The following is a 60,948-nucleotide window of genomic DNA, read 5'->3' on the forward strand; positions in this document are numbered from 1 at the left end:
AAAGTCACTGAGTTCTTCAATAAGGCCATTCTACTGCCAATGTTTGTTTACGGAGATTGCATGGCTGCTTGCTCGATTTTATACACCTGTCAGCAACAGGTGTGCCTGAAAAAGCCAAATCCACTAATTTGAAGGGGGTGTCCACATACTTTTGCATATATAGTCTATCACAGACCGTAAAACACTCATCCTCCTTTTCTCAGATAAAAACATGGACTTATCCTACAAGACTTACTCAGCAAGAGTAACTACATTTAAATTGTTTTCATTTGAAATTGTCACCAGACTTGACCACCTGGCAATTACTGGATTTTGACTGTGTGTGCATTTGGCACACTAGTTCTAAATTAAATGTTTTAATGTCACTGCCAAGTACATTTATAATACTTCTCGTTTAAAAGTTATACAAACTACAACAACATGAACCTACTTACGAGACAACATCGAAACGGCTTTTCTGGACTCGTCAAATAAGGGAGACCTACTGTAATATTCACGCACCAACCGCGACGCACACAAACGTATTGTTCAACGTTTTGGGGCACGCGTGGTTGACACAACGGAGCACCAGCATGCAAAGTGTCAAACCCCTGGTCTATATCAGACATCCCCAGAGTATTTAAAGAAGTGAGTTCAACAATGCACGCCTTCCTCAGCAGCTCTGGGCAAACTGTTCGTCACCACGTTCCTATACCGCAAAGCGTGAGTGCTTGCTCTCTGGAATGCGTTGCTAGTAAGCTTAATAGCTGTTGGACTCCAACAGTTTGGGGGTGCCTGCGCTCCACTCAATGTGGAAGAATATGCTGGGGGCTCCTGTGAACATCTAAATGACATAACCAAAACACGTTTTATTTTATAGCCGTTCTATTCTTGCCTCTACTAAATACACAACTGAATGTTGGTGGTAATCAAAGCACCTAATTGAATAGGTTAAACACAACTTAAATTCACTTATTTTTTGTCTCTTTAAAAAAAGAGCAAATATACTCAATAGACCAAGCACATAATGAAATGCAACCCTGCCTGGGCCATGTTGGTCAACTGGCTAATGCAAACCAGAATAGGCTTTACTCCTCCAAGAGCAGGAGGGATTAGTGCTCTCCAAGCTGTATCCTTAGTTGCTGTATCCTTAGTTTCTTAGTTTCGTAGTTGCTGTATCCTTCTCATCCTGCTCGGACTAGAGACTATACAGTATGCCTTATAGGTCTGTGTGCTGCCATCTTTGCGTCGTCAGTCATGTTGTCCTGTGTGGTGATACTATACTGAAGGTAACCCATTCCGATTTCTGTGTCTACAATGCATTCACATCAATGGGGAGGACTGATCTGGGGTGTATTCATTAGTCAGATTCCATTGCAAAACGTTTTGTCTGTTGCAAAACGTTCTGCAACAAAAACCCTTTACTCCAAATGAAAACAAGAGTTTGTATTGTACAAATTCACGTACAGTACCCGTCAAAAGTTTGGACACACCTACTCATTCAAGAGTTTTTCTTTATTTTTACTATGTTCTACATAGTAGAATAATAGTGAAGACATCAAAACTAGGAAATAACACATATGGAATCATGTAGTAACCAAAAAAAGTGTTAAACAAATCAAAATATATTGTATATTTTAGATTCTTCAAAGTAGCCACCTTTTGCCTTGATGACAGCTTTGCACACTCTTGGCATTCTCTCTCATTCTCTGCTTTTCCAACAGTCTTAAAGGAGTTCCCACATATGCTGAGCACTTGTTGGCTGCTTTTCCTTCACTCTGCGGTTCAACTCATCCCAAACCATCTCAATTGGGTTGAGGTCGGCTGTTTGTGGAGGCCAGCTCATCTGATGCAGCACTCCATCACTCTCCTTCTTGGTCAAATAGCCCATACACAGCCTGGAGGTGTGTTGGATCATTGTCCTGTTGAAAAACAAGTGATAGTCCCACTACACTAAGCGCAAACTAGATGGGATGGCGTATCGCTGCCGAATGCTGTGGTAGCCATGCTGGACAAGATACCTAATAAATCACAGACAACATCACCAGCAAAGCACCCCCACACCATCACACCTAAAGGAAATGGTAAACAGTTTATTTGCAAAGCATTATGCAACAGACGAAAGGTTTTGCAACGGAATGCAACTAATGAATACACACACCCTTGCCTGGGAGTAGAAATCTACTGTTTGGAGGCTCCGCTTGGTTCAACACTATCACACAAGGTCAGACTGGACTATGGCAGGCGATGGACATTGTCCCTATACTAAAGTTTAATTTACACAGTAGCAGTCACTCACCAAGTAGGAGTTTAATCAAATTAAGCCCAGGATCACATGTCCACATTAAATGTAATCGTGTAATCTTCTTTGGTGGTTAAACAGTGGAGATTCCCTGCACCAGTTAGTTAGTAAATATATACTTATGTAAATGTGTTGCATTGGCTCATTTCATTGTTACAAATCGCGTATCACTTATCTGGTGTGCACTAATGTTTATATACTGAAATCTGTGAGATGGACACTCACACTATCATTTTTAAATGGCTGTCTTGGAATAATAATCAGCATTTCCCCTACTATTACAGCCTACGCACACAGATCTAAACTTATCCATCTTTAAACAGTGGCGGACATGTTGATTAACATTTCTGAAAAACGTTGCACCCTGACCCCATAGTGAATAGTCTTACCTATAGGTGAGGAAATAGAGTCAGTAAGTATAAAGCCCCTAATTTGAACTCATTTTCCTCCTCTGTTTTCCTGCATGCCTTTTTTTTAATCTCAATGCACTATTTACTCGAGACGCTTTATTGAATAGGTCAGAGGTAACTCTGGAAGTTTTGACTCTGGCTTGTGTGTGTAGCCCCTAGACTCCTACTGGTTTCCTGTCCTGTACAATCCCCTGATCACATGTCCACCAGCAAAATGGAGGTTAGTCAGAAAACATTACCATCTGACTAAATTAACAGTTTTAAATAAATCAACATTTGACCGAAGCAAGCACAATTTAGGCAATTCATTCAGAATTTTCACTATCCAGTTCTGACATTTTTTTCAGTCTTGGAATAATCAGGAAGTGCAGTAGATTTACAGTGTATTGAGTGGCTAACTAACTCCCAACATCCCCTCCCTGAGTACTATGGCATGATATAACCCTAAATACCACAGAGCTGTAAGGGTCAAGCTGTTGCAAGGCACTCACATTCACCACTAGCCCTCTAATGAAAACGTTAGCAGAGTCACAGCCAAATGTCAAGAGGGGACAGGAGCCATGAGCTCCACCTCAGTTACATAGCGGACATTGTTTCAGGAGCACAGTGAGGTCAGTCACATGCCCTGCCAGCCTGATAAACAACTAAAGATTTTGTCACAATATGACATCCCAGACACCTTCAACTGTCTTCTTCTACTCGAGTAGAATGTAAAGTGTCTGGAATGTAACAGTGTGACAATTTTTTTAAATATTTTTTTTTTTGCATATGCCTGTGGTCACTTTGAATGGCAGGTCCAGGTTTAGATCAGTGCTTGATCAATAGTTTGATTAGATGCCTTGAGGCTTAAAAATATGGTGTTTGGGAGAAACCCGAGTTTGTTCTTCTTGGAAAGTCATGCTAAGCTGAAGTCTTGGGTGTGTCTGTCGATGGAGTGATCATTGATCGTGAGATTATGTATGTGTGTGTTCATGTGTGTGTGTGTGTGTGCGTGCTGCAAGTGTACAGTGCATTCGGAAAGTTTTCGGACCCTTTGACTTTTTCCACATTTTGTTGTGTTACAGCCTTATTCTAAAATGGAATAAATGTTTTTTTCCTCATCAAACTACACACAATACCCCGCAATACCCCATATTTTGCAAATATGTTAAACATAAAAAACGATATTATCACATTTACATAAGTAAGCACCTTTGGCAGCGATTACAGCCTCGAGACTTCTTGAGTATGACGCTACAAGCTTGGCACACCTGTATTTGGGGAGTTTCTCCCATTCTTTTCTGCAGATCCTTTCGAGCTCTGTCAGGTTAGATGGGGTGCATCGCTGCACAGCTATTTTCAGGTCTCTCCAGAGATGTTCAATCGGGTTCAAGTCCGGGCTCTGGCTGGGCCACTCAAGGACATTCAGAGACTTGTCCCGAAGCCTCTCCTGTGTTGTCTTGGCTGTGTGCTTAGGGTTGTTTTCCTGTTGGAAGGTGAATGTTTGACCCAGTCTGAGGTCCTGAGCACCCTGGAGCAGGTTTTCAGCAAGGATCTCTCTGTACTTTGCTCCGTTCATCTTTCCCTCGATCCTGACTAGTCTCCCAGTCCCTGCCGCTGAAAAACATCCCCACAGCATGATGCTGCCACCACCATGCTTCACCATAGGGATGGTGCCAGGTTTCCTCCAGACGTGACGCTTGGCATTCAGGCCAAATAGTTCAATCTTGGTTTCATCAGACCAGAGAATCTTGTTTCTCGTGGTCTGATAGTCCTTTAGGTGCCTTTTGGCAAACTCCAAGTGGGCTGTCATGTGCCTTTAACTGAGGAGTGGCTTCCGTCTGGCCACTCTACCATAAAGGCCTGATTGGTGGAGTGCTGCAGAGATGGTTGTCCTTCTGGATGGTTCTTCCATCTCCACCGAGGAACTCTGGAGCTCTGTCAGAGTGGCCATCGGGTTCTTGGTCACCCCCCTGTACAAGGCCCTTCTTCCCCAATTGCTCAGTTTGGCCAGCTCTACGTAGAGTCTTGGTGGTTCCAAATTTCTGGATGTCGATTAAGGCAGCCCTCCGCACCTCTCTGATTCAGAGGGGTTGGGTTAAATGCGGAAGACACATTTCAGTTGAATGCATTCAGTTGTACAACTGACTGATTCCCCTTATGTAAATATGGTATTTCTGTTTAAAAAAAAAAAAATGCTAACATTTCAAAAAAACTATTTTCGCTTTGTCATTATGGGGTATTGCGTGTAGATTCATGATGGAAACATTTCATTTAATCAATTTTAGAGTAATCCTTTGACATAATAAAATGTGGAAAAAGTAAAGGGGTAAAGTAAAAACAATTAGCGCTTTCCACAGGCACTTTGTGCATGTATGTGTATAGGTGTGTGTGTTTTTGTGTCTGTGTGTGTGTGTATGTGACAGAAACTCACACGTATTACTTTCATCACTGAGACGGTAATGAGAGGAGAACAGTGTAACCATGATTACAGGCAGCTTCAGGAACTTCCCTTGATGAGGAGCCAGGTGAATGTCAAATAGTCAGACACTCCACAACAGCAACACTACAGCCTTTTACTCACTATGACAGCATTGAAAAACGAAAATGTCATGTTCTGTGTTAAATGCAGGTATATTTTGGCATTAGAGGGGTTAGAGTGTATTTGATGGAGATGTGCTTTCTTGGCTTGTTGTAAAAATGCACATTCACCAGCAGAGGGCAGGGACCTGCAAGAATCACAGGGTGGCAAAATGGTATAGACATGCTATCGTGCTTTCCCTACACACACACACACACACACACACACACACACACAGCTTGCCGGTTCTCCCTGAGTGCCACTTCAGAAAGAACACGTCGCCCTTTAGTTCGCAGTGTAGTTCTTTAGAATGCTCAAGTATGGCTCGTGCTAAGACAGATCAGTAGCCTGTTTCACCCACGCTACACTACAGCCCATCTGACAGAGAGCCTGCGTCCCAATAGTCTACAGTGGCACCCTGACCTTGTGTCCTACCCTTCGTCTTCTGCATTGATCGAAATGAAACAGCTGGATAGGTGGAAGCAAAATCATCTAATATGATTTCTGCCATTATATTTGGTGTTTTCAGATTGGTGCAGTTGTGGAGGATCAAGATCACCAGTGTGCTGGAGTTTATTTTGCGGCCGAGGCTACGAATACAGTTTTCGCTCCCGTCCCTCCCCTTCTGGAAACTTCTTTCTCAAATCTAAGGATCCAAATCCCATACTGTGCATGTGTTATTCACACACATTCATGTTTCTCTCTTTACTCACCCTCTTCTGAAGCCTCAACCGATTAGATCGATATGATGATGTAGCCTATGTCTCTGCCTCATATTTCGGGAACAGCTGCGACTTTAACGAACGTTCCAAAAATATACAGCGAGCTCCAAAAGTATTGGGACAGTGACACCTTTTTTTTGTAGTTTTGGATTGTAAATAATACAATGAGTGCAGACTGACAGCTTTCATTTCAGGTGTACCGTTTAGAAATTACAGCACTTTTTTAACATAGTCCCACCATCCAACCAGTTTGTTGAGTCACAAGCTTGATGTAATCATTGCGTGCTAGGAATATGGGACCAAATACTACTACACTTGACTACTTTAATACACATAGAAGTGAATTTGGCCCAATACTTTTGGTCCCCTAAAATGGGGGGGACTATGTCCAAAAAGTGCTGTAATTTCAAAACGTTCACCTGATATGGATGAAAATACCCTCAAGTTAAAGCTGACAGTCTGCACGTTAACCTCACAGACATTGTATCATTTCAAATCCAAAGTGCTGGAGTACAGAGCCAAAACAACAACAAAAAAGCGTCACTGTCCCAATACTTTCGCAGCTCACTGTATATGAAGTCTACATACAACCGTCTGTCTGTTGTAACGGACATTGCCGTAGCACAAGCAAGAAGCAGTCTACACATTGCATTGGGGCAAAAACAATTACCGTTTTGTGTGGTGATGTAATTTTTGTAGTTATGCTGCCATATAGTTAGCAGTCTGCCTCCACTTTAGCCAATGTTTGCAAAGATGCAAAAAAATTGTTTGAACATTAAATTCGCTATTGACTATCTGTCTGTGACTTACTTGTATGATATGTTGTGTAGGCTACATATAGCTTGCCTAAATATCTGCATGTAACTCCCCTCCTTAAAAAAAATACGAAATTGCTAGACAACCTGTTTGTGTCGTGCGTATTTTTGCAATAGCCTACTGTTACAACAGATTTCCGTTTCTTCAAAGCGTCTCGTGAACAAGCGGAAGGCGGAGTCATGGAGTGACTGAGCAGCAGCTGAGAGGTAGGCTAGTGGTCTATTTAATAGAGTCTAGCTCAGACTTACAAATATATTTTTTTATAGATTTGTTTTACTGGATTTCATAAAACATTCACACAAACAATACAAGACACTAACCAATGATAACCTGGATGGTTGATACTATGTAATGGCCAATGAGAGGCTTTGAAGCCACCGGCCACCATATTGGCACTCCCCAGAAAGAGCAGTCCTCCATAGGAATGAAAGAAATTCTACAGTATGTCAATAAAATGACAAAATTGCATGTATTTAAGTATTTCTTTTTTTGTAGTGGGCAAAGTATCATTAGCACTCTCAAATGTGTTTTTCTTCAGGAATATGTTTTATATATATGAAATAAAATCATGTTAAGTTAACTTAATATAATGTCAAAGTATGCATTAAGGTGTCTGTAGAACATACTTGTCAAAAACGAATGTAGACATTAATAAATGCATTTAAAAAAAATTACAACAGAGGGGAGTACCAAAATGGCTGTGCTGTGGCTTCAAAACAGCGCTCCCTTTAAGACATCTAGAGATATCATGGCAATAAGCCAGATCCATAATTATTGGCACCCTTGAAAAAAGATGAGCAAAAAAGACTAACACCCCTGTTTTCAATACTCTAGCACCCTCCCCTTGCCAGGATACTGACACTGAGCCTTTTTGTAAAATGTTGTATGAGATTGGAGAACACGTTGGGAGGGATCTTAGACAATTCCTCCAGACATACTCTTTCCATATACTGATATCCTTCGTCTGCTCTAATGGACTGACCTCTTCAACTTTAACCACAGGTTTTTAATGGGGTTCAAGATGTTGATTTGTCATGAACAGTGCTTGTGCCCATAGACATAGACGTGGCGCTTGCGCACAGGGGGAGCGCGGGGTGTTCCCATTGGGGGCTCGAGTGAAAAGGTTTGGGAACCCCTGACATAGACAATTAATAATGACAATCAATTATTTTTTAGGCTACCTTCCTATGCTTCTTTCTTATAATCTCCAAATAATGGCTTAACTTTTTTTATACGTGGGTGTCGCAATTAGATCATTTAATTTGTTGTAATACATATCAATGACAAGGAGCCTATTGTTTAACAGATTTGCCTTAAATTGACATATACACCTCTAGCAATGCATTTATCAAAATTGGTAGGAATGTTGTTGTCTCTAAATGTGTGTTACTCAAACACACGAACGCATAGAGCAGACGTTGAACACGATAATATTTTCCATCGATATTGTTCAAAAAGCTTGAGTCATTTGCGGTCATGTCTCGATAATGTAAAAATAGATGGCAAAACTGCTTCTTAGGCTATAACTTAGGATAGATGACTCTAGTGTCATGGCCATAAGATATGTTCATGGCTATAGATGAAACACTGCTACATAGAGAATGTAGTGGCAAAATACAAACGTTTATCCATATTTCAGCTAACAGGATCTATAGTGGATCCATTACAAGGAATAGACAACTGGTATGGGTAAGGGAACGCCCTGTTAAGAGATCCATTCACACCCATTCAGTTGGGTGGTTGACGGTGACGCGCGCTTGGGAACAGATTTTGTCACTCACGTCACTGTTTTCGGGAATTGTGGTGATTGAGAGAGATGGCCACTGTTGTTCCTTAATGTTTCTCGCTCTTTCCAACTACGATCTGAGTCCCTCGGTTTTTGGAGACTTGTGTGCGTGTCAGATGGTGGTGGCAAGGCGGAGATGTTACAAATGAGAAGCGGTAAATTCGAGGAAATACACGGATACGTCAATATGGCGACAGCTGCCGCCTCCCCTGCTCGTTTTGAATCCACGACAATTAAGGTATGGCTACTAGCCTCACCTTCTCTTTCAGATTATACCTGTAGCCTGTGTTTATTGTTGGTGATAAGGCTACATAAATGTATTTAAAAGCAAACCACTGAACTTGTCTAGACGGATGTATTAGCCATCAATCGATTCCTAACTTGTTTCACACCTTCATGTGTTTGGCTATGCGTTTCATGGTGACAAAACGGCTGTATGTTGTGGTTACCTGTGTCTCTGTTAGTAGCTTACCATTTGGTTTATGTCTGCGGTTTGGCGTATGAGCCAAAAATTGGTGTTTTCCGTGTTGTTTCACATTTCAGCACCATGGACAGCAGACGTGTTCAGAGAAAATTAGGCAACGCAGCAATACGTACTAATATGAACGGTTACTACAACTCATATGTCACATTTAATGTATTGATATAATAACTGTATGTATTGATTTAATATATGTCTTGAGTACATACGTATGTGTTGATAACAGCCTACATAAAGTCTCGAGGGATTCGTGTGTCTGTGAACAGATCTGACAAATTCCAGCTGTGATATCGATCACATGCTGAGTATGATATTCCCGAAGCTTCTTTATCCCTATCACAGACAGACATCATAATATTAAAACAACCTTTTTAAATGTAGAGGTCGACATTTGAAACATTCTTTGGATAAATGCCGTCCACCCAGGACTACCTTTTGATTTGAAATGTCTTTGGAAATGTCATGTCCATTCAAAACCCTAACGTGCCAGAAAGTATAGCTACCGATGCATCCTAGAACTGGAGATACCATTTAATTCATCGTTAGAGTATAGAAATAATCAGTGTCTGCGGTGTTGTTTGACTCCAGGCAAAACAAGCCGTCAGAGACTGGTTCAGTTGTGGGCGTGTGTACTAGCATAGGGTCTAGCAAACCTCTCATAGGGCTCTTAGATGACGTGATGTCGACTAACTCACACATCAGAGCAGTGGATCCCCAAGCTGTCATTAGAACACAAGCAGATGTGTTTATGAAGTTCCCCATGGGAAAAGCTAGCTAGGACACAGTGACACAGATATCGGCTAAAGTACAAAGAACCATAGGATATACAGTTGAAGTCAGAAGTTTACATACACTTAGGTTGTAGTCATTAAAACTCGTTTTTCAACTATTCCACAAATTTCTTGTTAACAAACTAGAGTTTTGGCAAGTCGATTAGGACATCTACTTTGTGCATGACACAAGTCATTTTTCCAACAATTGTTTACAGACAGATTATTTCACTTATAATTCACTGTATCACAATTCCAGTGGGTCAGAAGTTTACATACACTAAGTTGACTGTGCCTTTAAACAGCTTGAAAAATTCCAGAAAATTATGTCATGGCTTTAGAAGCTTCTGAAAGGCTAATTGACGTCATTTGAGTCAATTGGAGGTGCACCTGTGGATGTATTTCAAGGCCTACCTTAAAACTCAGTGCCTCTTTGCTTGACATCATGGGGAAATCAAAAGACATCAGCCAAGACCTCAGAAAAATAATTGTAGTCCTCCACAAGTCTGGTTCATCCTTGGGAGCAATTTCCAAATGCCTGAAGGTACCACGTTCATCTGTACAAACAATAGTACGCAAGTATAAACACCATGGGACCACGCAGTCGTCATACCGCTCAGGAAGGAGACGCGTTCTGTCTCCTAGAGATGAACGTACTTTGGTGCGAAAAGTGCAAATCAATCCCAGAACAACAGCAAACGACCTTGTGAAGATGCTGGAGGAAACGGGCAAAAAAGTATCTATAACCACAGTAAAACGAGTCCTATATCGACATAACCTGAAAAGCCACTCAACAAGGAAGAAGCTACTGCTCCAAAACCGCCATAAAAAAGCCAGACTACGTTTTGCAACTGCACATGGGGACAAAGATCGTACTTTTTTGGAGAAATGTCCTCTGGTCTGATGAAACAAAAATAGAACTGTTTGGCTATAATGACCATCGTTATGTTTGGAGGAAAAAGGGGGAGGCTTGCAAGCCGAAGAACACCATCCCAACGGTGAAGCACGGGGTGGCCCCATCATGTTGTGGGGGTGCTTTGCTGCAGGAGGGACTGGTGCACTTCACAAAATAGATGGCATCATGAGGATGAAAAATTATGTGGATATATTGAAGCAACATCTCAAGACATCAGTCAGGAAGTTAAAGCTTGGTCGCAAATGGGTCTTCCAAATGGACAATGACCCCAAGCATACTTCCAAAGTTGTGGCAAAATGGCTTAAGGACAACAAAGTCAAGGTATTGGAGTGGCCATCACAAAACCCTGACCTCAATCCTATAGAAAATGTGTGGGCAGAACTGAAAAAGTGTTTGTTCCGAGCAAGGAGGCCTACAAACCTGACTCAGTTACACCAGCTCTGTCAGGAGGAATGGGCCAAAATTCACCCAAATTATTGTGGGAAGCTTGTGGAAGGCTACCCGAAACATTTGACTGAAGTTAAGCAATTTAAAGGCAATGCTACCAAATACTAATTGAGTGTATATAAATGTCTTACCCACTGGGAATGTGATGAAAGAAATAAAAGCTGAAATAAATAATTCTTTCTACTATTATTCTGACATTTCACATTCTTAAAATAAAATAAAGTGGTGATCCTACCTGACCTAAGACAGGGAATTTTTACTAGGATTAAAGGTCAGGAATTGTGAAAAACTGAGTTTAAATGTATTTGGCTAAGGTGTATGTAAACTTCCGACTTCAACTGTATGAGGTCACTGTAATTCCCCATTTATACGCCTATTCCATGCCATTAATTAGAAAAAAATGTGTTTTCGGGCACACTTTATTTAGATAGTCCTGATAGTGCATCTGTAGATGCTCAAACGATGGTCATACTATCAACAAACTATCTGTTGATAAGCAACTGGTTGCTAAGGTCACGGTTAGGTTTAGAATAAGGGTTATAGGGTAAGGGTTAGTGCTAGGATAAGGGTAACAGTTAAGTTTAGGGTTAGGATAAGCGTTAGGGTTAGTAGATGGTTAGTTGAATTACTACTTTGGTGTCAGTAGCTCAAACGGCAATCAGAAACAATCAGAAACCAAATGGTGCTAACCTGATGAATGCAAATGAGATCCCTCCTCGGCTGGCCTAGGAGCCCCATGGAAGTGTATACTGGGTGCTGTGTCACTGTTTTGTATGTGCCAATTGTCAGTAGTCAGACAATATAGGGTTGCCATTTCTCATAAGTCAGACAATATTAGGGTTGCTAGGTGACACAACTGCAGCTCCGTCATTGTTTCAGAAATATTACAGTAAAGACTGACAATGAAGGCTTTGTCAGTAGTGCCATTCTGTAACGAGGATCAAAGTGTGAAAGATGTGATGAGAGAGGAGCCGGTGGGGGGATCACAGTCCTATTCTCTGGCCCCTGCTCCCAGACAGGGAGGCCCCACTGCCCTCACTGGCCTCTGAATATGTGTTGTCTTCAAGGTACATGCTTTGTTCTAATGGCCCACTTGGGTTTTAAGGGAGTGCTTGTTTGTATCTCTCCCTGGGCCTCTGGAGGAAACAGGGTAGGCCTTTGGAGAGAGGGAGAGAAAGAGAATCGGGGGAGCAGGGAGGGGGAGAGGAAGGTGTGTGTGGGCGTTGATTGATGTTGATGGAGAATCGGGCCATGGTGAGAGAGAAAATGAGTGGTTATTTCCATCACAGATGCATCCACAATGAGGGTGATCTATCCACAGCAGTTGGCTGTTTTTAAAACAGCCACAGTGGCAGTGACAACCATGGGGACATATTGAAGGTCACCTACGTAGAATTACATTTAAGAAGCTTAAAATAGTCTCTGTGGTCACCTATATCTCTGTTTTAACTTGGTGACCGCTTCCCTTCTCAGCAGAAAAAGAGTGTGTATTGTTTCATATAAACAAAAGGGCTGAAACCAGGTCTCTGTATATGATGACGTACTGGTATATCTGAACATGGTGCTACAGTACAGTAAGATACAGTAGACGTCAGGGGAAATTGAGATTATATTGCCATTCATGCTGTTTCAGTTGTGTCCTCCCAATACGTATTTGACATTCGTCTTAGGGGGAGGGGGGAGTAATTTGTCTAAACATACAGTAGAGTACTGGGTGTATCCCTGGCCACTTGTCATGCACACCATGTGCTATAGGCTGAATGTTGTAGCTGGGCCTTCCTGATCTCCCTTCCTCTATCCCCAGCCCCCTGCCCTGGCGGAGCCCCAAGCGTCCCTGTGAAGGAGCACCATGACAAGATGGCACAGCTGCTTGTACCGCCCGGACCTGATAGCTTCTGCCACTTCTGTCCCGACTCGCTTGCCGCCATCGAAAGGCGCGTTGCCGAGGAGGAGACCCGGAGACCCCGCGTTGACCGCTGTAGCGACAGTGATGACAACGGACCCAAGCCCAACAGTGACCTGGAGGCGGGGAAGTCCCTCCCCTTCATCTACGGTGACGTCCCCCGAGGCTTTGTCTCCACCCCTCTGGAGGACCTGGACCCCTTCTACTCCAATCAGAAGGTACTGGACACACCCACACCTAGCCTAAGTTCCAGATCTGTTTGTGCTGTCTTGCCAACTCCTATTTCATGTCATATGGTAGACAGGCTAAACCACACCCACAACCTTTAAGGTTTGGTCTATTTTTCAATCCCAAATTATGATGGTACATTCACAAGACATTGCAAAACTCATTGGCAATCACGTTATCCCCTGCTGGCCAATAATGACACATAGGAGTTCACAGAATGTTCTGAATTTTAAGCAAAGCTAGCATACCGTGCTCCAAAGCGGCAACATGGTGCCGTGTCCTCATGCTGCCTTCATGTGCCATGTTGTGTCATTTATGTATTAACTGGTGCAATCAGTGATGCATCTTCAAAGAATAACAAAAACAGACCAAATTACATTTGAAGCACTGTTTCTGAGCACTCAGTCATGTCATCACACTCTAGGGTCCTCCTCAGATGGTGCCAAGGCTAACTAGCAGCCACACTCTAGGGTCCTCCTCAGATGGTGCCAAGGCTAACTAGCAGCCACACTCTAGGGTCCTCCTCAGATGGTGCCAAGGGTAACTAGCAGCCAACACACAGGTGACAGGAACTGAGCTGAACTGTGGCCTCAGCTGAGTCTTTGATGTAGTCATCCAGACACAGTGTACTGTAGAAGTCCCTTCTGTAGGATGGTTGTTTACAGGGCCTACCTAACACTTTCACACTGCCGTGATCAGACACACACACACCCACATAGACGGAAACACACAAACACACTTAGATAGAAACACACATACAGACATACATGCACACAGAGTTACACTTGCATGGGTAAACACACACACCCCTCACACCCTGCACACGTGTGTACACATACAAACCCATAGAAAGTCACACTTGCACGGATACACACACACACACACGCATCATGAGTCCATCTGAGAGAGAGAGAGGGACTGCCTGGCTGCTCTCCTGTCCTCTGGGGTTTGAGCGTGCCAGACAGAAGGAACAACACCAATAGTAACAGGACCACAGCCTCAGCACACCATCAACAGTGGAGGACAATGTCTTGGCCTTGCCTTGGTGCTGTGGTGGTGTGCACAGCTGGGATGGGTGTGTTTCACAGCCACAGTCACTTGTTGTAGTCTTAGTTCCATAGTCAGTCGAAGATGTTCTACTTATTACCTCATGTCAGTTGGACAACTCAACTCTTCTTCACTCTCTCTCTCTCTCTCTCTCTCTCTCTCTCTCTCTCTCTCTCTCTCTCTCTCTCTCTCTCTCTCTCTCTCTCTCTCTCTCTGTCTCTCTCTCTCTCTCTCTCTCTCTCTCTCTCTGTCTCTCTCTGTCTCTCTCTTTCACTCTCTCTCTCTCTGACTCTCTCTCTGTCTCGCGCTCTGTCTCTCTCTGTCTCTCTCTCTCTTTCTCTCTTTGTCTCTCTCTGTCTCTCTTTCTCTTTCTCTCTCTCTTTCTCTCTTCCTCTTTCAGACATTTATAGTATTGAATCGCGGCAAGGCAATATTCCGTTTCAACGCCACTCCTGCCTGTTACATCCTAAGCCCCTTCAATCCTCTACGGAGAATAGCAATTGCAGTTTTAGTCCACTCATATCCTTTCACATCTATATCAAGGTTTGATATAATTATGGCCTAGTTTGGTGTCATATGGAGCATGTATGTGAGAGAAATGTGACTAAATTGTATGTTGACTTTGAAAATATGTTATGGTAGAGGGTTCCTTGAGTGGTTCGTGACCATGTGACCTGACCAAGAAAAAACTCTGGGTCGATATTTCTAGGCTGTATAGGGCATGGAATTTTTCCTGGTAAAGGCCTATGTTCACGGAACACTCGGGGCCTAGGCCTCGTTATTAGTTAGCCTTGATGTCACATTGCTTTACATGTGTCTCTGAACATGTTGGGTTCTTTCCTTGACTTGTGTCTCTGTACGTTGTTCAGCATGTTAATCATGTTCACCATTTTGACCAACTGTGCTTTTATGACTCTGAGCAACCCCCCGGACTGGGCCAAGAATGTTGAGTAAGTAACTTATAGTCTTGACTTAATTCCTGTAGGTTACTTATTATTGGCTGTTACCCTATTCAATTGACACCCGTTTTTATAGCTTCCTTGGTAAGACAAAGATACAATTCTGTTTCCAGTGTGAGAATGCGTGTTTGCGTTTGGGCTCAAGTAATCTCAGGAATTTTTACTGAGAGAAACCAAAAGAAACGAATTAGCATGACAATTCAAACATTGGCTATGCTCCAGTATCCACCACAGGAGGTTGGCGGCACCTTAATTGGGGAGGACGGGCTGGTGGTAATGACTGGAGGAATTGGTGGAATGGTATCAAATACATCAAACACATGGTTTTGTGCCATTCCATCCGCTCCGTTCCAGACATTATTATAAGCCGTTCTCCCCTCAGCAGCCTCCACTGATATCCACACTAGCATAACACTTACACTTGTTATCTTGGTATCAAAATTGGAACAGAGCCTACACTGGCACAGGACAAATAGTGTTGTTTTGGTCTAGCCCCGGAAAACAGGCATAAGGTTTTGATTGAATAGGGCTGTTGTTGTTGACTTCCATAGCAACCATCATAATGCCTTTCTGTCTTGGTTTGATCAGGTACACATTCACAGGGATTTACACATTCGAGTCTCTCATTAAAATCTTGGCGAGGGGGTTCTGTGTGGGGAAGTTCACCTTCCTCAGGGATCCATGGAACTGGTTGGACTTCATGGTAATCTCCATGGCGTAAGTATTACCACGGATGTATGTATGACTTATATTTCCAGCTTTGATCAATAGAATAGGATATTATGAGGCATTGATGCATTATTATCTAGGACTGATGTATGTATTCCTCCTAACCAGTGTAGATAAAAAAAAAAAGTATAATTCATATAACACTTCACTACAAAACTGCTGCTCATGTCACTAATCCAAATATCAATATACACTGACTATACCAAACATTAGGAACACCTTCAGTTGCTCCCGTCCACCCTCACCCCCGCTCAAAATGCTGGCCCATGTTGAGCGTGGAAAACCCAGCAGCATTGCAGTTCTTGACACAAACCGGTGTGCCTGGCACCTACTACCACACCCCGTTCAAAGGCACTTAAATCTTTTGTCTCGCCCATTCACCCCCTGAATGGCACACATACACAATCCATGTCTCAATTGTCTCAAGGCTTAAACATCCTTCTTTAACCTGTCTCCTCCCCTTCATCTACACTGACTGAAGTGGATTTAACAAGTGACTTCAATAAGAGATCATAGCTTTTCACCTGGAATCACCTGTTCAGTCTATGTCATGGAGAGAGCAGGTGTCCTTAATGTTTGTACAGTCAGTGTATATTCTGATTCTGCCATGTAACTGGAAGGACTGGTTTGAAAAGTGTGGACACAGAGGTCTGTCAGGTCTGTCAGGACACAGAGATTAGAGCAGTGTCACCACACTCATCCCTCTAGACTGGGGGCATTCAAACTTTTTCAGCGAGGACCCCATTTCTTTTGCCAGAATTTCTGGGGACCCCGTTTATTTTGTTCTCGCAACCCCACCCCTAATCTAATGGCGCAGTCTTAGTTTGTTACGTCTCTATTTTTACATTAACAAAGGGCCATCAATTCATGACATTTTAATCTCTCTTTAAAATGAAAAGAATCCATTAATTACATTTACTCAATAAAATTGTATTTTTCAAATGATCTTTCTCGAAAACGTATATACTGTATATATGATATAATGTATCTCCTATGTTTATGGTGTAGTGCATTTGATCGAATTAATTCTACTGTGAAAGTGTGTACTTGATGTGTATTCATATGCGCATATGTGTGTACCTGCGTCTGTACGTGTGTGTGTGTGTGTGTGTGTGTGCATTTGCAAGTATGTCAGGGTACAATGCAGATTTTTAACTGTGCATTTAATCCTGCAGGTATGTAACAGAGTTTGTAAACCTAGGCAATGTTTCAGCTCTGCGCACTTTCAGAGTATTGCGAGCTTTGAAAACTATCTCGGTAATCCCAGGTAAGAACCTGTGTCTGCTCTCTCACCCGTCAGCCAAGATGTCTTTTGTTTGTGACGTGTGTCGACCCCCCCCCCCCCCCAACCCCCTTGTGTTGTCATGGTGTCTGTCCTGTCCGTTTGTGTGACTTCCCCCTTCCTTCCCTCGCTCCTCCTCCCTCCCCCAAACCTCCCCCTGCTGCCTTCCCTTACAGATATGTGACAGAGTTTGTGGACCTGGGTAATGTCTCGGCCCTCAGAACCTTCAGGGTTCTCCGAGCCCTCAAAACTATATCAGTCATCCCAGGTGAGAGAGCCCAGGTCAGAGGTTAAAGGTTAAATGCTTAAATGCTAGCAACAAGGCTATAAGCTAACGGCTAATGGCTAATTCGCTCCATCTGAGATGCAGTAACTGCTCATCTCACATTAGCTTAGCCTAGCGTTGTTGCCTCTGTCACGCTGCCTTTCCACAGGCCAGTAAAAGCAGGAATCCGGGCCCACTCCATCGAGATGGAAACGATTCCACGCTTTTAGACACATTACGTTACTTTCACTTTCTTCCTGTAATTCTCTTTCTTTGTTATCTTGCCCTTTGGGGAAATTAGGTAGAATATTTATTATTTGTTAGCTTTTTTATGCATGAGACATTGCAAAAGCCAATTTGTGTGGTGAGCATTTGTGTCTAGGGTTCCCCCTCTGTCCTTGTTCTAGGTTGCATGTATGTCTTGTTCACTGTGTATGGTGGTTGTTGAATAGGGCTGTACTAGAGTGATGCTAGGCAATGCCATGACACACACTCTCACAAAGTTGTCATCTCTCGGTTTCATGGACCAACCAATCATTGACCCCATGATTAATGGGGGTCTCTATCTTCAACCTACATCAGCCCTCTTTCAAATCAAATCCAATCAAATCAAATGTTATTTGTCACATGTGCCGAATACAACAGGTAGACCTTACATTGAAATGCTTACTTACAAGCCCCTAACCAACAATGCAGTTTTAAGAAAAATACCAAATAATTAAAGAGCAGCAGTAAAATAACAATAGCGAGGCTGTATACAGGGGGTACCGGTACAGAGGCAATGTACAGGGGCACCGGTGTCGAGGTAATTGAGGTAATATGTACATGTAGGCAGAGTTATTAAAGTGACTATGCATAGATAATAACAGAGAGTAGCAGCAGTGTAAAAGAGGGGGGGGCAATGCAAATATTCTGGGTAGCCATTTGATTAGATGTTCAGGAGTCTTATGGCTTGGGGGTAGAAGCTGTTTAGAAGCCTCTTGGACCTAGACTTGGCGCTCTGGTACCGCTTGCCATGCTGTAGCAGAGAGAACAGTCTATGACTAGGGTGGCTGGAGTCTTTGACAATTTTTAGAGCCTTCCTCTGACACCAACTGATATAGAGGTCCTGGATGGCAGGAAGCTTAGCCCTCTGTAGTGCCTTGCGGTCGGAGGCTGAGCAGTTGCCATACCAGGCAGTGATGCAACCCGTCAGGATGCTCTCGATGGTGCAGCTGTAGAACCTTTTGAGGATCTGAGGACCCATGCCAAATCTTTTCAGTCTATTGAGGGGGAATAAGTTTTGTCATGCCCTCTTCACAACTGTCTTGGTGTGCTTGGACCATGTTAGTTTGTTGGTGATGTGTTCCTGCTCGGTCCTCCTTTTCCTGTAGTCCACAATCATCTCCTTTGTCTTGATCATGTTGAGGGAGAGGTTGTTGTCCTGGCACCACATGGCCAGGTCTCTGACCTCTTCCCTATAGGCTGTCTCGTCATTGTCGGTAATCAGGCCTACCACTGTTGTGTCATCTGAAAACTTAATGATGGTGTTGGAGTCATGCCTGGCCATGCAGTCATGAGTGAACAGGGAGCACAGGAGGGGACTGAGCACGCACCCCTGAGGGGCCCCCATGTTGAGGATCAGCGTGGTGGATGTGTTGTTACCTACCCTTACCACCTGGGGGCGACCCGTCAGGAAGTCCAGGATCCAGTTGCAGAGGGAGGTGTTTAGTCCCAGGGTCCTTAGCTTAGTGATGAGCTTCGAGGGCACTATGGTGTTGAACGCTGAGCTGTAGTCAATGAATAGCATTCTCACATAGGTGTTCCTTTTGTCCAGGTGTGAAAGGGCAGTGAGATTGCATCATCTGTAGATTTGTTGGGGCGGTATGCAAATTGGAGTGGGTCTAGAGTTTCTGGGATAATGATGTTGATATGAGCCATGACCAGCCTTTCAAAGCACTTCATGGCTACAGACGTAAGTGCTATGGGTCGGTAGTCATTTAGGCAAGTTACCTTAGTGTTCTTGGGCACAGGGACTTTTGTGGTCTGCTTGAAACATGTTGGTATTACAGATTCAGACAGGGGAGGTTGAAAATGTCAGTGAAGACACTTGCCAGTTGGTCAGCGCATGCTCGGAGTACACGTCCTGGTAATCCGTCTGGCCCTGCGGCCTTGTGATTGTTGACCTGATTAAAGGTCTTACATCGGCTGCGGAGAGCGTGATCACAGAAAACAGTCCTGTAGCTTAGCATCTGCTTAGCATCACTAAAACCCCAACACACTTGGTCCCTATCAAACTGAATGATCGCAATTTGTCCATTACGTCATTATTACATTGCTGTACAGATCACTAAGTAATGATATGAATATGATACGATATCTGTAGTGATCTGAGTCTATTCGGAAAGAGAATTTGATTATCAGCAAACAGACTTTCTGTGTAGACAGTTTGCTAGGGGTTAATCTAAGTGTGTTATGAACTGGGTAATCTTAACACCAACAACACCATCTCTGGAGAGATCCATGAGTAAAAATTATCAGTCTATACCTCAACTGGCTCCTGTATGAATGCCATACAGAAACTTGACATATGGATCTCCTATGCTGCTTGCTAGCTATCATTGGGGGCTGAAGCATTTCTATATACCTTAGCATTTCTATACTATATTTCTGTACTGTATTATGTATCTGTTCTATTAATCAGTTGGAGCTGTTAACCAGGACTGTGCGTCGTCCCTCCCTTGCAGGACTAAAGACCATCGTGGGCGCTCTGATCCAGTCGGTCAAGAAGCTTTCCGACGTCATGATCCTCACCGTTTTCTGTCTCAGCGTCTTCGCCCTGATTGGCCTGCAGCTCTTCATGGGCAACCTGAGGCAGAAGTGTATCCGCAACCTCGTCAATGACACGATCCCCGACGACCGCCTGAACAGAACTCTGGGAACTCCAAACTTAAATGGAACCGATTTCAATGGCACTGATTTCAACGTCACTAGCTCCGTAAACTGGACTGAGTACATCAACAATGAGAGTAAGCTAAGTGCTTGTTTTGTCTGCAGGGGTACTGGGGTAATGAGTGTCAAGTTCTATACCTCAGACAGTATCTGAGTCACACCACTCAGACAGACTTCATATTCCGTGAAATAAAACCAGACAGCCCATGCCCTGCCCATTTTTCTGTGAAGCAGCGTCATAAAGAGTGACAGCGATTGGTGGGAAATTGTGGCAAATGTGGCGGATAATCGCCCACAACAACCCCCCCCCCCACCTCCCATCCCCTCCTACACCCTGTCTGTGTGTGAGAAAACAGGCACGTTATGAGAGAAAGAGAGAGAGAGGAGGCTATCACTGGCCGCTGGTTGGGCGCGGCAGGCGGGCAGGCAGGTGGGCACACAGACCAGACCAGCAACATATGACACTGACGTCATGGGGAGAGAGGGGACAAGGTGGAAACGGAGGAGGAGATAAATGAAGAAGAGAGAAAGGGTAGAGTGAAAATGGTCTAAGGATAAAGAGGAAATGGATTTACAAAGATAGAGAGAGCGAGAGCGGGAGAGAGAAGATAGAGAAAACAGGGGAAAATGACAATGGAACTGATGCAATGTCATGCAAATAAATCAATTTGAGTGAGAGATGGAAAGATGGAGAGAGTAATGGAGGATGTGAGTCACAGAGGTCTGGGAGGGAGGTGTAGCAGTTAGCTGGGTGAGAGTTCCAGTAAGCCTCTCCATCTCTCTGCAGCCAGCATTTTTTAGTAATCAAGGCCAGAAGGTCACAGGGTCAAACTCTCTTGGACATCTATCTGTCCTCTTCCCCTGAGCTGTTGGTACACTGCCAAACAGACCGTATCCGTCTCATTGACCTCCAGTCTCAGGGGATACATTGGTGTGAATAATTGATATCCTTGTATAAATTAATGTGTACTTCTTGCGTCCTTTGTTTTTGTGAATAATTTATTTATTGACAACAATCTATCATTCACCCACAGTAGTGGCTTATTGTGGTCCTCCTTGGTCCATAGTGTTCCAGTTATGGTCATGATGAGATATTATTGGAGTTATTACCTCTGCACGATATATAAATATACAGTTGAAGTCGGAAGTTTACATACACCTTAGCCAAATACATTTAAACTCAGTTCACAATTCCTGACATTTAATCCTAGTAAAAATTCCCTGTCTTAGGTCAGTTACGATCACCACTTTATTTTAAGAATGTGAAATGTCAGAATAATAGTAGAGAGAATTATTTATTTCAGCTTTCATTTCTTTCATCACATTCCCAGTGGGTAAGACATTTACATACACTCAATTAGTATTTGGTAGCATTGCCTTTAAATTGCTTAACTTTAGTCAAATGTTTCGGGTAGCCTTCCACAAGCTTCCCACAATAATTTGGGTGAATTTTGGCCCATTCCTCCTGACAGAGCTGGTGTAACTGAGTCAGGTTTGTAGGCCTCCTTGCTCGGAACAAACACTTTTTCAGTTCTGCCCACACATTTTCTATAGGATTGAGGTCAGGGCTTTGTGATGGCCACTCCAATACCTTGACTTTGTTGTCCTTAAGCCATTTTGCCACAACTATGGAAGTATGCTTGGGGTCATTGTCCATTTGGAAGACCCATTCTTCGACCAAGCTTTAACTTCCTGACTGATGTCTTGAGATGTTGCTTCAATATATCCACATAATTTTCCATCCTCATGAGGCCATCTATTTTGTGAAGTGCACCAGTCCCTCCTGCAGCAAATCACCCCCACAACATGATGGGGCCACCTCCCTTCTTCACGGTTGAGATGGTGTTCTTCGGCTTGCAAGCCTCCCCCTTGCTTGCAAGCCTCCCCCTTTTTCCTCCAAACATAATGATGGTCATTATGGCCGAACACTTCTATTTTTGTTTCATCAGACCAGAGGACATTTCTCCAAAAAGTACGATCTTTGTCCCCATGTGCAGTTGTAAACCATAGTCTGGCTTTTTTATGGCGGTTTTGGAGCAGTGGCTTCTTCCTTGCTGAGTGGCCTTTCAGGTTATGTCGATATAGGTCTCGTTTTTACTGTGGATATAGATACCGTTGTACCTGTTTCCTTCAGCATCTTCACAAGGTCCTTTGCTGTTGTTCTGAGATTGATTTGCTCTTTTCGCACCAAAGTACATTCATCTCTAGGAGACAGAACGTGTCTCCTTCCTGAGCGGTATGACAGCTGTGTGGTCCCATGGTGTTTATACTTGCGTACTATTGTTTGTACAGATGAACGTGGTGCCTTTAGGCGTTTGGAAATTTCTCCCAAGGATGATAGGCTAATGATGTCAATTAGCCTATCAGAAGCCTCTAAAGCCATGACATAATTTTCTGGAATTTTCCAAGCTGTTTAAAGGCACAGTCAACTTAGTGTATGTAAACTTCTGACCCACTGGAAGTGTGATACAGTGAATTATAAGTGAAATAATCTGTCTTTAAACAATTGTTGGAAAAAATGGTTGAAAAACAAGTTTTAATGACTCCAACCTAAGTGTATGTAAAGTTCAGAGTTCAACTGTATATACACATACACACCCTGAGAGTATAAAACATTAAGGGGACCTGCTCTTTCCATGTCATAGAGTGACCAGGTGAATCCAGGTGAAAGCTATGATCCCTTATTAATGTCACTTCAATCAGTGTAGATGAAGGGGAGGAGACAGGTTTAAGCCTTGAGACAATTGAGACATAGCTTGTGTATGTGTGCTATTCAGAAGGTTAATGGGAAAGGCAACATATGTAAGTGCCGTTGAACTTGTCGAGTCCATGCCCCGACAAATTGAGGCTGTTCTGAGGGCAAAAGGGGGTTGCAACTCAATATTAGGAAGGTGTCCTTAATGTTTCGTACAAAAATACAAAAATATAAACGCAACATGTAACAATTTCAATGATTTTACTCAATTACAGTTCATATAAGGAAATCAGTGAAATGAAATAAATTAATTAGGCCCTAATCTGTGGATTTCACATGATTGGGCAGGGGCGCAGCCATGGGAGGGCGTAGGCCCACCCACTTGGGAGCCAGGCCCAAGCAATCAGAATTAGTTTTTCCCCACAAAAGGGTTTTATTACGGACAGAAATACTCCTCAGTTTCATCAGCTGTCTGAGAGGCTGGTCTCAGACGATCCCGCAGGTGAAGAAGTTTACACGTAGTCTGCGGTTGTGAGGCCGGTTGGACGTACTGCCAAATTCTCAAAAATGACGTTGAAGGCAGCTTATGGTAGAGAAATGAACATTAAATTATCTGGCAACAGCTCTGGTAGCCATTCCTGCAGTCAGCATGCCAATTGCACACTCCCTCAAAACTTGAGACATCTGTGGCGTTGTGTGGCAAAAGTGCACATTTTAGAGTGGCCTTTTATTGTCCCCAGCACAAGGCGCACCTGTTTAATGATCATGCTGTTTAATCAGCTTCTTGATATGTCACACCTGTCAGGTGGATGGATTATCTTGGCAAAGGAGAAGTACTCACTAATAGGGATGTAATAACTTTGAGCACAAAATTTAAGAGAAATAAGCTTTTTGTGTATATGGAACATTTCTGGGATATTTTATTTCAGCTCTTGAAACATAGGACCATAGGACATGTTGCGTTTATATATTTGTTCAGTATATATTAAGGACACCTTCCTAATATTGAGTTGCACCCCCCCTTTTGCCATATATAATATTTAATGATAATAACAATTATTTTAGTAACGTGATTTTGTTTATTTCACTCAAAGCACTCAACCACTGGGCCACAGCATATTGTTTGCTTAATTCATCAATCAGAATTTTGTACAAGTTTGAAAACCCATTAAGATTATTGGCTAAATTTCAAACCTTCTAATCCAGTTTCAAACCTCCCTCCTCTCTTTCCTCCCTGCCTGCCTCCCTCCTTTCCTCCTGCGCTCCTCAACATATTGACTGATTGTTCCTCTCTCTGTTCTTCCTTCTAGGTAATTACTATTACCTCCTCAACCGCAGGGACGCCCTCCTCTGTGGGAATGGCAGTGGAGCCGGGTGAGACTTGACAACATCCTTTATTTATATAGCCAATTACATTCACCAACCCAGCCTCAACACGCATACGGAATTACTGAGCACGATTACATGCACACAATAAATATGTTTATTGTGCACTGTCAGATTAATATAATAATTTGATTAAAACCTTTACGTGCTCTGCAAGAAGAACGATTTGCCTAATAATCATGTTTAAATGGACACGTTGGAAAATCAGCAATCAAAATAAATGTTTTTACAACAGCGAACCCGTTATTTTTGCAAAGACTATTTGATTCTGAGTTTGGACATATGAAGTTTGTTTGTGAAAAATATTTGTAAGATGCATACTTTCAGTATGTATGTGCTGGTACATACAAAGATCAAATACACAGCTGGAATGCCAATTAAGCTGTTTACATGTCCTAATAATTAGAAAGACTGCTCAGAAAAGCAGGTGTTTTAATTGACTTTGACCGTACGCCGGTTAAGATCAGCAGAGTAAGGTGTTTACATGACTAATGCCATACTCGGCCTTCTGCCTTAATCAGTTTAATATCAAGTTATTAGTGTGCATGTAAGCGTACTCACTTGTTTCTTTAACACTTAGGCATTGAAGACATGCTAACTGGAATAGAGAACTTGGCGCAAATACAAGAGAGTGGAGAGGACAATACTATTTCAGCAGAATTGATTAATTTGATGCAGTCCAGTCAGTCAAATAAAAACAGGTGCTTCTTACTGTGGATAGTGTTAATGTAGTCAGGCTGATCTTAGGAAATGAAATCATATTCAGTGTAAGTGCAGTTAAGTCAATCTAATGAAAACCAATGCTGTTCAGTGGACAGCGTAAGTATCCACTGTTTTGTTCTGTACTGTACAAGTGGCTTGTGGTTGTGGTTTAGTGACCGTCACATGGTTGCTGCCCTGTGTGTTGTGTATGTGGTTCTTCACCACAGGTTGTGCCCAGAGGGATTCACGTGCATCAAGGCGGGCAGGAACCCAGACTACGACTACACAAGCTTCGACTCGTTTGGCTGGGCCTTTCTGTCCCTGTTCAGACTCATGACCCAGGACTTCTGGGAAAACCTCTACCAACAGGTGGGCCAAAGCTATTGGTTAAAAACAAAATGTCCGCTCACTGTTTGCTGATCTGATATACTTGATCCCCTTTTAGTGCTTTATCTTTGAAAATAACAGTGAAACAACTCAGGAATACTGGTAAATAAAAGAAAATGCATATAATGAAAAGAATTCTCTATCTCCCTCCCCTCCCTCTATCCTTCTCTCCCTCCCCTCCCTCTATCCTTCTCTCCCTCCCCTCCCTCTATCCCTCTCTCCCTCCCCTCTCTCTATCCTTCTCTCCCTCCCCTCCCTCTATCCTTCTCTCCCTCCCCTCCCTCTATCCTTCTCTCCCTCCCCTCCCTCTATCCTTCTCTCCCTCCCCTCCCTCTATCCTTCTCTCCCTCCCCTCCCTCTATCCCTCTCTCCCTCCCCTCCCTCTATCTTTCTCTCCCTCCCCTCCCTCTATCCCTCTCTCCCTCCCCTCCCTCTATCCTTCTCTCCCTCCCCTCCCTCTATCCTTCTCTCCCTCCCCTCCCTCTATCCTTCTCTCCCTCCCCTCCCTCTATCCTTCTCTCCCTTCCCTCCCTCTATCCTTCTCTACCTCCCCTCCCTCTATCCCTCTCTCCCTCCCCTCCCTCTATCCTTCTCTCCCTCCCCTCCCTCTATCCTTCTCTCCCTCCCCTCCCTCTATCCTTCTCTCCCTCCCCTCCCTCTATCCTTCTCTCCCTCTATCCTTCTCTCCCTTCCCTCCCTCTATCCCTCTCTCCCTCCCCTCCCTCTATCCCTCTCTCCCTCCCCTCCCTCTATCCTTCTCTCCCTCCCCTCCCTCTATCCCTCTCTCCCTCCCCTCCCTCTATGCCTCTCTCCCTCCCCTCCCTCTATCCTTCTCTCCCTCCCCTCCCTCTATCCTTCTCTCCCTCCCCTCCCTCTATCCTTCTCTCCCTCCCCTCCCTCTATCCCTCTCTCCCTCCCCTCCCTCTATCCTTCTCTCCCTCCCCTCCCTCTATCCCTCTCTCCCTCCCCTCCCTCTATCCTTCTCTCCCTCCCCTCCCTCTATCCCTCTCTCCCTCCTCTCCCTCTATCCCTCTCTCCCTCCCCTCCCTCTATCCCTCTATCTCTCCCTCCCTCTCTATATCTCTCTCTTTTCTTCTCTCTCTCCCTCCCCCTACCTCCATTCTCCCCCTCCCCCCTCTCTCTCCCTCCCCCATACCTCTCTCTCTCTCCCTCCCTCTTAGACCCTGCGAGCGGCGGGGAAGCCCTACATGATCTTCTTTGTGTTGGTGATCTTCCTGGGTTCCTTCTACCTGGTCAACCTGATCCTGGCTGTGGTGGCCATGGCCTACGATGAGCAGAACCAGGCCACCATAGAGGAGGCAGCCCAGAAGGAGGAGGAGTTCCAGGCTATGCTGGAGCAGCTCAAGAGACAGCAGGAGGAGGCATTGGTATTGGCTGATTTCTGCTTGTGCATTTGCATTGCGGAGTTTGACTTTTTTATCATTTGCATTCGAGTCATTACGCAGACCGTCTTATCCAGAGCGACGACACAGTAGTGGGTGCACACAGCCAAAGTCCTCCCTGTCTTTCTCTGTCTTTCACTACCCTGCCCTCTATTGCCCTTCCTCTCTCAAGTCCATAATCCTCTCTTACATAAGTATGTCTTGGTGCTTGCTTGGTGTCAAGCTTCTAAAGACAAGGGCGCTCCATTACTATGGAAACAAGAGGTAGATAAAGAAGGAATAATTACTCTACGCAGTGTTGGTAGTACAGTATTAGGTTCCGTGGAGGAAGGGAGGTTCCATCTGCTACACATCATTTCTTATTTACAATAACAGCTTGTCCAAGAGTCCAGCAATGCAATAATAACAAAAACATGGATATCACAAAGATTTTATATACCGAGTACAATGTTGCTTTTGAAAAATTAATGATTTTGTATCCCATGCTTTTTGTTGTTGTAAATTAATCCACAGGGATTCAGGTTATGCAGGGCTTGTTATTATTTCAAAGAGCAATTGGGTTGTTCACTTGCTTCTGGAACAGATAACCTTTTAGTCTTTGCCAGTTTCGTTAAGAAAACAGTCAGTTTGTGGGACAAAACACAGGCCTCCATTTTTAGAAGTTCTTTGAAGTTGATTTGGGTATTTGTGCTGCCTGCTGCTCTGCTCTGTGCTCTGTCCACCAAAGACGGGTGCCGGTTGCCGTGACAACTGTGCTTGTGTGTGATTGGCTGGCAGGTTGCCGCGGCAGCAGCCACAGAGAGCCACGGAGAGTACAGCGGGAGAGGGGGGCCCTCCTCAGAAGCCTCCTCAGGGACCTCCAAACTCAGCTCCAAGAGCGCCAAGGAGAGAATGAACCGTCAGAAGAAGAGAAAAGAGAGGGGCGAGCACGAGAAGTTCCACAAGTCCGAGTCAGAGGACAGTATCAAGAGGTTAAGCTTCCGGTTTTCGATAGATGCCAACCGGCTGTCCTACGAGAAGAGATGCTCCTCACCCAACCAGGCGAGTACACAGTGAGGGGAAAGGGCCATTGTCTTAGTCACCATTGTCCTCATTGCCATCATCTTCCTCATCACTGCACTGAGCAGTGTCCACTGAACCACTCCAATCATGTCGGTCTCCCTTCTTCTGTTTCATTGTCTCTATCACCTCCATCCTCCTCCTCTTTTTCAGTACTGATACCTTTCTCTCCTCTCCCCTTTCTCTCTCTCCTTCCTCTCCCCTTCCACCAGTCTCTCCTCAGTATCCGTGGCTCCCTCTTCTCCCCGAGGAGGAACAGCCGAGCTAGCCTGTTTAGCTTCCGAGGCCGCGCCCGCGATGTGGTCTCCGATAACGACTTCGCCGACGACGAGCAAAGCACGTTCGAGGACACCGACAGCCGCCGCGGCTCCCTGTTCGTGCCTTGCCGTGTCGAGCGCCGCTCCAGCACGGTCAGTCAGACTAGCCTGGCCCCTCAGCGCGTCCTGCTGCCCGCCAACGGCAAGATGCACTGCACCGTGGACTGTAACGGCGTCGTCTCGCTAGTGGGAGGGACCTCGGTGCCCACCTCGCCTGTAGGACTGCTCCTGCCTGAGGTGAGCTATAGTTTCTATCAGTCCAGGCTCCATATAGTATTACTTTTCTTTTGGTTGAGCCAGATGACACAGGTTTGCACCAATTATTCAATTGGTTCCATTGCCCATCTAAAGTATTTGACAGAAAAAAAATACTATTTGAAGTGAACCCAACATAGATGGTATAGTCATGGTTATGGTCCCTTACAGGCCACCTAGTCCATACACTGAATAACTCTTCCAGATGTTTCTTTGTCTCCAGGGGACTACCACTGACTCTGAAATAAGGCTGAAGAAGAGGAGGTCTCGCCAGGCTTCCATGGCCTACCTAGATGAGCCAGCCAGAGCCAGAGCTATGAGTGTGGCCAGTATTCTCACCAACACCATGGAGGGTTGGTGTCACACTAAGTTCTCAAATAATATGTTATTATACTAGACCGATGAACCAAACATCTTGAAGACCCATAGCCTACAACAACCATTATAATGTGTATGCCTTTGATCAAGTGTCCTCCTTAACATTATAAAAGCATGCTAGCACTTTCCTAAAAGCTAACTATATGATATTTGATACTTGTTATACATGCCTTTAACAAGTCATAATGCCTTATAGCCAAAATGGGGACATGTATACATGCCAACAGGCGGCAGGTAGCCTAGCATGCCAACAGGCGGCAGGTAGCCTAGGTAGCCTAAACCGTTGAGCCAGTAACCGCTGGTTCAAATCCCTGAGTCGACGGTGAAAAATCTGTCTTTGCCCTTGAGCAAGGCACTTAACCTTAATTGCTCCTGTAAGTCGCTCTGGAGAATAGCGTCTGCTAAATGACTAAATAGTAAAAAGAAAAAGGAGGGAAAATTACATTAGAAAGTGTCACTAAAATGTGTCTGTTTTAACCCTTTCCAGAGCTTGAAGAGTCCAGGCAGAAGTGTCCACCATGCTGGTATAAGTTTGCCAACACCTATCTGATCTGGGACTGCTGTCCTATGTGGTTGAGTTTCAAGGGGATCGTCAACACGGTGGTGATGGATCCCTTCGTGGACCTGGCCATCACCGTCTGTATCGTCCTCAACACCCTCTTCATGGCCATGGAACATTATCCCATGACCAAGGAGTTCAATCACGTCCTCTCTGTCGGGAACTTGGTAAGTGTTCAATATTATTGAGGTAAACTTGCAAGGCTTTATCGAAATATCAAGCTGTTAAAGATAGACTGTTACTGGGCTGGTTTTCTACCCTAACGGCCATTTCTAATTGTAGATTTTTTTCTTCATACAATACATCATACAGTATATATTTAGATATTTTGTACTCCCAAACCCTTTACTCAGCAATCTGATAGCATATGTAAAATGAATCGTGAAATAGGAACACAGATGAATAAATGCCTTACATAGTACATCTATTGAACAATACTTCACAATACATACATCAGAAACAGTTACAAATGATAGAGATCCATTCATGGATGTACAGGTCTGGTGGATAAGAGTTCCGAAATGTCCGCTGCTGCTTTTTTCATTTCTAATGAATTTGTAAGGAAAATCTCTTGCACCTGATATAGCTTCTCCTCAAAGTCACACGTGGCACCTTCCAAATCCCCAATCTGTTATTTTTCACAGTTTCATTGTCTAAGTCTATTTTAGAAGATTCAGCCACCAAGTTGGCCACATACTATTGAAATTGTATACAACGATGTATATCTATCCACTATCCATAGGTCCAAATAAGTATGGCTAGCCAAGCACTACCCACACAACCATTAACATTCATTCTATGGAAGTATGTCTAACCGTGCTCAAATCTAACTACTGTCTCTGGCTCTGTGTAGGTGTTCACGGGCATCTTCACGGCTGAGATGTGTTTCAAGCTAATCGCTCTGGACCCCTACTACTACTTTCAACAGGGATGGAACATATTTGACGGCATCATCGTCAGTCTGAGTCTGATGGAGCTCGGCCTGGCCAATGTAGAGGGGCTGTCTGTGCTTCGGTCTTTCCGATTGGTAAGATCCCACTTCTGACACCAGTTTCTCCCGAGTCCACCCTGTCAGAGTAGATTGTGTACATTCTAGTTGACACATTTCTACAGGAGACATAACTATACTACCATTCCTTAGCGGAATAACAGTTGTCCTTTCTTTTACGACTCCTTGATACAGTGGTAATATTCATCTTCATCCTTTGTTGATTGATGCTAGCTAGATATTAATACCGTAGTCACAAGCAGGAACAACAAAACTCCTCATGTGATTCTTCTTGTCAACAGTTGAGGGTGTTCAAGCTGGCCAAGTCTTGGCCCACCCTGAACATGCTGATCAAGATCATCGGTAACTCGGTGGGAGCGCTGGGTAATTTGACACTGGTCCTAGCCATCATCGTGTTCATCTTCGCTGTGGTGGGCATGCAGCTGTTCGGCAAGAGCTACAAGGAGTGTGTGTGTAAGATCGCAGACAACTGCCAGCTGCCACGCTGGCACATGCATGACTTCTTCCACTCGTTCCTCATCGTGTTCCGGGTGCTGTGTGGGGAGTGGATCGAGACCATGTGGGACTGCATGGAGGTGGCTGGCCAGAGCATGTGCCTCATCGTCTTCCTGATGGTCATGGTTATAGGGAACCTGGTGGTAGGTGGTTGTACTGTAGTCATTGTATATCCCAGAATCTTTTGACACTGGGACAGCAGATATGTTTTAAGCATTGCCATATTCACGTGAAATGCAATTTTCAATTTGACCTGAATCTCCAAATTAACAACTGAACCCAGATCAGAATGGACTCCAACTCTCCTCCCTCCTGGTCCTTTCCTCCCTCTGTCTCTGCAGGTCCTGAATCTGTTCCTGGCCCTGCTGCTCAGCTCCTTCAGCGCCGACAACCTGGCGGCCACGGACGACGACAGCGAGATGAACAACCTGCAGATCGCTGTGGGCCGCATCCAGAGGGGTGTGGCCTGGGTCAAGGTGACCATCCGCCAGGTCATTCAGAGCCTGTTCCTCGGGGGCAGAGCCACCAAAGGGGTCAAGGAGGGGTCATTGGAGGAGGGCAAGCCCCTGGACGAGCTCCACAGCTCCATCAACGGCAAGGGGGGCAACTGCATCTCAAATCACACGTTGGTCGAGATCAGTAAAGATCCGAGTGGGGACTATCTGAAGGAGGGGAACGTGCGGCCCGGAGGGGGTTTGGGGGTGGGGCTAGGAGACAGTACGGAGAATTACCCAAAGGAGGAGTGCAACTACATGTCGTTCATCCACAACCCCAGCCTGACGGTGAGCGTGCCCATCGCGGTGTGCGAGTCGGACTTTGAGACCGCTATCACGGAGGACTTCAGCAGCGACTCGGCCTCCGAGGAAATGTCGATGGGCAGCAAAGAGGTAAGAGAGGAGGATTGACTAGAGACCCCTGTGCTGCTCTGTTCAGTAGCAACGAGCACTGTCTAATCACATCTTTTAATCGTGGTATCTTTGAGTGGTGTCTGTGTTAGTTTTGAGTGGTGTCTGTGTTAGTTTTGAGTGGTGTCTGTGTTAGCTTTGAGTGGTGTCTGTGTGCCACATCTGGGTCAAATACACTATGTCAAATACTGATTTAGCTTGACCTTAAGCAGAGTGGGTGCTTTTGGGACTATTCCACTGGTTTACACTTTTGGTACAATTCCATTGGTTTACACTTTTGGGACAATTCCATTAGTTAACACTATTGAGACTGTTCCATTGGTTTACTAGCCTTGTGAACCATAACTAACCGTTTGTGCTCCTGTTTCGTGTCACGTGTAGTGAAACATAATGTGAGCTCGGAAGGTCAGGATGGTTGAACAAGGCATATTGGATTACACCTTTTGGACTATTCCATTGGTTTACACTTTTGGGACTGTGCCATTGGTTCCATTTTGTCAGGCAAGCTAAATACAGCGCAACTCTGTGGTATTTCAACGTTTTTGTCATATGTTTTTGACTGTGATTGACGTAGATCTGTATAAAGAATCAGTGGTGAAGTGGAAGGGAAACGCACATAATCGGCGTTCACACACCTTTTCATCTTGCCAGGCGTTTACCCGCCTAAAGTGGAAAAATGCATTGAAAATATAGGCAGCGTTACTTTGTTCATTGATTATTTTACCACTACGCATCAATGGATAGAATCTGACAACTCCAGACTTTCCAGAGGCAGTTACCAACTAGATATTTTGCTGACTCATTGAGTCATTGCATCATGTCGTTCTAGCCTAGTCCATTATCCAGGGAGTTGTAGTGTACTGTTATAAAGCCCTAGGCGTTAAAACAATGACGTAGCATAAGAGGACAGTACAGTAACTACAGATAATGAGTCAGAATGGCCTATGGCGCAAGTAGCAGGTCTTTTCTGGATGTTTTCATTACATATCTATAATGGGCTGATGTGTGTGTGTGTTGACGGAGTATACTCATGGATGTGTGTGGAGGCTAATTTCTCACACATTTAATCCCAGTCATTAGAAATCACACCAGTGAGATTTTAAAATCAACAACATCTTTATGACATTTTTAATGGACTGTAAATTAAGGCCGGAAGACAGATAAAGGAAAAAAAATATCCCACTCACTGGCCTACACACACACGCACACACACACACACGCACACACACGCACGCACGCACGCACGCACGCACGCACGCACGCACGCACGCACGCACACACACACACACACACACACACACACGACATTCTGGAACAGATGTTGTAAATAAGATGTGTGTCTGTTTCGAAGACATAATGTCACGTTAGGCTAGGAGGGTCAGGTGGCATCCTTGGCTCTGTAGCCCCGCCCCCACATTTCCAGACCAGAGCCAAGGACAGGGAGTGGAGCTGAGCCGACCTACGGTAGTGTCGCCAACCTGCCCCCAGCCAACTCCTTCAGTTATTAGAGAAAGCTAGCCAGGTCTGTTTCTGGCCATGACTCCCCATGCTCCAAATATGCATTAGAAGCCACTGCTGATCCCCTATCCCCCTTCTCCCTTATAAATAATAGCTTCAAATTAGTCTATTTATTGGGAACGGGATCATAAACCGTGTGTGTGTGTGTGTGTGTGTGTGTGTGTGTGTGTGATTTTGTGCTACGAACAGTACAGGGTCAATTGTGGCCCTCACAAACTGTTTAATCCTACTCTATATCATGCTAGAGCCTTGTCATCGAACGTGTATCTGCATGGAAGTGTGTCTCTGTGGATAACCTGTGTCGCTATGTGTCTGGCAGCTGATGGAAACAGACATCGAGGTTGTACTGTACATTATGTGCTGGCTCATGGTTGTATCACTTTACCTTGCTTAACCCACCGTTTGTTATTGCAGCTGTGTTACAGACGCTCACAAGGTTGTCAGTGAGAGAGAGGAGACTTGTAAGACCATTTTATTCTACATAGCACTAACCATGAAGACTGCCTATGCCATTTAACAGAACCAACCAATACTTGTCTTGCATTTTTTTTCAATGGATTGTCTATTGTTTCGTTCTCTGCCTGACTAAACCCCCCCCCCCACCTGCTTTGTATTTTATGTCATTTTTTATTTCTAATTTGAGCATAAGGATTTCTTGTAGTTTTCACACCATTATGAATGAGCTACACCCACTTTTCCCATTGATAGGTCATGTGACTTGTTTTTGATTTCCTTGCTTGGTTTGTATTGATTTTGGAGGTGATTGGCATTGTACACCCCAAGATTGAAAAAAAATAACTGAGAATTGATGAAGAGAGAAAATGAGGAGAGGAAGAGACAAAGATTAAATCAATTAATTTTGCCCAAACATTTTCTCCCTGTGCAGATCTAGTGAATGTTTTGGAGTCTGAATATTAGTCTCTTTGAACCCCTGGTAGATTAGTGGTGGCATACCATCAGCCATACCATACTGATGCAGCAATTATAGCAAACAAGTGAAATCAAGACACAAATTACATATTGCCTTCCAAAGGCATGGCAGGAGGGCACCCTCAATTTATATATAGCCTTCACCCTGAACAAAGAGAGAGAGAGAGCGAGAGATGGCAGAGAGAAAGAGACTGGGAAAGAGAGAGAAGGAGAAGATGTGTGAAAGAGAGAGGGAGGGAGATGGAAAGGACGGTAGCAAGCCGGATGAGAAAATGTGAGACAGAGGGAGAGATAGAATGTGTGTGAGAGAGGTATAGAGAGGGAGAGGAAGGAAGGAATAGAGAACATGTGCGAGAGGGGGATATAATATGTGAGAGAGAGAGAAGTATAGAGAGAGAAAGAAAGAGCGAGAGAGAGCGCCACCCCTCCTTCTGGAACATTGTGTATCTCGGGGCGGAGGGGCGTGGAGCGGGCAGGGTAGCATGCTTCCGTCATTCCCACTACGTATTAGCTGGGTCCCACGGCAATCAGACCTGCTGCACTGTCTAGTACTGATGGCATGTTACTCCTCTGTCTGCCAGCCAACCAGATGCCCCAAACTCCCTAAAGATTGCAGCATGTTTGACCAATGAAAACAGGACAGGGATTTGTGCCAATTGGCTGGGCCAATTGTGCGCCGCCCTATGGGACTCCCAATCACAGCCGGGTGTGATACAGCCTGGAAATCTAACCAGGGTCTGTAGTGACGCCTCTAGCACTGAGATGCAGTGCCTTAGACCGCTGTACCACTCGGGAGCCAAATCAGCATATAGATTATATATTTATATATATATAAAATATCTCTAGTACTGTACTATGGATGACTTGCATGGATTGCAGGGCTCTAATGTCAAAGTGTGCATTACAATCCAATGCTTATCCTGCCAATAGCAAAGAATAAGGACAGTAGAACTAGTCAGCCCCAGAGATCCCTCCAACATTATTTCCTCTTGGAGGGACATTTCCTCTTAGTCTCCAGTGGATAATCACAATAGAGTACCCCATTTAGCTGTGTCTCCCCTGTATGTTTTCTGGGTAGCATGGTCACACTGCATCTAATGTTATATATAAGTATTCATTATCACATGCTGTCTTGTAAACAGTGCACAGTACTGGGTTTTGCTGGTTAGCTAGCGTGGTAATACCCATTTATTTCCTCGAAACAGAGACCGAAGCTTGTGAACATTGCTTTTTTTAAGGATGGGAAAAAAATGTGTTTTCATGTCAATGAGGAGAATGTTCAGTATTTCGGGGGAGGGAGGGAAGAGGGGGGAATTGATTCGTTATCGTCTTTTGATCGATGGGGCTATCAACCAATCAAATCCTGGGCCATTTCTCAGTGGACATGAAAATACGTCAGCCCACGTTCTCTTGCTTGTTTTCCGATTTCAGGATTGGAAATGCACTGGAATACTGCATGCCCCCTTCGACTGTCTGAGCCGATATCAAACATACCCACAGTGCATTGTAACACCAACCTCTCCCTGTAGCGTGTATTGTTGCTACCAGGTGCTGTATACTACAGTGTGATTGGATCTCCCCTGATCAAACTGATCCCAAAGCCTGTAGGTACGTTTGATCGACGCTGCATGTAATGATGATTATAATGATGAAACAGGTCCAACTCTGAGTTTATATTTAAGCCAAAGTCATGTCTCCAGTCCAGACCAAAGTATCTGGTGAGACTACTGTACTGTTACAGTCCATGACAATGGAGAATGAACCATTACAAGAATCTCAAGATCTCTAGTAGCTCAGAAGGTTGTCTCCTGTATGGAGGGAGCTGGTGAGAAGGGCTGGGGCTGTATTACTGTAGACATTGGCTGGTTAAACATGCTGGTTCTCTCACTCCCCCCCGTACAGAAGCTACCTGTAGAGCCCCAGCACCTTACCTCGTCGGAGGGCAGCTCGGTGGATATCGGGCCCCCGGGGGATGGAGTTGAGTCAGTGGAGCTGGAGGACGAGGAGTCAGAGGACCCAGACAACTGCTTCACTGATGGTGAGGGAGGGAGGGAGGGGCTGGGGGAGAGGATGAGGAAGAGTGGGGGGAAGGAGAAGGAGGGAAGGGAGAGAGGGGCTGGCGAGATGAAGGTTTGAGAGTGACTGACAGAGACAAAAGTTTTATCTTTGACATACTTTGTCCTTTCAAACATTAGAAGTAGTCTAGAGGGAATTCCGAGCTCTGATAGGGGGGAAAACTGTTTGAAAAATGGGAGGACAGTTTTGTTTCAGTCAAGGACAAGGCATTATTTTATCTCCTCTGTCTCTCTCTGTCTCTCTCTGTCTCTCTCTCTCTCTCTCTCTCTCTCTCTCTCTCTCTCTCTCTCTCTCTCTCTCTCTCTCTGTCTCTGTCTCTCTCTGTCTGTCTCTCTGTCTCTCCCAGGCTGTGTGCTCAGGTTCCAGTGTTGCCAGGTGAACGTTGAGGAGGGCAAGTGGAAGATGTGGTGGACCTTGAGGAAGACGTGTTTCATCATCGTGGAACACAACTGGTTCGAGACCTTAATCATTTTCATGATCCTGCTCAGCAGTGGCGCTCTGGTGAGTGGCTGCTGCTCACCTGGCCTGTGTAATGTTGTACCGCTCCTTTAAGAAAAGTCAAGTAAACGTGTGCTCTAGTTGTCTTTACATCACAATGTGAGTGTCAAATAATTACAGTCTGCTTACTTTGATGTAGAGTGAAGAGGAGCTTTATGGCTTCTTGTTTAGCCTGACACTTCTGCTTTGAAGTGAAAACTGAAACGTTGATTGGTCAGAGTGTACTCCTCAGTAGGGTTGAGTCTGGACAGGGAAAACTCTGACCCATATGCATAACTAGGGCCCAGAGTATTTCCTGGTCAGGTCTTGTGTTCAGAAAAAACTCAGAGCCCTACATTTGACCAAAAAAACACCAACCTACTGTATGTGACTCAAAACACTTGACAAACATGACCTTGGCCCAGACCTCAGACACTGTCAACTATCTGATGCTTAATTCCTTGTTTGTGTTTCCGTGTAGGCGTTTGAAGACATTTACATAGAGCAGCGGAAGACCATTAAGATAGTGCTGGAGTACGCAGACAGAGTCTTCACCTATATCTTCATCCTGGAGATGCTGCTGAAGTGGGTGGCCTACGGATTCAAGAAGTACTTCACCAACGCCTGGTGTTGGCTGGACTTCCTCATTGTTGATGTATGTATTTGCTGGAGTTGTATGCGAACGCTGTACACACGCGATGACCTTGAACACGCTTTGTCAGCAGATGAATTCAAAATCTAAGCTTTGGATAGCAATTGAAAGTGATTTGATTAATTTTGTAATTATTAATTTACCAATTGGAATGAATGGAAATCACATTACATTTTTTACCCATGTACCACACATACTTCTCCTTGTGCAAATGTCTCTCCTGACATTGCTTATTTCTCTCTCTCTGTCTCTCTCTGTCTCTCTCTGTCTCTCTCTGTCTCTCTCTCTCTCTCTCTCTCTCTCTCTCTCTCTCTCTCTCTCTCTCTCTCTCTCTCTCTCTCTCTCTCTCTCTCTCTCAGGTGTCTCTGGTGAGCTTGGTAGCCAATGCGTTAGGCTACTCTGAGCTGAGTGCCATCAAGTCCCTACGAACACTGCGGGCCTTAAGACCCCTGAGGGCCTTGTCACGGTTCGAGGGCATGAGGGTAAGGGTTACTGGAGAACATGTTTCGTGCTGAACTGAAATCAGAAAGAGCCTCTCAAGCAGCTTTTAGGATATTTGTTACGATAGAAAGTCCACAGCAATTGAGTCTCTTGAAAATAACTAAATGTCATAACTAAATGTAACTTATTTTAGGAGAGTAATGCCTTGTTACATTTGACATCTTGTAGCATTCTTAGCTGCAGTCCTTTTCAAATGGCTTAGGCTTCTAGAAGGAGGAAAATAGGAACCAGTGATATATTTTTAAATGGATGCATGCCTGTGTGTAGAGCTAGATTTCGAGATATGTCTCTCGTTGTGTGTATCTGCATGACTTTCTCCACACTGTGTCGATAGATGCTATATCGATGTTCTCTGACATTGCTCTGCCTCGATGTTGCTTGTGTGAGGCCTTTTGATGTGTAATTATTTTCTTTGTGTGTCTTTTCATTTACAGTAAACACTGTTGTGACTTCATCCTGACTCTTCTAAGGTTTTTTTCTGTTTTGAGTGGTTAAATGTGCTCCGTCGCCACTCCTTTGAAAGAGCGTTTCCTCCCTTTTCCTTTCCTCAAATAGTTAACTGTCAAACTCTTGTTAACCCTCTGTGGTAGTGCTAGTAACATGCTTTGTACTGAAAATAACACAGTGAAAATACTGTACACATATTCTCATGTGTTCCTTAACCTAACACAATATCTCCATATTACCAGCGCTATTAACCCTTCCTATACATATATGATTATATTATTATTACATATGTTATCATCTATGGTAACCAGGTTTCTTGGATAAGCCTAGAAATACATGTTTTCTTGAGCAACAAGAGAGTGCATTTCAGCTTCAACTTTATCTCACTCAACAACTTGGTCACATTACTTTCTAGTCCTATCCAGAGAAACCTCAGAGAACCGGTTTGATCGAGCGCTCTAACCGTGTCATCTTTGATTGACAGGTGGTGGTGAACGCCCTCCTGGGTGCCATTCCGTCCATCATGAACGTGCTGCTGGTGTGCCTCATCTTCTGGCTCATCTTCAGCATCATGGGCGTCAATCTGTTCGCAGGGAAGTACTACTACTGCGTCAACACCACCAACGACGAGACCTTTCCCATCGAGGTGGTCAACAACAAGAGCGACTGTCTGGCCCTGGCCAATGACAGCGCCCGATGGAAGAATGTCAAGATCAACTTTGATAATGTCGGGGCCGGGTACTTGGCCTTGTTGCAAGTGGTGAGTGGGACAGGCATGAGTGCAGGGTCAGTTGTCTGTTGCCGTTTTACCTTGTTCAGGAAGATTATGCTTTAAATCTGGTTTAAAAGTGTAGTTATTATGAAATGTGCATATAATTTTAATTTACATTGAGTGAACAAAACATTAGGAAAACCTACACTTTCCAACAAAGTCAAGGTATTGGAGTGGCCATCACAAAGCCCTGACCTCAATCCTATAGAACATTTGTGGGCAGAACTGAAAAAGCGTGTGCGAGCAAGGAGGCCTACAAACCTGACTCAGTTACACCAGCTTTGTCAGGAGGAATGAGCCAAAATTCACCCAACTTATTGTGGGAAGCTTGTGGAAGGCTACCCCAAACGTTTGACCCAAGTTAAACAATATAAAGGCAATGCTACCAAATACTAATTGATTGTATGTAAACTTCTGACCCACTGGGAACGTTATGAAAGAAATAAAAGCTGAAATAAATAATTCTCTCTACTATTATTCTGACATTTCACATTCTTAAAATAAAGTGGTGATCCTAACTGACTTAAGACAGGGAATTTTTATTAGGATTAAATGTCAGCAATTGTGAAAAACTGAGTTGAAATGTATTTGGCTAAGGTGTATGTTAACTTCCGACTTCAGCTGTAGCTTAGCACCTTTCACAGACTATTGAGACTGTTCATTTAATATTTTCTACCTGCTACCAAAATAGCTCTCCTTAACTCAAAGTAGTGGAGCGGAGCCTGACTGCAAGGTTGCAGCAAGGGAACAGGGAAGTCAGATGTAAGTAATCACTCGAGAGTGACCCCTCAGAGAGTAACTCATTCTGTTCTCTGTTCTCTGCTCCTAGGCAACGTTCAAAGGTTGGATGGACATCATGTACGCAGCTGTGGACTCTCGTAATGTACGTGTTTCTTTGGAGCTCTGGTCATGGAGAATGGCTGACAGTTTAAAGTCCGGTTGACTCTTGCATTTAAGGTTTTGAGTTGACATTTTTTATTGGAATGTTGGTGTTTTTTATGGCTTTCGTAAAAAAAAATGTTTTTTGACCTGTAAAGACGGGTTTGACTTGAATATGGTGGAAAATGTCCAATATTTAAACATTTTGTTGTATATCTTTCTTGTCTGTGTTTCAGGTGGAACTTCAGCCCCAATATGAACAGAACCTCTACATGTATCTGTACTTCGTCATCTTCATCATCTTTGGCTCCTTCTTCACTCTCAACCTCTTCATTGGTGTCATCATTGACAACTTCAACCAACAGAAGAAAAAGATACGTATTCAGTATCAAATCAAATCCAATCTTATTAGTCACATGCGCCGAATACCACAGGTGTAGACCTTACAGTGAAATGCTTACTTACGAGCCCCTAAACAACAAAACAGTTTTTTTAAACGAATAAGAATAAGAAATAAAAGAAACAAGTAAGTAAAGAGCAGCAGTAAAATAACAATAGCGAGACTATCTGCAGGGGGATACCAGTACAGAGTCAATGTGGAGACTATCTGCAGGGGGATACCAGTACAGAGTCAATGTGGAGACTATATACAGGGGGTACCGGTACAGAGTCAATGTGGAGACTATCTGCAGGGGGATACCAGTACAGAGTCAATGTGGAGACTATATACAGGGGGTACCGGTACAGAGTCAATGTGGAGACTATCTGCAGGGGGATACCGGTACAGAGTCAATGTGGAGACTATATACAGGGGGTACCGGTACAGAGTCAATGTGGAGACTATCTGCAGGGGGATACCAGTACAGAGTCAATGTGGAGACTATATACAGGGGGTACCGGTACAGAGTCAATGTGGAGACTATCTGCAGGGGGATACCGGTACAGAGTCAATGTGGAGACTATATACAGGGGGTACCGGTACAGAGTCAATGTGGAGACTATCTGCAGGGGGATACCAGTACAGAGTCAATGTGGAGACTATATACAGGGGGTACCGGTACAGAGTCAATGTGGAGACTATCTGCAGGGGGATACCGGTACAGAGTCAATGTGGAGACTATATACAGGGGGTACCGGTACAGAGTCAATGTGGAGACTATCTGCAGGGGGATACCAGTACAGAGTCAATGTGGAGACTATATACAGGGGGTACCGGTACAGAGTCAATGTGGAGACTATCTGCAGGGGGATACCGGTACAGAGTCAATGTGGAGACTATCTGCAGGGGGTACCGGTACAGAGTCAATGTGGAGACTATATACAGGGGGTACCGGTACAGAGTCAATGTGGAGACTATCTGCAGGGGGATACCGGTACAGAGTCAATGTGGAGACTATATACAGGGGGTACCGGTACAGAGTCAATGTGGAGACTATATACAGGGGGTACCGGTACAGAGTCAATGTGGAGACTATATACAGGGGGTACCGGTACAGAGTCAATGTGGAGACTATATACAGGGGGTACCGGTACAGAGTCAATGTGGAGACTATATACAGGGGGTACCGGTACAGAGTCAATGTGGAGACTATATACAGGGGGTACCGGTACAGAGTCAATGTGGAGACTATATACAGGGGATACCGGTACAGAGTCAATGTGGAGACTATATACAGGGGGTACCGGTACAGAGTCAATGTGGAGACTATATACAGGGGGTACCGGTACAGAGTCAATGTGGAGACTATATACAGGGGATACCGGTACAGAGTCAATGTGGAGACTATATACAGGGGATACCGGTACAGAGTCAATGTGCGGGGGCACCGGTTAGTTGAGGTAATATGTACATGAAGGTAGAGTTATTAAAGTGACTATGCATAGATGATAACAACAGAGAGTAGCAGCGGTGTAAAAGAGGGGAAGGGGGGGGTGGGAGCAATGCAAATAGTCTGGGTTGCCATTTGATTAGGTGTGCAGTAGTGACCAGGTGTTCGTATACACTGCGATATTGACAGCACAGTGTTTTTTTAAACCTGCTGCTAGCTAGTATTCGGAATACAGCAGGCATATGAGTCAAACACACACACACACACACACACACACACACACACACACACACACACACACACACACACACACACACACACACACACACACACACACACACACACACACACACACACACACACACACACACACACACACATACACATTCACCTTCCAGTTGTTAAGAGAGCTAACAATGTGAATACAGTCTCCATAATACAGAGACAGAGGAGACAAGAGAAAAAGAAAGAAAGAGAGATCAAGGAGAAAGAGGAGAGAGCGTAAAATAGCATGAGATATCGAGAGAAGAGAGGGATGAGAAAGAGAGAGAGAGAGATGTGAAAAGCGTGCCTTGCCATGAGATAACAATGACTGAAAGAAACTTGAGAGACAGACAGACAGACAGACAGACAGACAGACAGACAGACAGACAGACAGACAGACAGACAGACAGACAGACAGACAGACAGACAGACAGACAGACAGACAGACAGACAGAAAGAAAGAAAGAAAGAAAGAAAGAAAGAAAGAAAGAAAGAAAGAAAGAAAGAAAGAAAGAAAGAAAGAAAGAAAGAAAGAAAGAAAGAAAGAAAGAAAGAAAAAGAAAGAAAGAAAGACAGATGCTCTGGGTGTACATGTGTTAGATTTTTACCAGGTTTTGTATTGTTCCCTTTACTTTGGAGGTCAGGACATCTTCATGACAGAGGAACAGAAGAAATACTACAATGCCATGAAGAAGCTCGGCTCCAAGAAACCCCAGAAGCCTATTCCCAGGCCAACGGTTTGACACTGATATTGATACCTGTTGATATTACAATAACCATTCAACCAAGCAGTAGCTCAATATTTAAGACTGATTAAGAATGAATATTTAAGATTGATTTCTCAAAGCAAAATAACAAAATTTGTAAATCAATATTTATTTGAATTCTCACTGTAATGATCATTAAAAATATATATATTTATATCGCACTCTACCTCTGTTTCTCTCTCTCCCTTCATCTGTCTTTCCATTCTAGAATGCATTGCAAGGCTGTGTGTTTGACTTCGTAACGAAGCAGGCTTTTGACATTGTCATCATGATCCTCATCTGCCTCAACATGGTCACTATGATGGTGGAAGAGGATGACCAGACACCAGAGAGGGAAAATGTCCTGCACTGGATTAACTTTGTCTTTATAGTGCTCTTCACTGGGGAGTGTACGCTCAAAATGATATCCCTCCGCCATTACTACTTCACCATTGGCTGGAACGTGTTTGACTTTGTCGTTGTCATCCTTTCAATCGTAGGTAAGAGCCCCGACTCTTCATAGTCATTTGAATCTGAAGTTGTAACTGAGAAATTGTATGTTTAATTGGTGTGGTTTTTGTCTCTGTCCTTACAGGTATGTTTTTATCAGAATTGATTGAGAAGTACTTTGTTTCCCCAACGTTATTCCGAGTCATCCGACTTGCCAGAATCGGCCGCATCCTCCGTCTCATCAAGGGTGCCAAGGGCATCCGGACGCTTTTGTTCGCCTTGATGATGTCACTTCCTGCCCTGTTTAACATTGGCCTCCTGCTCTTCCTGGTCATGTTCATCTACGCCATCTTCGGCATGTCCAACTTCGCCTATGTCAAGCACGAGGCGGGAATCGACGACATGTTCAACTTCGAGACGTTTGGCAACAGCATGCTCTGCCTGTTCCAGATCACCACGTCGGCGGGCTGGGACGGCCTCCTGGCTCCCATCCTCAACAAGAAGGAGCCCGACTGTGACAGCCAGATGGAGCACCCGGGCACCTTGTACCGGGGAAACTGCGGCAACCCGCCAGTGGCCATGTTCTTCTTCGTCAGCTACATCATCATCTGTTTCCTCATCGTGGTCAACATGTACATTGCTGTCATCCTGGAGAACTTCAGCGTGGCCACCGAGGAGTCGGCCGAGCCGCTGAGCGAGGACGACTTTGAGATGTTCTACGAGGTGTGGGAGCGCTTCGACCCGGACGCCACTCAGTTCGTGGAGTACGACAAGCTGTCGGACTTTGCAGACGCGTTGGACCCGCCGCTGCGAATGGCCAAGCCCAACCACATCCAGCTGATCAAAATGGATCTGCCCATGGTCAGCGGGGAGCGCATCCACTGCCTTGACATCCTGTTTGCCTTCACCAAGCGTGTCCTGGGAGAGGGCGAAGGCTTGGACCTCCTCCGGGGCCAGATGGAGGAGCGCTTCATGGCCTCCAACCCCTCCAAAGTCTCCTACGAACCCATCACCAGTACCCTGCGGCGCAAGCAGGAAGACATGTCTGCTGTGGTGATCCAGAGGTCCTTCAGGCGCTACCTGGCCCGACTCTCCCGGAAGAAAGCAGCAGAGCTCTACAAGGAGCAGCCTAAAGGCAGCATGATGTGCGAGCTGGAGGACAAGGAGGTGTTGGTGATAGGGAAGTTTGCGGACAACTCCACCTCCACAGAGAAAATGGACATGACGTCCTCCACCGCCTCGCTGCCTTCGTACAACAGTGCCACAAAGTCGGAAAAGGACAAATATGAGAAAGAACAGAGGGAGAAATAGGACAGAGAAAAAGATCTAAGAGAGCAAAATAAATAAGTGAGCGAAAGGAGAAATTATGAGTACTAAGACGTTTGCTTTGAAGGAAAACTTGTTTACAGTTTTGGATTATCGATGTATGCTAAATGCTAATGTGTTGGTGTAGGGTGTGTGGTGGTGTTGGGTGCTAGGCCAAACTGATATGTAGCTAGCTAAGGCTGAGGCCAGAGAGCAGGTTTGGAGCCATTTAAGGGGACTGTTCCAGGGGGTTACATAGTTACAAGGCAGGGGAAGATAGCCACTTGTTATGTATCACTGCCAGGAGTAAGTGAAAGACGGCAACTCAAAAAGCCGTTGCGAAACCGCTTGTGATTTTCTGTTGAGTGTTACTACCTGACACACTTGTGTATACTGTGAAGTTTTCTGTAGCTAGTGCTGCTGCTGCCATCATACATCCAGTGTCTTGAATAACGATCGCCGTGGTACTTAAAGGTTCTTGCATTTTTGTATAATTTCATTTTTTTTAATGGTAAGGAATGTTTTATCGTGTAATTGTGAGAATGTGTCCGCTGCTTTTCACGGTTGTAAAAACACCATGTACAGCAAAACTCAGCGACTAAACAAATCCATGTTCCAATACTAACGCCACATACGTTTTGTTACTCCCAGAACTCTTTGTGCTCAGGCCGCAGTTTTCGTGTATCCCTCTGGGAATAAGCATAGATACTTTATATGTAACTAACCGGGTCTCCTGCAAACCACAAGACTGTGCTAGCCCGCTGAGGTAAGGTCTGAGACTTAGCTCGGGGAGCTAACCCAGGTCTTCAGGTCTCAGGCAAGGTTATTTATCACGTGAACGTCACCTTATGCACAAGCTTAATTCCACAACCTATCATCGGTGACACTTGGCAAAGATATATCTTGTACCTCTATATGAATTGCTGTTGTTCTCCCCACGCTGTTCTATGAACATGCCCACGGACACAGAGATCCTGAATGTATGTCAACAGATTCATTGAGAGGGATTCAATGAGATCTTCTTCATTTTTCGTAGACCTTCATTGTCACAAAGCAATGTGTCCGAAAGATGTATTTCAATCTCTCTCTCTCTCCACTCCTTGTTTCTGTCGAAACGCTCTTGTAAAGAAAGGTGACTAACAAAAATATAATAAAGGGAACTCATTGATGGTCTTTTTCAACGGTGTCTAACTCCATTATAATATGTGCATATGACACCTGGCATTGAGTTTAGCACTCGTCTGTACTGCATACTGTACTCATAGTTCATTCATTATTTTAATTCAAAGCCTGATTCTTTCAACATAGTGATTTGGTTCGATTTATAAATAGTATGGTGTACTATATGGACCCACAGTATGCATAACACTTCCATTTGATGTAAGAGCACTTTTGATCTTTCAATGGCCACCCCAATGGGTATTATGTGAGCGTGTGTGTGTGTGCAAGTGTGTGTGACTGGGGTCTACAGTTTACTTGTATTACAAGTGTTATAAATAGCGCTTCTACAGTAGCTACTGTTGCTTTTTAAAGTGAAGTTTAGGTTGCCATTTTTCTACAACTTGTTTTACATTCTGCACACACATTGACACATGAAACACGTGTATGGTCCACATTTCTGTAGATATGAACCATAAAGCAATCGGCAGCCATTTTCCCTTCGGGTAGTGTGTTAGTGAAGGGCATGCAGGTCAGGACTAGTATCAGCTCATCTGCTAACATGAATGAAAACATTCAAAAGAATAAAGAACATATTTGTTTTTACACATTTGTTACCCATCTCTTTTAAGTTATGCTCTATCAGAAAGTATGACGATTGCTGGATATTGCTGGATATTTGATTGAAGGGATCATCCATGTGGTTGAATTTCATGCTACACTGAAATGTATACATTTGCACATGTGTGACGAGTGACATTTTTGTTAGAACCAAAGATGTGACCACAAAACACAAAATCAAGATTTCTAAAATAAAACCGATTTTGGAAAGCATACTTTGTACACAGAATATTTTCAGTCAGATTAAACTGTTGCATTATGCAATCTATAGTTAGCATGTTGAATGGTCAATAGGCAGCTGGGAGACATACTGTATATGAGCTGTATACAGAGGGAGAGAGATTGAGATTACCCCCACCCTTACCGCATCAAAACACTTTGCTGAACCTGCCGCCAGATTCTCCCCTGCTGTTGCTTGGCAACCTTACATCACAGCTCCCCCGCTTTTGATTGATCAGTAGTGTTTCCCAACTGCCTACCCACAATACCTTGTTGCGAGCAGGCATACCCTTCCCAAACCCTTTTCTTCCCTCCTTCCATGCATCAGAAATAAACACCATGATCAGAAGCCATATAATACACTTATTATACTATATGCATAGTATCGATGAACTGCCTTCATATCCCTGTGCTTTAATCCATACAAGTCTTTTGTGAGCTCAGCACCTGCTACAGTGGGGGTCTGTTTGAGTAAATGTTAGTTTAATACAGACCCATAGGCAATAAGCCATGACAAGGTCCCCATACAGGAACATATTAGCCTGTGTGAGGTGGGAAGACAGGACCACCTTATACCCTAACCTGCCTGCCACCAAAGAGAGGAGTCCCTGCAAAACAAGGTCAGTGGCTCCACCTAGAGGTGGGGAGACACATGGCCAGTCTGGGTAGCACTTCTGGCTGATTTCAATGAGCTTTTCAATAAACATGTTCTATGAGTGCTTGTTGACTGGCTCAAATCACGCAGTAGGCTGAACTTATGCGCTCAATTAAGTACTCAAATTATGTCATTATAGTAGGTTATTATGTCTGTTCAACTCTTGAGAATAATTTCCATGATTACCTAGCAATAGTTGCTCAGCAACAGCACAAATGGGCAATAAACAATAACCCCCCATAGGCAAACAAAGTAAGCAAGGGAATTTTGGTTTTGTCATCAAGTTCCATTGAGTCAAACCGTACAACCTATTATAATTTATTGTACTTGTATTATGTAATTTTAAGAATATTTTAATGAATGTAATAATGATTATTTCAGTGTTGTTACTTAACTCCTCATTAATCCATAATTTAGTCATGATTAAATCTGTTGTCAACTATCCAGGTGTAGAGGTATAGCACAGGGCTGACTTCTCAAGAACACCAGAGTAGACTGACTGATCTGACAGTCAGTTTAAACCTAAGACCTTGTTCCTAATGTATTTTCGGGAATATTTCTCAATTCACTACAATCACTACTTTCGAAGGTATGAACAAGAACAGAATCGTATTAACTATAACTGACTTTATACTAAATAACAATACATACAGTGCCTTCAGAAAGTATTCAGAACCCTTGACTTTTTCCACATACAGCCTTATTCAAAAATGGATTAATAAAAAATAAATCCTCAGCAATCTACACACAATACCCCATAATGACATCACAATACCCCATAATGACATCACAATACCCCATAATGACATCACAATACCCCATAATGACAAAGCAAAAACAGACACTTTTGAAAATACATTAAACATAAACTGAAATAGCTTATTTACATAAGTATTCAGACCCTTTGCTATGAGACTCATGTTTCCATTGATCATCCTTGAGATGTTTCTACAACTTGAATGGATTCCACCTGTGGTAAATTCAATTGATTGGAAATGATTTGGGAAGGCACACACCTGTCTATATAAGGTCCCACAGTTGACAGTGCATGTCAGAGCAAAAACCAAGCCATGAGGTCGAAGGAATTGTCAGTAGAGCTCAGAGACAGGATTATGTTGAGGCACAGATCTGAGGAAGGGTACCAAACAATTTCTGCAGCATTGAAGGTCCCCAAGAACACAGTGGCCTTCATCATTCTTAAATGGAAGAAGTTTGGAACCACCAAGACTCTTTGTAGAGCTGGCCGCCCGGCCAAACTGAGCAATCGTGGAGAAGGGCCTTGGTCAGGGAGGTGACCAAGAACCCAATGGTCACTGACAGAGGTCTAGAGTTCCTCTGTGGAGATGGAAGAACCTTCCAGAAGGACAACCATCTCTGCAGCACTCCACCAATCACGCCTTTATGGTAGAGTGGCCAGACAGAAGCCACACCAAAGTAAAAGGCATATGACAGCCCACTTGGTTTGCCAAAATGCACCTAAAGACTCTCAGACCATGAGGAACAAGATTCTCTGGTCTGATGAAACCAAGATTCAACTCTTTGGCCTGAATGCCAAGCATCACGTCTGGAGAAAACCTGGCAGAATCCCTACAGTGAAGCATGGTGGTGACAGCATCATGCTGTGGGGGTGTTTTTCAGCTGCAGGGACTGGGAGACCAGTCAGGATCGAGGCAAAGATTAACAGAGGAAAGCACAGAGATCCTTGATGAAAACCTGCTCCAGAGCGTTCAGGACCTCAGACTGGGGGGCGAAGGTTCACCTTCCAACAGGACAACGACCCTAAGCACACAGCCAAGACAACGCAGGAGTGGCTTCAGGACAAACTCTCTGAATGTCCTTGAGTGGCCCAGACAGAGCCTAAAAAACGTTTTTTTCTTTGTCATTATGTGTGTGTAGATTGATTGTTGGATTGTTTTTTTAATCACTTTTAGAAAAAGGCTGTAACCTAATAAAATGTGGAAATAATCAAGGCGTCTGAATACTTTCCGAAGGCACTGTACATCTTGGAATAATCAGCTGCTGAGACAATACTGAAAGAACTCCTCAAATTCATTACATAATGTAGAGGTCTTGAGCGCAAGACAGCAGTCTTAGCTATGTGTTACCCTGGGAAACAGACACATTCCGGAGAATCCATCTCACTCTGACTCTGTGGGCGGGACAGACAACATGGCACTGGTTTTCTCTAGGGATTTCAGAGGCTACATTTGGAACTGAAAAATGGGTGTTGACACAGATAAAAAAAAAAAAAAAAAAACTATAAACTGAAACAGCCATATTTATGTTGATTTAGGATGTACATGTTGTCTTCCTTTAATAATTCCAACAATACATTACATTTCTGATATGTATGATTCATCTTGACAAAATGTCAAGGTCATAATAATCCGCAACCAAAATGATTGACAAGGGACACAATTATTCCATTGGTTATTTATTCTCAAAGTCTGATGTTTGTGGAAAAGGAACAAATGGTGGTGTAAAAAAGAAGAGACAGAGAATATCTATTTTAGGCCCCCAGTTCTAGGCAGTCTTGATAAACAAAGAGACATTCTGGAACAAAACTAAACAGAACAGGAAGGCCTTGTCCCAAATACCCTATAATCGTACTGCTTCCTTGTTCAAAAGAAGTGCACTATAAAGGGAATAAGGTGCCATTTGGGACAAGGTCAAAAACAACATGAGCTCTGTGAACTTCAAGGCCTTCATGACACAACAGACTGCTGCGAGAATAAACCACAATAAAATACCCAGTTTCACATTGGCCACAATATAGACTAGCAAATCATATCTACAGCAGAATAGCAGAGACTGGTACAGACGCAGCTTACTTCACTATAGATCACCTGAACATGAACGCTTTGGCACCCTTACGCCGCACACCACCTCATTGGCTGACGTGATGTGATGTCACAGGATGGGAGAGAGGAGAGGTCATGAGAGCAAGAGAATGTGAGAGAGCAAGAAAGACAGAGAGAGCGAGGAGAACCATAAAGGGGCTAGATGAAGAGACTGGATACATAGAGAAAAGAGAGAGGAGACAAAGAACATGCTGTGATGGAGTAGGTCCATTCCTTCCTCAATCACTCCAGTACCCCTGCACACTGTAATAACAGTACTGGCACCGTACTGATCTGTATATAAGAACGTTATATAACTCTATTCTCCTGTTTCTTTTCTTTTTTTCTTCTGTCGCATTTCACGTGTTTTATTTCTTATCTGTATTACTACTGTTATTGCGCATTTTTGGGAAAGAGCCCCCAATTAAGGTTCTCTCTGTACTGTTTTACACCTGCTGTATCCTGTGCATGTGACAATAAAACTTGATAACAAATCATAATAGCAGCACTGAAAATATAGCTTGTCTCATGAAATTGAGCACGACGTTTAAAACGATTTCAAACGACGTACATTTTCCAAGTTTCATGGTCCTTTTGAAAATGGACCTAAATGTAATGGTACGACTAGAGATGATTATACGTCTGTGACTCAAACTACAGTATATTGGAGTGTTGTCCAATCTAATGTAAAGTATAAATGTTATTTAATTTGTTTCCTTTTGACATTCTCACTGTATATAAAAAAAAACGTTCATTTTTAAACATTCCTTTTAACAAAACACATGCAAAGTATTCAACATCTATGAGACAACACAAATAAACACGAGACCGACGCTTAATAATTGTAGTACCTCAAAATCGTGTTGATTTGTCATCAATACTAACCACCGCATGCTCTCATTATCAAAACATACATAATATTACATAAACTTTGTATAGCCATAAATAAACTGCAGCTATATACATTTTCCAGTTGACTCCATATAAAAGTTCAATCTACTAAGGCTGTGACTATACCAGTATTGCAATATTTTTTCCATGGCATTTTTTTTTTTTTTACACGAAGCAGACAAAACTCTTTGGTCTTTTAAAAACCTGCTTTATGTAAATAATCTGTGCTATAGCATGGAAAATAAATACATGTGACTCTGGGTGACAACACAATGTGTATTTCCAACATTAGGGCTGTTTTTCTAAAGAAGTGAAATCCGCTTCGTGTTTTGTTTCTTTGCCACGCTACCAACAAGTATCGCGTTACTGATATCGTCCGAGCCCTAGCGTCTATCTTAGTTCGTTCATTTAACTCAAATCAGATGATCTTTTCATTTTCCCATTCGACATGGTTATACTGTTGAAATAAGGAATCATTGTTTAATTCAAACTATTTCACAGTCATTGTTCAATAGCTGTTAGACATTCAGATCCAGGACATGGAAACTGTGTGTGCAATAATGTGCAAAGATCCTTCTGAGGCAAAACCCCACAACTTGCCTTTGCAACCTAATCGTTCACTTTAAAAAGGTACATTCATCAGGAGTTTAAAACAACAAACACTGTCCTTCAGGTTCTATTCAATCAAACAGACAACCCAGTTTCTAGGATAGGTCAAAAACAGCATTATTCCTGTACAGAAAATGAATTGGTATTGACATCATGTAGTTTCACTGGTAAAGGGATACTTCAGGATTTTGGCAATGAAGCCCGTTATCTACTTCCCCAGTCTGATGAACTCATGGATACCATCTTTATGTCCCTGCATCCTTCATCCAGTACGAAGGAAGTTAGAGGTAGTTTGCAAGCCAATGCTAACTAGTGTTAGTGCAATGACTGGAAGTCTATGGTCACAGCTAGCATCTGGTACCATAGACTTCCAGTCATTGCGCTAACGCTAGTTAGCAACTTCTTTCAAACTACATGCAGAGACACAAAAATGTTCAACTGGATCTGGGGAAGTCAATAAAGGGCTTCATTGCCAACATCCTGAAGTATCCCTTTGATTAAGTTGGTCAGCACATTAATCCAAATGTGCATACTTGCTGCAAAGGAATGCTATTTTAACTTATCACACTAACAAGTTTCATTGAACTTGCCACACGTCTACCTGACACTGCTAGTGACTAGTGTTAGTCTCTAGAATTGGTGGATCCCTTTTATTCTCAGGCAAGAGAGAGGACGCCTCAGCCAGCCCGTTGAAAGACCCCTGGCTTTGCTGCTCCTCAGTCCCCACAGATACCTCAGACCGTGTGCTATTCTTCAGGGACGTGTAATATCACTACCGTTCATGTCTGTCTGAAAGGCAGATTGACAATTATTGTCATAAGTCTTGTCCTGGAGGCAGAACTGAGCGATTTCCCCTTAGATAGGCCATCTGCTGAGTCAAAATTGTCTATATTATAAAAATGAATGAAAACAAAAATGTGCTTTTGATCTTAAGGTTAGGGTTAGGCATTAGGGTTAGCAGTGTGGTTACGTTTAGGGTTAAGGTTAGGTTTAAAATCAGATTTTATGACTTTGTGGCTGTGCCAGCTAGTGACCACTCCGCAGAGCTGCCTCTAGAACAAGATTCATGATGAAAAACGCTGACCTGTGTCTGAAAGGGCTGCTCATGGTGTAGTGTACTAGTCTCCCCACTGTGGGGAGTGTTGCTCTGCTGCGGGGCTGAGGAACAGGCGTTGGCTGCTGGTGCTTTGTCAGTGTGGGGAAAATGCATATACAGTCCCTCTATCTGGCTGAGGTGGTCTGTGTGTGGCTCGGATGTGGTTTTAGGCTGCTCCTGTGACACGACCGTGGGGCCATCGGTGGCCCCCTGCCTGTTGGGGAGTGAGAGGAGTGAGGGAGCTTCACTAGGGGCTTTGGGTGTGGGGTTCAGGTTGGCTGAGTTGTCCATCTGGTAGTACCCTGATGAAGGGTTGTGGTAGTATGAGTTGGGGTTAGCGTGGTTGGTGTTGGTGTGTGTCCCATCAGTGTAACCCAACACAGAGGAGAGAGAAACCACCTCTGTGTGAGAGACTGGGGGTCCACTCACCCCCTCCTCCATAGACTCACAGTCATCTTCCTCCTCCTCCTCCTCTTCCTCCTCAGAGTCACTAGTGTGCAGGCTGTCGGTGCTGCAGTCCGAGAGGCCGCTACATAAACTACTACCATCGTCCTCATCCTCGTACTCCTCCTCATCATCTTCCTCATCTTCGTCCTCTTCTAGATGCTGCTCTGCGTCGCTGGTGCTCGGCAGGTGCATGATGGGAGCCTGCAGGACTGGGATGTTGTCAGACATCAGGGGGTACTGCAGAGCACGCTGGACAGGGACGTTGACTGGTAGTTCTCCATGGTAACCATTGCCATTGGTGACCTGCGGTTGTTGTTGCTCGTGGCTCTTTTCCAGCTCCAGCTTCATGATGGTGTGCAGGAAGTGGGTGCGAACACGGATGGGGTTGAACTCGATGCGGCCTGTGCTGTTACTGCAGCCCTCCTTGCTGCAGCCGCACGGGAATGACATGCGATCTACCTGTACAGACAGACAACCAACGCCTCAGTTAGCCTCCAATACTGGACAGTTCCCGTTTCCAATGAATAACGAACACATAGACAGATGCATAAGCATAGCAGACGGTCAAACAGACAGACAGGCAAAAAGACAGGCAAACAGCCAGGCAAACAGCCAGCCAGCCAGCCAGCCAATAGCGGGCCAGCTAGCCAGCCATCACTTAACAGGCAAACATACTGACAGAGGTAATTCAGGAGACCCTCACCACAGCTCCATTTACCTGGCACTTGATGCCGGCCAGGCTGCAAGCGCAGGTCGCGGGGTGGCACAGCCCCCTGCAGTCACAGCCGCACTCCTCCCGGGACACCCGGATGGCCCGCAGCTCGTGCTTCTCCTCCACGTCGATGCGTCGCACCCCGGACGCCCGGAGGAGAGCGCGGCGCCGCCTGGTGGTCATCGGCTGCAGGAAGAAGTACTCGTCCACCTCTGTGTTGTCCAGGTCGATGTCGTCCTCTGAGATGTCGTCCAGGGTCAGCGACTCGGCCTCGTCCGACTCCACAGTGCCATTATTGGTCAGCTGGAGGAAAAACACACGAGTAGATGGTGATGCTCTCTAGTGATGCACACTGAGTATACCGAACACCTTCCTAATACTGACCGCTTGTGTTAGCGCATCCCCTTGTGTTGGATTAGAATCACTGCGATAACGCAGCTTAGAGTGCTAGTGAATACACTGAAGAAATACATTATAAGGAATGTAAAGGTCATTTTGACTAGAAAGGACTGTGGCACTCAGGTTATTCATGTAATTTGTCATTAACCTTGAACTCATAACCTAGTCCTAATGCTACCCTGCTTTCCTGGTTATCCCCGGCTTACAAATGGGAAAACATTCCTTCCTCATCTCTCTGCTATGTTAGCTGATTTCTAGCACAAAAATAGCTGCCATGCTACACATCGATGTACAATGTAATGCACTTGGAGAAGTGCCACTGTGAATGCTTTATGCAATCTATTATTAATAAACTGCATTTGCCACTCCACTGCTAGATACTTTAATACAAAGGCATTAAAGGCACAGTCCAAACCTTTAGTTAGACGGAGTTGACTACCTTTAGTTTGATGGAGTTGACTAGGCAGAGTTGATTACTTTGAGTTAGATTCATTTGACTACCTTTAGTTATATGGAATTGACTAAAGTTGACTAGCTTTAGTTTGATGGAGGACTAACGTTGATTACCTTTAGGTTGATGGCGTTGACTAAAGTTGACTACCATTAGTTTGATGGAGTTGACTACCTTTAGTTAGACAGAGTTCACTACCGTTAGTTGGACTAATGGTTCCCAAACTTGGGGTCGTGACCACATGTGGGGTCACCTGATATGAAAATGGGGTAGCGGGAGAATTTCCAAAATCCTGAAGAAAAACAATGTACACTAGCGTTCAAATGTTTGGGGTCACTTAAAGAATTCCTTGTTTTTGAAAGAAAAGCAAATGTTTTGTCCATTAAAATAACATCAAATTGATCAGTAATACATTGTATACATTGTTAATGTTGTAAATAACTATTGCAGCTGGAAACGGCAGATTTTTTATGGAATATCTAAATAGGTGTACAGAGGCCCATTATCAGAAACCATCACTCCTGTGTTCCAATGGAACGTTGTGTTAGCTAATCCAAATTTATAATTTTAAAAGGCTAATTGATCATTAGAAAACCATTTTGCAATTATGTTAGCACAGCTGAAAACTGTTGTCCTGATTAAAGAAGCAATAAAACTGGCCTTCTTTAGACTAGTTGAGTATCTGGAGCATCAGCATTTGTGGGTTCGATTATAGGCTCAAAATGGCCAGAAACAAAGACCTTTCTTCTGAAACTCGTCAGTCTATTCTTGTTCTGAGAAATGAAGGCTATTCCATGCGAGAAATTGTCAAGAAACTGAAGATCTCGTACAATGCTGTGTACTACTCCCTTCACAGAACAGAGAAAACTGGCTCTAACCAGAATAGAAAGAGGAGTGGGAGGCCCCGGTGCACAACTGAGCAAAAGGACAAGTACATTAGTGTCTAGTTTGAGAAACAGACGCCTCACAAGTCCTCAACTGGCAGCTTCATTAAATAGTACCCGCAAAACACCAGTCTCAACATCAACAATGAAGAGGCGACTCCGGGATGCTGGATACATTATGTCAGACTAATTTGCAATTGACTCTCATAGCCCCACATTAAAAGTATGTGATGGTCACAAGAATTTTCAGATATCAAAATAGGGTTCTGGGTTAAAAAGGTTTAGGAGCCCCTATGTTAGAAGTAGTTGACTACTTTGAGTTTGATGGAGTTGACTAAAGTTGACTACCTTTAGTTAGATCGACTTGACTACCTTGAGTTTGATGGAGTTGACTAAAGTTGACTACCTTTAGTTAGATCGACTTGACTACCTTGAGTTTGATGGAGTTTAGTTTTTCCTCTTTGAGGTGGTCTCGCAGCATGTCTCGGTGGCTTCTCTCCTGCTCCACGGCGAACTCCCCCAGGGTGTAGCGCTGCACCCAGCTGTGGCGCGTGGACATGCCCAGGGTGCTGCCACCCTGCGTGGGCACGCTGGTGAAGCCCTGGCGCCGGCTGAAGTAGTACACCGTCACACTCTCAAAGTGCACGTTGCGCACACGCAGGCGCTTTTCACACCTCAAGATAGAAGAGGCTGTTAGAGGGAGGGATAGGGAGAGAAGGAGGGATGAGAGAAAAGGAGAGATAGTTGGATAGAGAGGGGGCATTTAGAGACAAAGTATCACTATATAAATGTTTAACTTTATTTATTGACCCTTTATTTAACTAGGCAAGTCAGTTAAGAACAAATTCTTATTTACAATGACAGCCTACCCCCAGCCAAACCTGGGCCAATTGCGCACCGCCCTATGGGACTCCCAATCATGGCCAAATGTGATACAGCCTGGGTTTGAACCAGGGACTATAGTGACAGCTCTTGCACTGAGAAGCAGTGCCTTAGACCGCTGTGCCACTCAGGAGCTCTTGAGTGAGTATTGCTGCTATTGATATCCCTATGGACCCCTTGAGTGAGTTCTAGCATCCCTAACATCCTCCCTGTCATCTAAAAACCCACAGGGAGCAGGAGCTAGGGGAGATCACCCCCTATGACTCCTAAAGAGAGATGAAATCACACTACTCCCAAGAGTTACTTCCTGTTTCTCTCTATCATTCTAATCCCGCTGAGGCTCTCTATGCTGGTGGTGCTTGAAGGAATCACAGCTGATTTGAAAAGCAGTAGGTGAGGAAGAGGTTCTCGTAACTGGGAGTTTTTTCTACTGAAAAGATAGAAGGCTACTCACTAGCACAATGTAAGGCGCTATTTCATTCACTTGGGGTCAAATAGTTGACAGTGTTGTCCAAAGTTGGCAAAGCTGGCTTTGTTAGTTAAGCAGTCAAGTACATGCATGCTGGGTAAGCAACTCACGGGCGACGGGGGTGGAGGGGCCTGGGTTGACGCTGTCGCTGCTGTTCCCGCTGTCGCTGCCAGCGGAGACCTCGTCATCGGACCCCCGGAGAGAGAGGCAGGGGGAGGGGCTATCCACCTCCACCTCCTCAAACTTCCTCTTCAGGATCCCACTCATCCTGCCGTAGGTCTACCACCCAACGTCTGCCCCTGAGAGAGAGAGAAAGAACGTGGTAAGAAATGTTATTACCCGTTATTGCACAAGAGTGTATATGGTCGCTGAGCAAACCCATGCTACTGTACATGGTTGCTCAGTTAATGTCATGGTGGGCATTGATTTCTCCCAATAGGTATTTTTGAGAGTATGCACATCGAGTGCATAAAAGTAAACTTAACATTATGACTATAACTACTGTTCTCTGAAGGAGGGAAACGAGGTACACCTTACTATGGGGAGTCGCACTCTCGCGACTTCGGTTGAAGGATCTACAATCACGCCTGATAATACCGCTCTTCACTGAGCCCAGGAACGGGCGGCTCGGGGCCAAACAGGTGTTGTACCTCGTTTCCCTCCTTCAGGGAACAGTAGCCCAAAGCGATAGCATGTGCGCACTGCTCCCCAGAAATAGGGAGCGTGCCAAGGTTAGGAGGACGAGAGACAGTCTCTCCCCGTCTGTTGATGCACACCACCACTCACATATTGTTGGTTCTGACCAGCACAAGCCTGCCCGACAAAAGCACGGGGAAGTGAGCGCCAATATACCATTAGGAGCTCTGGGTAATTGATATGGTGCACTCCACACCAGTATCCATACCTCCCGAATCGAGTTGCCTTTGTACAGCAGACCCCACCCTTGGGGGGATGCATCTGTCGTGATCACCTTGCCAGATATAACTCAGCCCATGTGAGCTCCCTGACAATAACAGAGAGTCCCACCACTGGGCCAGGGCCTGAAGGCCTGACAGGGACACCCAAAGCGACCGGGTTAGACTGCGAGATGCGTCCAGGTGAGTGGCTAGCATTCAGCGCTGGAAGGGCCACATCAACAATAGCCCCACGGGAACGACATCACAGAAGCAATCATCCCCAGTAGGCATAACCACTGGTGAAAATGCACTGTGTGATCCAGCCGAAATTTGCCTAAGCAGAGCCGGAACCCGGACACCCTCCACAGGGATAGAAAAGAGCGATATGCGAGTGAGTCTAGCTCGAGACCCAGAAACGGTATGTGCTGAGATCTTTTTCTGGTTTCTTATGAAGCCTAGAAACTCAATACGGGACAGTAGTATGGATGTGTGTAACACTGCGTGCCCCCTCGACTCTGCCGCCACCAGCCAATAGGTTGTAATAGCCGGCGGCTCGTGAGCATTCTGAGTTTGCAGTCTGAGGTGCTTGCTGAGGGCATGTAGGTCTAGAATGGGATGCAAAGTCTTGGAGCTGGAGACAGCTCATTTCAGGGTTCATATGAACCACAGAGATTGTTGAATAATAGCATGGCCGTGTCCAGCACTTCCTGTCCCTCAACTTCACTACCAACCACCTACAGGGCCTACAATCTGTATCACTAGAAAACTAGTAAGGACTAGTAAGATACAGGCAGGAATCAGCAATGAATCCCAGTAATGAGCTACCTATGGCGAGGGGTGCCGCTTGTGGACAGAGCGAATTGGCCAACTTATTACCCGTGGAGACTGATATACCCATAGTGTAACGGAGACAAAGTCGAGAAGCAGGTGAAATGTTTAATAAAACATGGAACGAGACAACATAACAGTAGCATCTACACATAAACAATACTGACTGGGGAAAGAACCTAAGCGAGTGCCAGAAATAGGGGAGGTAACAGAGTCCAGATGTGCCTCATGATGACGTGCATGTGCGCGTAATGATGGATCCCAGGACCGGTGGTTAGTATACCGCCGACGTTGAACACCAGAGGGGAGGAGCGGGGGTAGACGTGACAGTACTCCTCCTCCCCGACGCGCGGCCCTGAGGACAAGGAGCGGGCTGGGTGATGAAGATGGAAATCACGGAGGATGTTGGGATCCAGAATCCAGAAGATCCAGAATGTTGGGATCCAGAATGTCGTCCCCTAGCACCTAACGGGGATGCACCTACTGGGGATGATTGCTGATGCTAGGGGACCAGGAACCACCGGCCTGAGAAGGGAGACATGAAAAGAAAGTGAGATACGGTAGTCAATGGAAAGCTGTAACCTATACGTCCCCTTGTTGACCCTCCGGAGAACCTTGAACGGCCCCATAAACCAGGGGCTCAGCGTCTTACATGGCAGGTGGAGTGGGAGGTTCCTGGTAGAGAGCCAAACACTATCCCTAGGGTGGTACATGGGGGTTGCACTGTGGTGGCAGTCTACGGTGGACGGCGCGTTGGATTCTCATGCGAGTGTCGCTCCACACTTCTGCGTGCCTGAACCACTCAACCGCAGGAGCTTCGGTCTGGCCCGGGGTCCACGGAGCCAGGGCCCGGCTGAAAACCCAGAACTGGAAGGGGGTCAACCCAGTGGAGGAGTGACGTAGCGAGTTCTGGGCGTACGCCCATGGAAGGAATCGAGCCCACTCTCCCTGACAATGACTTTTCAGGAACCTCCCCAGTTCCTGGTTATCCTCTCCACCTGCCCATTGGACTGAGGTCTATACCCTGAAGTGAGGCTGACCGTGACCCCGAGCTTCTCCATAAAGGCTCTCCATACCCGTGACGTGAATTGGGGGACATGGTCGGAGGTGATGTCCTTCGGAAGGCCATAATGCCGGAAGACCTGTTGGAATAGTGACTCAGCGACCTGGAGAGCAGTAGGGAGACCAGAAAGAGGGATTCAAATGACAGGATTTCGAAAATCTATACATAACCACCATGAAACCGTCAGAGGGGAGATCAGTAACAAAGTCAATGGATAGATGGGACCAGGGACGCTGAGGCACGGGAAGGAGTTTCCCCGCTGGAGTGTGCCGGGGGGGGATTTGGTTTGGGTACATACGGAACAGGAGTTGATGTAGCGAGTGACGTCCTGCGCCAAGGTGGGCCACCAGTACTTCTCAAAGCTGGATTGGGTAGTGTGAGAAATACCTGGATGTCCAGCAATGGCAGCTGTGTGCCCAGGTCAGCAGCCGATCCCTTATCTCCGTGGGAACGTAGACGCGCTCGGGAGGACAGTTAGTGGGTGCGGGCTCCCTCTCCAGAGCCTGACGAATGTCCACATCTACGTCCCAGACCACAGGAGGGTGATATTATAGGTGCATTCTGGACAGGACCCTCTCCCGAATCGTAGAGACGGGGCATCGGCCTGGGTGTTTTGAGCAATGGGGCGGAGGTGAAACATCCCTTGAGTAGACGGAAGGCCTCGTCGGCTGCTGGGCTCCACACCAACCTATGGGGAACACCCAGGAGAGGTGAGAGGGGCGGTGACGGCACTGAAGTTCCTGATGAAACTGCAGTAGAAGTTGGCAAACCCCAAAAACCATTGTAACCCCTTTATGGGGGTTGGGACTGGCCATGACCTGACCGCACCTACCCTCTTGTTGTCCATTCTCACTCCCAGCGGGCTGATATGGTAGCCTAAGAAGGAGACAGCCTTCTGA

At 44.6% G+C, this 60,948-nt stretch overlaps 2 protein-coding genes across 2 annotated transcripts; one reads left to right on the top strand and one right to left on the bottom strand.

The window, feature by feature from the left end:
- The first annotated feature begins 8,565 nt into the window (after window positions 1–8,565).
- Window positions 8,566–46,904, top strand: LOC120033123 (sodium channel protein type 2 subunit alpha-like). Its single transcript, XM_038979388.1, is given in 27 exon segments — window positions 8,566–8,813; window positions 12,994–13,310; window positions 14,768–14,886; window positions 15,228–15,317; window positions 15,915–16,043; window positions 17,514–17,605; window positions 20,329–20,610; window positions 24,539–24,602; window positions 25,544–25,685; window positions 26,885–27,091; window positions 27,884–28,147; window positions 28,378–28,719; window positions 28,961–29,090; window positions 29,603–29,841; window positions 30,528–30,701; window positions 30,965–31,321; window positions 31,520–32,065; window positions 36,434–36,569; window positions 36,954–37,108; window positions 37,566–37,739; window positions 38,096–38,218; window positions 39,169–39,444; window positions 40,286–40,339; window positions 40,572–40,709; window positions 43,061–43,165; window positions 43,404–43,674; window positions 43,770–46,904. Coding segments are annotated over 26 exon segments (6,075 nt in total). The 5' UTR covers window positions 8,566–8,813; window positions 12,994–13,046; the 3' UTR covers window positions 44,972–46,904.
- Window positions 46,905–52,934: 6,030 nt separating this feature from the next.
- Window positions 52,935–57,555, bottom strand: LOC120033713 (cysteine/serine-rich nuclear protein 3-like; the record flags this gene model as incomplete). The annotated part of the gene is made up of 4 exons (XM_038980151.1): window positions 57,373–57,555; window positions 56,342–56,601; window positions 54,184–54,480; window positions 52,935–53,924 (listed from the first exon to the last, which is right to left on the bottom strand). Coding segments are annotated over exons 1-4 (1,704 nt in total), but the record flags the coding sequence as incomplete, so codon positions are not given.
- Window positions 57,556–60,948: the final 3,393 nt, after the last annotated feature.

The sequence above is a fragment of the Salvelinus namaycush genome, chromosome 40, assembly GCF_016432855.1.
Source record: "Salvelinus namaycush isolate Seneca chromosome 40, SaNama_1.0, whole genome shotgun sequence".
NCBI classification, from domain to species: domain Eukaryota; kingdom Metazoa; phylum Chordata; class Actinopteri; order Salmoniformes; family Salmonidae; genus Salvelinus; species Salvelinus namaycush.